The sequence below is a fragment of the Bubalus kerabau genome, chromosome 14 (genome assembly GCF_029407905.1).
Source record: "Bubalus kerabau isolate K-KA32 ecotype Philippines breed swamp buffalo chromosome 14, PCC_UOA_SB_1v2, whole genome shotgun sequence".
Lineage (NCBI taxonomy): Eukaryota > Metazoa > Chordata > Mammalia > Artiodactyla > Bovidae > Bubalus > Bubalus kerabau.
The window spans coordinates 76,201,528-76,273,616 of NC_073637.1; the positions used below are offsets into that span (position 1 = coordinate 76,201,528).

The 72,089-nt window shown below is 40.6% G+C and overlaps 1 long non-coding RNA gene across 2 annotated transcripts; it reads left to right on the forward strand.

The window, feature by feature from the left end:
* Nucleotides 1-31,912: 31,912 nt before the first annotated feature.
* On the forward strand, nucleotides 31,913-43,784 carry LOC129627098 (uncharacterized). Of its 2 annotated transcripts, none has more exons than XR_008702417.1 (4): nucleotides 31,913-32,074; nucleotides 33,097-33,218; nucleotides 36,408-36,489; nucleotides 43,723-43,784. It is a non-coding gene; the product is annotated as an uncharacterized LOC129627098 (long non-coding RNA). The 2 variants fall into 2 exon arrangements; XR_008702416.1 differs by lacking the exon at nucleotides 43,723-43,784 and adding an exon at nucleotides 37,764-38,278 and having other exon boundaries at nucleotides 33,103-33,218.
* Nucleotides 43,785-72,089: the final 28,305 nt, after the last annotated feature.

Here is a 72,089-nt window from a genome sequence, read left to right on the forward strand (position 1 = left end):
AGAAGATGATGGTTGGATGGCATCACCGACTCAGTAGACATGAGTTTGAGTAAAGTCCGGGAGTTGGTGATGGACAGGGATGCCTGGAGTGCTGCAGTCCATGGGGTCGCAAAGAGTAGGACACAACTGAGCAACTGTACTGAACTCCTAACCTAGACAACTTTAGGTAAATTATTGTCTTTGTTTCCAAAAAATGAAAACCGAAGAAATCTTAAAAATACTGATATATACAATGTGAGGAAGGTGTCAACTTTCCGTTTCCAGAGCGGTATGAGCAGAGACATTACTTTGCCAACAAAGCTTTGTCTAGTCAAGGCTATGGCTTTTCCTGTGGTCATGTATGGATGTGAGAGTTGGACTGTGAAGAAGGCTGAGCACAGAAGAATTGATGCTTTTGAACTGTGGTGTTGGAGAAGACTCTTGAGAGTCCCTTGGACTGCAAGGAGATCCAACCAGTCCATTCTGAAGGAGATCAGCCCTGGGATTTCTTTGGAAGGAATGATGCTAAAGCTGAAACTCCAGTACTTTGGCCACCTCATGCAAAGAGTTGACTCATTGGAAAAGACTGTGATGCTGGGAGGGATTGGGGGCAGGAGGAGAAGGGGACGACAGAGGATGAGATGGCTGGATGGCATCACTGACTCGATGGACGTGAGTCTCAGTGAACTCCAGGAGTTGGTGATGGACAGGGAGGCCTGGCGTGCTGCAATTCATGGGGTCGCAAAGAGTTGGACACGACTGAGCGACTGATCTGATCTGATCTGATGGAAATAGAGGAGTTACTTACATTTCTGAAGCTAATTAAATTGCAAGTTTCTTAGATTCTCTGAAATGGGCTTAGTGTCCTCTTAGGGTTCTTTCTAGTCCTTAAAAAAGAGAAAAAAATTGAATGAAAACTTTATTCAATAAAGTGAGTATAAATGAGTCCATAAGCTATCTTTAATAATATTAAAAATATGCATTTTTATATTTTTTAGCACCTTAGAATAAACATTCTACAATTTTAATACTGCATTTCAAATGTTACAAGGCTTACTAAGGTGACAAAATGTCTAAAGTTTTCTAGGCTTACAATGAAAAGTATTAGAATTATTTTTTAAAATGCCTTTATATGTTTATATGCAATATGAATATATGAATGTTTATATATGTAGAGACATCTGGTAATGATAGTTTTATTGCCAGTTACTTAACAGTATTTGATATTATTTCATTTATACATATTTCAAAAGTGTAAAATTATACTTTCATAAGTGTATAAATTATATACCTTTTCTTTTAACCTTCCTAAATACTATAATTTATAAGTTAAACCATTAAAATAAAAATCATATTAAGAGTCTTTAATTAGAGCTTAAACATATGGCTATTTTTCAAATATTTCTTTCTAAAAACAAGGTATTGTCAGTAACAGTAGGTGTCGCTATAGCAAAAGAAACCAGGCATTTAGAATGACTTTTTTTTTTTTTTCCCCTCTAGGAACCATTACAACATTAATAGAGAAATTTTATAAGTTCCATCTTGATATTCAGTGTCTAAAAGGAAAATCATCTGATTATATATTTCTCACCAAAAGGTTTATTACCTAAAAAATTTATCTATAAAATGAAAATAAAACTACCCACCTTGTAAAATTGATGGGGAACATGAAGTAAAGTAATATATGCATTCATTCATTTATTTATTAAATACATGTAGTTGAGTACCTGCTATGCACTAAACATGATAGTTACAAGACAGATAATATCCTTGCCCTGTTGGCGTTTGCTGTCTAGCAGATTTATACAGATGTTGACACATTGTGAAACTTAAATGATTATTCATGAGTAAGAAGTATAAATATTATTGAGTTCTTAGGCTTAACAGATTGTGATGAAGCTATTTTAATCTTCTCCTTAGGAGAAATAATAATAGATATTATCAGCTATTTCCCGCCTTGCATCTATTTACTTTTCTGATGATAGCTCCCTGATGATCCTCCAGGGTATTTCAAGTGAAATACCCTTTCAGATTCAGTTCAGGTGGTTTGAATGACATTGGTTCCTTTCTAGCTTCCAAAGGCAGGAATGAGACTCAGGTCTGGTCAATGAGAGGTTGATATCCTTGTGTCTACAATGTCATCTCATACTGCTTCTGCTGCTGCTGCTAAGTCGCTTCAGTCGTGTCTGATTCTGTGCAACCCCAGAGATGGCAGCCCACCAGGCTCCCCCGTCCCAGAGATTCTCCAGGCAAGAACACTGGAGTGGCTTGCCATTCCTTCTCCAATGCATGAGAGTGAAAAGTGAAAGCGAAGTCTCTCAGTCGTGCCCGACTCTTCGCGATCCCATGGACTGCAGCCCACCAGGCTCCTCCGTCCATAGGATTTTCCAAGCAAGAGTACTGGAGTGGGGTGCCATTGCCTTCTCCGGTCATCTCATACTAGACCCTCCATAATCTAACTCTTGCTTTCCATTTGGATCTAATCTCTTGTCACCACCACCTTCACACTCCACTTGTATTCCAGAAACACTATTTGTTTCTAAATTTTTGCATATATTTAACTATTTTCTTGGATATCCTTTCTTCGCCTCTTCCTTTGTCAATTCTGTTCATGCTTGAACATCTATTTAGACAGGCAGTTCTCTTCTAAAGTCTTTCCTGTGCTCCAGTTGGGTAAAGTGGACCATTTAAGAGCTTTCTCAATCTCTAGGTAGTTCTCTATGTGCAATTATGCATTGTTTTTATAGTATTCTATTTGTCTTTATTCTATACTTAGATATTAGGTTGGCACAAACAGTTTTGGAATGTGAATTTTAGATCATTATAACTAGGCTCAAACACATCTTGATTAATCAAAATCAAAACAATCAACCATTATAATCAACATATTTTCGCCAACGAGAAATAAGTTTGCTTAGTCCTGAAGCATAAAACCCCATGTTTCAGTGCACTCTTGGAGAGCGTTTTCTGCTTCCTGCTGGTTGTGGAGGCATTTTCCTTATAAAAAGTTGTTGAGTTGCTTGAAGAAGTGGTAGTCGGTTGGTGAGAGGTCAGGTGGATATGGCAGAAGAGGCAAAACTTCATCTCCCAGTTCGTTCAACTTTTGAAGCGTTGGTTGTGCAACATGCTGTCAGGCATTGTTGTGGAGGAGAATTGGGCCCTTTCGGTTTACCCGTGCTGGCTCCAGGTGTTCCAGTTTTCGGTGCATCTCACTGATTTGCTGAGTATACTTCTCAGATGTAATGCTTTCGCTGGGATTCAGAGAGCTGTAGTGGACCAGATGGGCAGCAGTCCACCAAACAGTGACCATGACCTTTTTTTGGGGGGGTTCAAATTTGGCTTTGGGAGTTTCGTTGGAGCTTCTTCTTGATCCAACCACTGAACTGGTCATCGCCATTGTCGTGTACAATCTACTTTTTGTCTCATGTCACAATCCGATTGAGAAGTGGTTTGTTGTTGTTGCATAGAGTAAAACACATCAAAAGGATGATTTTTTTTTTTTTTTTGGTGAGCTCATGAGGCACTAACTTATTGAGCTTTTTCACCTTTCCAATTTGCTTCAAATGCTGAACAACCACAGAATGGTCAACATTGAGTTCTTCGGCAACTTCTCCTGTATTGCAGGAGGATCAGCTTTGATGCTGGCTCTCAATTGTCATCAACTTCTGATGGTCAGACACTAAACTCTTCATCTTCAAGGCTCCCATCTCCTTTGCAAAACTTTTTGAACCTTCACTGCATTATCCATCATTAACCATTCCTGGACCAAATGAGTTGTTGATGTTGTGAGTTGTCTTCAGTGCTTTACAACCCATTTTTAACTCAACTAAGACAATCACTTGAATTTGATTTTTGTCTAACTTCATTTCCATAGTCTAAAATAAACAGCAAATAATAAGTCATTCTAGGCTAAGGTTTTTCCAGTGGTCGTGTGTGGATGTGAGAGTTGCACTATAAAGAAAGCTGAGTGTCGAAGAATTGATGCTTTTGAACTGTGGTGTTGGAGAATTGATGCTTTTGAACTGTGGTGTTGGAGAAGACTCTTGAGAGTCCCTTGGGCTGCAAGGAGATCCAACCAGTCCATCCTAAAGGAAATCAGTCCTGAATATTCATTGGAAGGACTGATGTTGAAATGAAACTCCAATACTTTGGCCACCGGATGTGAAGAGCTGACTCATTGGAAAAGGTCCTGATGCTGGGAAAGATTGAGGGCAGAAAGAGAAGGGGATGACAGAGGATGAGATGGTTGGATGGCATCACCAACTCAATGAACTGGGTTTGGGTGGACTCCGGGAGTTGGTGATGGACAGGGAGGCCTGGCGTGCTGCGGTTCATGGGGTTGCAAAGAGTTGGACACAACTGAGCGACTGAGCTGAACTGAATAAGTCATTAGCAAAAAAAGAGCAATAAATGTATATTAAAATGGTGTATAGCATAACCACATTTATTTAGAATCTATTCCAATATCAAATGACAAATTTCAACAATGCAAAAACCGCAATTACTTTGCACCAACGTAACAGTATACTTTGGATGTCTGAATTTGACCCCTCCCTGAATTTCTAGCACCTCACCTGACGGCTGTGACGCTGCTTGATATAGGCTTGTTGACTGAAAGCAGTTAAGGCCACTGTGGCTGAAGCCCGTCTTTCTGTAACAGGCCTGCGTTGAATTGCGCAGAAAAGCAGTTTGAAGGACTGTATGCTGAATCCTTCCATTGCCCCACCTTTGTGTCTCTGACAGGAGAAGTGCATTTATGAGTTACCTCAGGCTTGCCTTAGACAATGATATTCAGACTTCATTCAATGAGTATTTATTGCATGTTCCTTGGGTTATGCAAACATCCTGTGTTCTTTTTCTCCTCTACTCTATAGCATTTATATCCTAAGCTATTCATTTGGCAATTAATCATAGATGATCTTATGGCATCCATTTTTTTCCTTAAATATCTCCGTGCACTGCCAAAGGCCTCCTGGGGGTGTTTATTTATTATTTTGGGCTGTGCTGGGTCTTTGTTGCGGCATGGGCTTTCTCTAACTGCGGCGGGCAGGGGCTCCTCTCTAGCTGCAGGGTGTGGCTTCTCAGGCAGTGGCCTCTTCTGTGGGACCCGGGCTCGAAGGCGTGCTGACCTCAGTGGTGGCGCACGCCTCCGTAGTTGCGGTTCCCTGGCTCTAGAGCACAGGCCCAGTAGTCCTGCTGCCCAGGGCCTTGAGCTTAGCTGCTCCGCGGCAAGTGGGGTCATCTCAGACCAGGGACTGAAGCCACGTGTCCTGCACTGGCAGGCAGACTGTTTACTACTAAGCCACCAGGGAAACCCAGCATTTCTTTTCTATGATGTATTTCTATGTAGAGTTTAGTCTGTTACTTAGTAGTTTACATGTTTACATATATAGGGATGTTCATTCATTAGTAAAATTGTCATTTGTTCATTATGTTTTTGAAAATTTATTATAATTCTTATTCTTTTCTTTCTGCATAGCCTATCTGTTGGAGTTCTGTTATGCTAACAACAGAAACTGGTGAATTTCAAGACAAAAGGGAAAGCTATCAGGGAAGCCATTTTGTAGAGGGGCAGAACAGAAGAGAAGCAACCCCAGAAGTTGTAAATGGCAAGGGACTAGAGAACAGTGTTCTATAGGAACCATTGCTGGTAAGAATGAACTCGTTCTCTCTCACCTTGATCAAGACTCAGTGCCTTGGGGGAAATGGCCAAATTCAGCATGGGCTCCCACCTGAGCTATCCTAGAACCCTGAGTGGGAGGAAGTGAAGAAAAGAGCCTCCAGGGATTCTTTGGGTTCTAAACAGATATCAGTATTTATAAGGCAATTGGAGAACTCTCTGGAAAAGAATGAATCTTGGGTAATTTTAAAAAAAAGGTAAATATTAGCACTTATAATTTGTTGTTCACACAGACTTGTAATCAAATCCCAGCGTAGACAGTGACTAACTCTGTGATCTTATGCAAAATTTTTCATTTCTGTAGGTGTCAGTTTTTCTTCTCTATAAAATGAGGATACTGATACTTAGCTCTGCATGGTGGTTTTAAGGATTAAATTAATGTGTCCTATGAAAATGCCTATTAGAGCCTGTCCCATGGCAGATGCTCAATAAATGGTGGCTATTATTGGCTGGTCTGTGTGCAAAAGTATGAGGCTGCTCTACAAAGATGAGGAAGAGTTTGCAGTTTAATCTGAGAGAAAAACACACACACAATTTAATCCTCATAACCACCATGTGTATCAGGCCGAGGCATTCATCATTCGTATTTTTCATATGAGCCATCAGTGACTCAGAGAAGTTTAGCAAATCGACAGTGGTCTATACATAGTTCTTAAGTGGCAGAGCTGAGGCTGGGGCCGAGTTTTCCTGAATTCAATGACTTATACCTTTGGGAAAATAAGTCTAGCTTAGGAAGGACAGAGTTACTCAATTCACTTCCAATCAGAGAATGTTATTGAATACCTACTTAGCAATCTGATATGCTAGATACTGTGGGGGAATATATAATTAATATATTATTCCTGGTTCTCAAGAAGTTTAAAGTCTAGGGTGAAAATTAGGCATGCAATTTAATGAAATTCAACACAATATATAATGAAATCTTTGTTTTATCATTTACTTCTTTTAATAAACATTTATTGAATGTGTCAGCTCCTGTATTAGGTGTGGAGTTTTCAGACGTAAACAAAAGGATAAGTTACCTGTCCTCAAGGGGCTTGACGGAGACCAGAAACACAAAAATTTAGCTATAGATAGAAACACATGCTAGAAAGAAAATGTAGAGTTTTGTGACACCTAGTTGGTGTAGATACTTTCTTAAAGGCCTTCTGAAAGCCTGTAGAAGTCAGTCATGTTAAGATGTTTGGAAAAAGTATTCCAAGTAGAGTGAATGAAAGTGAAGGGCAATGAGGTGGGGATGGACTTGGAGTTTTAAATAATAAAAAGGAGACTGTGTGGCAGAAGCACAAAGATGGGAAAACCAAGCAGGGACGCATGAGATCTGGAGACACAAACAAGAGCCAAAAGTGCAGACTTGTACATTGCAGTTGTTGTTGCTGTTCAGTTACCCAGTTGTGTCTGACCCTTTGCAACCCCATGGACTGCAACACACCAGGCCTCCTGTCCCTCACCAACTCCGGAAGTTTGCCCAAGTTCATGTCCCGGCATCAGGGACTTTTCCAATGACTCAGCTGTTAGCATCACCAAAATACTAGAGCTTCAGCTTCAGCATCAGTCCTTCCAATGAGTTTTCAGGGTTGATTTTCCTTAAATTGACTGGTTTGATCTCCTTTCTGTCCAAGGGACTCTCATGGGTCTTCTCCAGCACCACAGTTTGAAGGCATTATGGTTCAGATCAGATCAGATCAGTCGCTCAGTCGTGTCCGACTCTGTGATCCCATGAATCACAGCACGCCAGGCCTCCCTGTCTATCACCAACTCCCAGAGTTCACTCAGACTCACGTCCATCGAGTCAGTGATGCCATCCAGCCATCTCATCCTCTGTCTTCCCCTTCTCCTCTTGCCCCCAATCCCTCCCAGCATCAGAGTTTTTTCTAATGAGTCAACTCTTCACATGAGATGGTCAAAGTACTGGAGTTTCAGCTTTAGCATCGTTCCTTCCAAAGAAATCCCAGGGCTGATCTCCTTCAGAATGGACTGGTTGGATCTCCTTGCAGTCCAAGGGACTCTCAAGAGTCTTCTCCAACACCACAGTTCAAAAACATCAATTCTTCCATGCTCAGCCTTCTTCACAGTCCAACTCTCACATCCATACATGACCACAGGAAAAACCATAGCCTTGACTAGATGGGCCTTTGTTGGCAAAGTAATGTCTCTGCTTTTGAATATGCTATCTAGGTTGGTCATAACTTTCCTGCCAAGGAGTAAGCGTCTTTTAATTTCATGGCTGCAGTCACCATCTGCAGTGATTTTGGAGCCCAGAAAAATAAAGTCTGACACTGTTTCCACTGTTTCCCCATCTATTTCCCATGAAGTGATGGGATCGGATGCCATGATCTTCGTTTTCTGAATGTTGAGCTTTAAGCCAACTTTTTCACTCTCCTCTTTCACCTTCATCAAGAGGCTCTTTAGCTCCTCTTCACTTTCTGCCATAAGGGTGGTGTCATCTGCATATCTGAGGTTATTGATATTTCTCCTGGCAATCTTGATTCCAGCTTGTGTTTCTTCCAGTCCAGCATTGCTCATGATATACTCTTCATATAAGTTAAATAAACAGGGTGACAATATACAGCCTTGACATACTCCTTTTCCTATTTGGAACCAGTCTGTTGTTCCATGTCCAGTCCTAACTGTTGCTTCCTGACCTGCATACAAATTTCTCAAGAGGCAGATCAGGTGGTCTGGTATTCCCATCTCTTTCAGAATTTTCCACAGTTTATTGTGATCCACACAGTCAAAGGCTTTGGCATAGTCAATAAAGCAGAAATAGATGCTTTTTTGGAACTCTCTTGCTTTTTCTATGATCCAGCGGATGTTGGCAATTTGATCTCTGGTTCCTTTGCCTTTTCTAAAACCAGCTTGAACATCAGGAAGTTCATGGTTCACATATTGCTGAAGCCTGGCTTGGAGAATTTTGAGCATTACTTTACTAGCGTGTGAGATGAGTGCAATTGTGCAGTAGTCTGAGCATTCTTTGGCATTGCCTTTCTTTGGGATTGGAATGAAAACTGACCTTTTCCAGTCCTGTGGCCACTGCTGAGTTTTCCAAATTAGCTGGCATATTGAGTGCATCACTTTCACAGCATCATCTTTCAGGATTTGGAATAGTTCAACTGGAATTCTATTACCTCCACTGGCTTTGTTCGTAGTGATGCTTTCTAAGGCCCACTTGACTTCACATTCCAGGATGTCTGGCTCTAGGTCAGTGATCACACCATCGTGATTATCTGGGTCGTGAAGATCTTTTTTGTACAGTTCTGTGTATTCTTGCCATCTCTTCGTAATATCTTCTGCTTCTGTTAGGTGCATACCATTTCTGTCCTTTATCGAGCCCATCTTTGCCTGAAATGTTCCTTTGGTATCTCTGATTTTCTTGAAGAGATCGCTAGTCTTTCCCATTCTGTTTTTTTCCTCTATTTCTTTGCATTGATCACTGAAGAAGGCTTTCTTATCTCTTCTTGCTATTCTTTGGAACTCTGCATTCAGATGTTTATATCTTTCCTTTTCTCCTTTGCTTTTCGCTTCTTTTCATAGCTATTTGTAAGGCCTCCCCAGACAGCCATTTTGCTTTTTTGCGTTTCTTTTCCATGGGGATGGTCTTGATCCCTGTCTCCTGTACAATGTCACGAACCTCATTCCATAGTTCACCAGGTACTCTATCTATTAGATCTAGGCCCTTAAATCTATTTCTCACTTCCACTGTATAATCATAGGGGATTTGATTCAGGTCATACCTGAATGGTCTAGTGGTTTTCCCTACTTTCTTCAATTTAAGTCTGAATTTGGCAATAAGGAGTTCATGGTCTGAGCCACAGTCAGCTCCTGGTCTTGTTTTTGCTGACTGTATAGAGCTTCTCCATCTTTGGCTGCAAAGAATACAATCAATCTGACTTCAGTGTTGACCATCTGGTGATGTCCATGTATAGAGTCTTCTCTTGTGTTGTTGGAAGAGGGTGTTTTTAGAGTGTCTAATTAATTACTTTGAGTTTAGTGGAAGCTTCTAAACATTTAAGTGGGGAAGGGATATTATTTGAATAAATAAAAAAATATCACATTGGCTACTGTGAAGAACTATAGTGTTCACTGGGGCACTTAGGAGAGAAAGAGGGATTTGACTTTGACAAGTCAGGGAAAGCATCAAGAAGGAGTGGGTATGCTGGCCATTGAGGTAGGCTGGCTGAGTATTCCAGGAAAAGGGGTTACCTTCAACAGAGGCAGACTGTCTAGAAAATGTGAAGCATGTTGGGGCCACAGAGAGTTTTCCACTGTGGCTGTATCATCTGCCATGTGGGGAGGATGGAATGAGATGGAATCAGAGAGGAGATGAATGCTCGGCTGTGTCTCGACTATATTCTGTAGGGAGCTGGAAATTATTGTGTATTTTAGGAAGATAATGCTGGTGACTGTGTGAAGAGTATTAGAGAGGTGAAGAAGACCACTGATGAGGTTTCTGCACTAGGTCATTTTAAAGATAGCAAGGGTCAAACAATGATTATGGAAGAGAGGAGATAGGTAAGAGCTATCGACTCAAAGACACAGCACTCAGTGATGAACTGAGCTAAAGTAGTAAAGAGGAGGGAGCATCTGAAGACATTGGCAAAGCAAGTTGAGGATGCCCTTTCCTGTCAGAAGAAAGTTGGAGGACAGGGTGGAGAGTGCAGGTTTGAACAAGCTGAATGTAAGGTTTTTGCAGGACTTCCACCTGATAATGCTGGAGAGACCACTGGCAAAGCAGGGCTGGAACTTGGGAAGTTTGGCCTCTGAGAGCACACCTATTCCAACTAATTTTTTATAATCTGTGAAAAATTTTGTGAATTTTCAGATATTTGCTATTTTCAAGAAGAGAGGCATTTCACAAGTGTTTATCAGAACCAACTGGCATATTTTACCAAAGGAGAGGCTTGCTTCTTCAAAAAAACAAAACATTCAGTAAAGAGGAAGCTGGTTGATGATTTCTACTTTCTTTTCTTACTTGGGAAACTTGTTTAGACCTGAGGATTAACATTAGAGAGTATTATAACAGGCTTAGGGTTATACGGAAAAAAAAATCTTGTTGCAATAACTATAATTTGATAATGACGTGATGGACTACCTCTTATGTTTCTAAAGAAAGTAATATGACATGGTAAGAAAAAGCAAGTTGTTTTCTTAGAATTTGTTGATTATTTTGATAGTTGTAGCAAAGAGTTAGACACAAAAGACCATCTGGGAACAATATAAATGGCTAAATGAGAAAAAATGTCAATTAGAGAGAAAGGGAGTCTTTTTATGAGCACTTAAAAGTTTGAGTTTTAAATAAACAGTTCTTTGTCATGCAAATTTGAACAAACAAGAAAACAAAATGGAAGGTTTATGTCCAGTACCAAATATAGCTGGAGTGAGACCCTCTCCCTCTCCTCCTTCTCTTCACTTCTATAATCATATCTTTCTCAAGAATTACATTTTCTTCTCATGTCCCTGGCAGTAACTTCTTTGCTGATACTAATTTGAAGGTAGGGAGCCAGGGGCATGGAGACACCTAATTCACCAACAAAGGTCATTTTTAATTGCTATCTTTAGAGTCTCAGGACTGCGTCACTGCCTAATGACTCAGCCTGATCATTGGCACTGACTCACAGAGCTTCTATTACAGGAGAGCTGGTGTCACAGACTGACGGGCAGACCACGTGAAGCAGGGAAGAGGAAGGAGGCTGCCATCATTGAATCTCCAGTTGACCTTAATAACCCAGGGTAGAAAAGGACAGACTGTTCTAAGGGACAGCAGCTAAATTTGCAGTGTGTTCGTTGCTGCTGTTGTTGTTGTAATGACGATTGCCTTCCTTTTTTATATTTATTTATCCAAACTGATTTAGATGAAGCACTCAGAGATGCAGAGATATGCGTACCCTTTGCAAAAACCACTAGAATGTAGCAGAAGTCCTCCAGGATATGGGGACCTTGTTAGCTGCTGACTTGGGTAGATTGTTTGACCTCTGATTATTGTTTCTTTATCTACCCTTATACAGCCTCTGTATTTTAGAGTCCATGTCAAGCATATTTACTTTTTATAGCAGGCTCAGGAGAAAAGTACCATTACCAATGGTTTTATAGGTGAAACACTGTACATCTTCCAAGGACACATCCTATTAAGAAATGAATTTGAAATTTTTATCATGTATATCCCTCCTCAAGGCCAGTGCTCCTTCACTACTCTTCTAAAGTGCCTCTCATCTGTAAAATATGGATGATAATAGCATGTGTCTTGCAGGGTTGTTTTATAGATTAAGTAACAGAACTGTGAAATGTCTAGTATCTTAGTATGCATTAGCCTATCAATAAATGGTTGATAGTATTACTAAAAATAATGAAGAAAAATCTTCATTAAAGTGTTCATGGCAATGAAATCCTTGTTGGAACATAACCCTTTGATTCTTCAGTGTGAATTAGCCTGTTGTTGCCAGTACTGAAAGCAGGCAAGAAGCACAATCCAAAGGAATGAATCTTTAGTAGTAAAAAGTCAGATACTGTAACATCTGGATGGGAAACATAATTTTGTGCACTTTGAATCATGCTGTCACTGTTTCCATTGTTTCCCATCTATTTGCCATGAAGTGATGGGACAACTGAAGTGACAGACTTTATTTTTGGGGGCTCCAAAATCACTGCAGATGGTGTCTGCAGCCATGAGATTAAAGGACGCTTGCTTCTTGGAAGAAAAGCTACGACAAACCTAGACAGTATATTAAAAAGCAGGGACATTGCTTTACTGACAAAGGTCTGTCTAGTCAAAGCTATGGTTTTTCCAGTAGTCATGCATAGATGTGAGAGTTGGACCATAAAGAAAGCTGAGTGCTGAAGAATTGATGCTTTTGAACGTGGTATTGGAGAAGACTCTTGAGGCTCCTTGGACTCTAAGGAGAGCCAACCAGTCTACCCTGAAGGAGATCAGTCCTGAATATTCATTGGAAGGACTGATGCTGAAGCTGACACTTCAATACTTTGGCCACCTGATGCGAAGAGCTGACTCATTTGAAAAGACTCTGATGCTGGGAAAGATTGAAGGCAGGAGGAGAAGGGGACGACAGAGGATGAGATGGTTGGATGGCATCACCGACTCAATGGACATGAGTTTGAGCAAGCTCTGGGTGTTGGTGACGGACAGGGAGGCCTGGTGTGCTGCAGTCTGTGGGGTCACAAAGAATCAGACATGACTGAGCAACTGAACTGAACTGACTGAATCATGCTGGTAACTCCCAGATCATTCCATGTTGACCATAGCATACTTTTCTTTTAAGTAACATTTGCCCCAGTAAAAATGAAGCTAACATGTTCAACAGTAAATAGTGTCTGTGCAATCTCTGAGATGCTGAAGTTTCATAATAAATTTTCGAAGCCCTAATTGGAGGTAACAAAATATAGTAACTGATAGTTCTGGTACATGTTGTATAAATAAATGTAGGAAATATGAGTAAAAACAGGAAAACGTTTTAGTTTTAGAATCCAGATTTTTACTGGAACAGCAGCTATTGGGCTATTGTTCTAGAAAAGTGTTGGTGAAACAAAACAGTACAAAAGTATGTGGTCTGTCCATATGTATAATTTATGTTTAGACACTTAGGAGGCCAACAAAGCAGATGTGAAGAGTATGTTGCTTCTAATGAGAAAGAGACATACAGATTGAGCTTTGTTTAATGAAGATTTACCATAATAGATTACGACCTCCTTGAGACCAGGGATAAATCTTGTTCATTCTTTTATAACTAGAACCTAGCTCAATCCTTTTTTAGAGGGAGTACCTGTAAAATTTTGTGAAAGGTATGGGTGAATGATAATGGGCTTGTTTATCAGGAGCAGAGAGTGAAAAAGGTCAGTTTATCAAGACAAATGCTCATCTGAATGAATGAATCATTTGTCTTGATGGGCTGAACCCTTAGAATTGCTAATGGGGAACTTGACCCAGCTGGCTGGCAAAGGACAACATATTAGTCTACAGAGTGTTAAGCAGGCTGTGTCCCCTGCGGGCATTCCTTAGTGCAGCTCTTTCCCCAGTGCATTCCCTAGGGCATCCCCTAACACAGAAGCAAGCGAAAACAAGGAGGACAGAGGCCCTTTTTCTTTGTTTTTTGTCTGGTGAACAGTGGCAGCTCTTAAGGCAGGTGGCTATCTTGGATAGATGGAAGCAGTCACAAGATCATTGAATTCAAAATTCTAGGTAAGGTAGATAGACAAGAGAAAGCTAAGAAAAGCAGTCATATTTTTGCAGGTTTACAGCACAGCCAGGAAGAATTTGACTGTGCTGAAGTTCAAGAGATAAAGGACTTTAGGAAAGCTGACTGTTGTATGAAAATATCATTCCTTAGGTCTAGAAACCAGAGATTCCAGTGTATGTCAGAAAGAATAACAAGGCCAAATGGCTTATTTAATTCTCATAATAGCTCTATGATACAAGAAATTTTAGAGTCCTCATGTATAGGTCCTGTGACTTGAGGTTCAGAAATGCGTCCAGGATCATATAATTAAAGTGTCTGGACACCACTGGTATGCTTAATTATTTAACAGTACCAACATCAAAGGTTGTTTTGAGGTTTAACATATAAAAAATGTTGGAGAAAAAGGCAACAAGCGTTAGTTTTCAGCTCTTCACAGAAAATGATATCCCGACGTTCGGTCAGCTTCACTTTGTGTGCTGGTTTGTATCTGGTCTGTGGGCTTCCCTGGTAGCTCAAGCAGTAAAGAATCCTCCTGCCATGTGTGCAGGAGACCTGGGTGTGTCTGGTTTATACATCTTGGATGTTTGAATAGTGTTTTCCCCTGATATTCTCTACATAGCACATAAAGAAGTATTGGATACAGGGATAGAGCTGGACTCCCTGAACAGCACAGCAGGTTCCCACGAGCTCTGTCTTCCACGTGACAATGGACATAAGTCAGTCCCAGTCTCCCAATTCATCCCACCTGGCTCCTCCTTCTTGTGTCCACATGTCCGTTCTTGGGTCTGCTTCTCTATTCCTGCCCTGCAAACAGGTTCATCTGTGCCATTTTTCTAGATTCCACATGTATGTCTTACTATATAATGTTTTTTTCTCTTTCTGACTTGCTTCACTCTGTGTGACAACTCTAGGTTCATTCAAGTCTTTACAGATGACCCAGTTTCACTCCTTGAGGGGTAGGCGATGGGCGGGAGGTCCAAGATGGAAGGAGGTATGCTTGCATATAGATGATTCACTTCACTGTATGGCAGAGGCTAGAACAACACTGTGAAGCAGCTATACTTTAATTAAAAAACAAAACAGTTTGCAGGTAGAGAAGCAGGTGAGGGATATAGATGAAACAAATTGGTTATAAGTTGAAAACTATTGAAGCTGGATGATGGGTGTAAGGAGGTATATATACTATTTTTTCTACTTTTAGATATATTTAGCATTGTCCACAATAAAAGGTGAAATGAAAATAAAAGTCACTCAGTTGTGTCTGACTTTTTGTGACCCCATTCACTGTATAGCCCATGGAACTGTCCAGGTCAGAATACTGGAGTGGATAGCCATTCTTTTCTCCAGGGAATCTTCCCAACCCAGGGATCGAATCCAGGTCTCCCACATTGCAGGTGGATTCTTTAGCAGCTGAGCCACAAGGGAAGCCCAAGAATACTGGAGTGGGCAGCCTGTCTCTTCTCCAGGACATCTTCCTGACCCAGGAGTCAAACCAGGGTCTCCTTCATTGCAGGCAGATGCTTTACCAGTTGAGCCACCAGGGAATCCCTGGTAATAATAAAAGGTAAATATATAAAAAAATATGTGATTTTTGTAAATTTGTAGATAAATAAATAATAAAAAGTAAATATATACAAAAAGTACATGGAGCAACATTTATGAACTGTTAATTCTGTTGTCATAAATTTAGATATAGATTAATCATATTCATGTTGACTCAACATATGTCTGAGAGGTACACAGATTCATAGACTGATAAAAGAACTAATATTTGTTTTTCAATAGAGACATAAAGATAAATGAGATTACATTTGTGAATAAGGAAGGGGATAAATTTTTCTATTGAATACGCATTGAATGAGACATAAAGGATATAAAGTGTATGTAAGAGGGCAGACAGAATGAAAATTGCAATCACAGAAAACTAACCAAATGATCACATGGATCACACCATTTGTAACTTAATGAACTATGGGTCACGCTGTGTAGTGCCAGCCAAGACAGACGAGTCATGGTGCAGAGTTCTGAAAAAACGTGGTAAATGGAACGGAGAAGGGAATGGCAGATCACTTCAGCATTCTCACCTTGAGAATCCCATGAACAGTATAAAAAAGCCAAAAGATATGCCACTTAAAGATGGACCCCTGGGTCAGTAGGTGTGTCTGTATGGCAGAAGACTGGATAAGTAGCTCCAGCAGGAATGGAGAGGCTGAGCTGAATTAGATACAATGCTCAGCTGTGTTTGTGTCTAGTGGCGAAAGTAAAGTCTGATGCTGTAAAGAACAATATTGCATATGAACTGAAATGTTAGGTCCATGAATCAAGGTGAATTGGAAGTGGTCAAAAAGGAGATGGCAAGAGTGAACGTCAACATTTTAGGAATCAGTGAACTAAAATGGAAGAATTTAATTCAGATGACAATTATATCTACTATGTGGGCAAGAATCCATTAGAAGAAATGGAGTAGTCCTCATAGTCAACATAACAGTCTGAAATATAGAATTTGGGTGCAATCTCAAAAATGACAGAATGATTTTGATTTGTTTCCAAGGCAAAGCATTCAATATCATAGTAATCCAAGACTATGCCCCAACCACTAATTCTGAAGACGCTAAAGTTGAACGATTCTATGAAGACCCACAGGACCTTCTAGAACAATGAAAAAAGATGTCCTTTTCATCATAGAGGACTGGAATGCAAAAGTAGGAAGTCAAGAGATACCTGGAGATATAGGAAAATTTAGCCCTGAAGTACAAAATGAAGCACGGCAAAAGCTAACAGAGTTTTGCCAAGAGAACACACTGGTCATAGCAAACACTCTCTTCCAACAACACAGAAGAATACTCTACATAAGGACATCACAAGATGGTTAATACTGAAATCAGGTTGATTATATTCTTTGCAGTTGAAGATGGAGAAGCTCTATACAGTCAGAAAAACAAGGCCTGACTGTGGCTCAGATCATGAACTCTTTATTGCAAAATTCAGACTTAAATTGAAGAAAGTAGGGAAAACCACCAGACAATTCAGATATGACCTAAATCAAATCCTTTATGATTATACAGTGGAAGTAACAAATGGATTTAAGGGATTAGATCTGACAGAGTGCCTGAAGAATTATGGGTGGAGGTTTGTAACATTTTACAGGAGGTGGTGATCAAAACCATCCCAAGGGAAAAGAAATGAAAAAAGGCAAATGGTTATTTGAAGAGGCCTTACAAATAGCTGAAGTAAGAAGAGAAGTGAAAGGCAAACGAGAAAATGAAAGAAATACCCATTTGAATGCAGAGTTCCAAAGAATAGCAAGGAGAGAAAAGAAAGCCTTTTTAAGTAAACAATGCAAAGAGATAGAGGAAAACAGTAGATTGGGAATGGCTAGAGATCTCTTCAAGAAAATTAGAGATACCAAGGGATTATTTCATGCAAAGATGCCACAATGAAGCATAGAAATGATATGGACCTAACAAAAGCAGAGGATGTTTAAAAAAAAGGTGGCAAAAATGCACAGAAGAACTATATAAAAAAGGTCTTGATGATCCAGACAACCATGATTGTGTGTTCACTCACCTAGATTCTGGAGTGTGAAGTCAAGTGGCCCTTGGGAAGCATTACTAAAAACAAAGCTAGTGGAGGTGACAGAATACTAGCTGAGCTATTTCAAATCCTAAAAGATGATGGTGTTAAAGTGCTGCACTCAATATGCCAGCAAATTTGGAAAACTAAGCAATGGAAAACTTAGGACTGGGAAAAGTCAGTTTTCATTCCAATCCCAAAGCAAGGCAATGCTGAGGAAAGTTCAAACTACCCCATAATTGCACTCATTTAACATGCTAGCAAGTTAATACTCAAAAGCCTTCAAGTTAGGCTTCAACAGTACCTGAACTGAGAACTTCCAGATTTACAAACTGGATTTAGAGAAGGCAGAGCTACCGGAGATCAAGCTGTCAACATCTGTTGGATCGTAGAAAAATCAAGGGAATTCCAGAAAAACATCTACTTCTGCTTCATTGACTTTACTGAAGTCTTTGACTGTGTGAATCAGAATAAACTGTGGAAAATTCTTCAACAGATGGGAATACCAGATCACCTTACCTGCCTCCTGAGAAACCTGTATACAGGTCAAGAAGCAACAGTTATAACTGGACATTGAGAAATGAACTGTTTCAAAATTGGGAAAGGAGTACATCAAGGCTGTATATTGTCACCCTGTTTATTTAACTTCTATGAAGTGTACACCATGCAAAATGCTGGGTAGGATGAAGCACAACCTGGAATCAAGACTGCCAGGAGAAATATCAATAACCTCAGATATGCAGATGACACCACTCAAATGGCAAAAAGTGAAGAAGAACTAAAGAGCCTCTTGATGAAGGTGAAGGAGACGAATGAAAAAGCTGACTTAAAACTTAACATTAAAAAAACTAAGCTCATGCCATCCAGTCATATCCCTTCATGGCAAATAGATGGGGAAAAAATGGAAACAGTGACAGACTTTATTTTCTTGGTCTCCAAAATCACTGTGAATGGTGACTGCAGCCATGAAATTAAAAGACACTTTCTCCTCGGGAGAAAAGCTATGACAAACTTAGACAGCATATTAAAAAGCAGAAACATCACTTTGTGAACAAAGGTTCATATAGTCAAAGCTATGGTTTTCCCAATAGTCATGTATGGATGCGAGAGTTGGACCATCAAGAAGTCTGAACCCTGAAGAATTACTTTTTTCAAACTGTGGTGCTGGAGAAGACTCTTGAGAGTCTCTTGGACAGCAAGGAATTCAAACCAGTCAATTGTAAGGTCCTGAATATTCATGGAAGGATTGAGCTGAAGTTGAAGCCCCAAAACTTTGACCACCTGATGTTAAAAGCTAAGTCACTAGAAAAGAACATTATGCTGGGAAAGATTGAGGGCAGGAAGAGAAGGGGATGACTGAGGATGAGATGGTTGGATGGTATCATCGACTTGATGGACATGAGTTTGAGCAAACTCTGGGAGATTGTGAAGGACACGGAGCCCTCACATGCTGCTATCCGTGGAGTTGTGAAGAGTCAGACACGATGGAGCAACTGAGCATTAGCTACAACATATAAGAGTAGGAGACTGACTTTTAAACCACCGATTCTATGCTTGATGCTGGGAAAGTACTTTATGAGATCTAATTTAATATATTTAAACTTGTAAAAATTTAGTGTCAGTTAGTCATGTCCGACTCTTCGAGACCCCATGGAGTATTATAGCCTGCCAGGCTCCTCTGTCCATGGAATTCTCCAGGCAAGAATACTAGAGTGGGTAACCATTCCCTTCTCCAAGGGATCTTCCTGACCCAGTGATCAGACATGGGTCTTCTGCATTGCAGGTGGATTCTTTACTGTCTGAGCCAGCAGTGAAGCAGTTATTATTATCCTTACTTTAGATATAATAAAACTGAGGATGGTAAAATTTAAATGATCTCACAGCTAGTGCATGGTGAAGCCAAGGTCTGAGCCTAAATGTAAAGACAGTCTTTGTCGACGTCACATAGCCTATTTTATAAATCATATACAGCTACAAAAATGTAAGATGCCAGTCACGGTTCAATGCACAAAACAGAAACCACTCTAGGTATTTTTAGCAGGTAAGGGAATTTAGAACTTACAAATCCTTTGGAAATGCCTAAGGAGCAAGTTCTAAGATAAGAGTCTGTTTTGCCAAAAGTTTTCATTTTCATCTCAGGTTCAAAGGATTTGTTAACAAAACAAGCCACTCATTATATACAAATAAATAATACAAATATTTATTACAGAATTATCTGGCTTACTTTCCATATACTAACATTAAAAGAAAGAGAGAGAGAAAGAGCAGAGAATGTATCACCAAATTGGGTTTTGACAAACAGCGCTGGGAATCCCATGTCACAGCATATCTGAAGTCCCAGCTGGGAAAGGGTCCCAGGCAGTGGGTCCTCTGCTCCATGGGTGAGACTTCAAAGATGGCAGTTCGGGGTTCCTGCTTATAATCCCAGGAAGGATGCAAGCTGATATCATCATCAAGCTGTGACCAAATTGCAAGCCTGGTTTCCTGTTTATGCTGTTTGTTTTTTCTTGGACAACTTGGACTGTTGCTAAGCCTGAGGCTTGACTGCCCTGGCCCCCTCCAGGGGCTCAACAATCTCAGGATTCCTTCCCTCCCCCACCACCATCTTATCTATGGGGCTTTGTCTTGCACTCCCAGCAGACAGTCCCTCCCAGTCACTTCCAGTCAGGGCAGTGTCCAGGCAGGTTAGAAGCAAGGTCAGAGGCCCACTCTGCTTTGTCTCTGAAGCCTAAACAAGACTATTTTAAAAATTTCCCCAACAGCCTCTTAGATGAGTTCAGAAGTGATCTACTAGAAGAGCTAGTGCTTTGGACCCAATATTCAGTTCAGTTCAGTTCAGTTCAGTTGCTCAGTCGTGTCTGACTCTTTGCGACCCCATGAATCGCAGCACGCCAGGCCTCCCAAACCATTACCAACTGCCGGAGTTCACTCAAACTCATGTCCATTGAGTTGGTGATGCCATCCAGCCATCTCATTCTCTGTCGTCCCCTTCTCCTCCTGCTCCCAATCCCTCCCAGCATCAGGGTCTTTTCCAATGAGTCAACTCTTCGCATGAGGTGGCAAAAGTACTGGAGTTTCAGCTTTGGCATCATTCCTTCCAAAGAACACCCAGGACTGATCTCCTTTAGAATGGACTGGTTGGATCTCCTTGCAGTCCAAGGGACTCTCAAGAGTCTTCTCCAACACCACAGTTCAAAAGCATCAATTCTTCCACGCTCAGCCTTCTTCACAGTCCAACTCTCACATCCATATGTCACGCGAGTGTATGTTCCTCGGTTTTTTGTTTCATCACAATAAAGATTTGGAGCAACGGACATTAAAGCCCTCGGAGCATCACAGCTCTTGGGTCTTGGACAAACCGTGTTACAGCTCTTAGGCAAATCAGTGTTACAGCTCCATTTTATTTAGAAGATAGCAGGAGAATCCAAGACTCGAAGAGAAGAGAGTGGAGGGGTGCGTGGGGAGGGAGAAAGAGAGAGAGAGAGAGAGAGAGAGAGAGAGAGCACGCGCGCTCATGCACACGGGAGAGAGAGTCCAAGAGAAAGCACTTTGGCTCATCCTTTTATATGTTTTTTCCTCCACCTGGGCCTGCCCTATGCAAATTGGGCTTAGCCAGGAGTGCTGTTTGTTCTGTTTGTTCTGCCTGAAGTCTTAACTCAGGTCCTCGGACCTTCCTTGTCTTTTAGCCACCGCCATTTTGGACTCCTTTTCCCTATTCTACCTACCTAACATTCCCCCCTCAAGAGATGGGAGGCCCAATTCTTTAGGAATAGGGGCGTCGAGGTCTTTCTGGCTACTTCCTGCTCAACTGGGGCGGCGAGGGGTATTGGGCCTCCCTCTCTTGCTAGTCTCAATCCTCAGAGTCCTTATATCGGTGTCCAAGGGTGTGTGATATTTTCCGTGGTCAGCTGTAGTTTTATATCTTTGTTGAACTGGCACTGCATGTTGTAGCTGGTTGACCTGGGCAGAGACAAAACAGGTTAGACAATTAACAGTACATGGAATAATCATAGGCATCATCAATATAGCATAACAAGGACTAGTAGGGACATTGGTCAATTTTAAATTCACATCACCAGGATAGCTCAAGTCCCTCCTTGTTCAGGGATCAGAAGATCTATCTCCTGTCTGTCTTGGAGTACAGTCTCTGTCAAGCTGTGTTGGCTCCTTAGAGTTATCCTGAGAAATCTTATCCCCAGAAACCAGATTTTAGGGGTGTTCATTAGAATGGCACTCACTGGTAGTTCTGAATAGGTATCTGAGATCTCCCAGGGCTCACAGGTGTATTGAATGTCCTTTTCTGTTTTCTTCCATGGCTTGACTCATGAGTAGTGAATCCAGGAGTCATGTCCTGGTACCTTGACTGCTGTTGGGGCAGAAAGTATTACAGGGTAGGGGCCCTTCCATGTGGGCTGGAGTTGAGCCTTTGGGGACCCATCTTTCCAGACTTTAATTAGGACTTGAGTTCCTGGAGCATATAGTGGTGACTCTTTGGAATCTTTTGGGTCCTGGTTCATACCCCACAAGCATATATCCTGTTGGAATTGCCCAATGGCCATGGTATAAGACTGGAGGGTCTGAACCTCTGGATCTAGGAAGAGGTCATTGACATAAACAAAAGGTCTCCCATATAGCATCTCATAAGGACTAAGACCAACCTGTTCCTTAGTGGCAATGCGGATGCAGAGGAGAGCTATTGGTAAAGCCTCCTTCTATCCCAGGGAGGTCTCCTGGGTTATCTTTTTTATTGCTGATTTTAAGAATTGATTTGCTCTTTCTACTTTTCCTGAAGATTGAGGCCTCCAGGCACAATGGAGATAATTAGTAATGCCCAATGCTTTCGAGACCCCTTGGGTGACCTTAGAAGTAAATGATGTCCCATTGTCACTTTGTAATGACCCGGGCAGACCAAATCTTGGAATGATTTCATGGAGCAGTTTTTTTTTTACCACCTCCTCAGCCTTCTCAGTCCGGGTGGGAAAGCCTTCAATCCATCCTGTGAATGTATCTATCATGACTACTAGGTATTTATACCCTTGAGAAACTGGCATCAGGGTGAAGTCCATCTGCCAGTCCTCTCCTGGGTAGGCCCCACGTCGTTGGATGGGCTGGGCCAGCTGGGGTCTTCGAGCTCCTTGAGGGTTGTTTAATTGGCAAATGGGACAAGAGGAGACCACCTGTCTTATAGTTGTTTGGAGGCCTGTTCCTCTGAAGGACCTTTCTAGTAATCTTTGGAGGGCCTTTTCTCCTAAATGAGTAGTGGCATGTAAGGAGTTAACCAACTTCCATTGGAGGTTTCCAGGCAGAAAAAGGAGTCCTTCCTTTTGGAACCACCCCGTATGATCTCCTTGAAAGCCCTTGCTCTTAGCTTTAAGAGTCTCACCTTCAGTATATGAAGGAGTTTCTGGCAAATTAGTCTGTGGAACTAAGGTGGAAATCCCTATTAGGCCATAGTTCTGTAATGCTGCTCTCCTAGCTGCCTGATCAGCTGCTTGGTTCCCTCGTGCCACTTCCGTGTTCCCTTTTTGGTGTCCTTTACAGTGGGAGACTGAAACCTCAGTGGGCAGATGGACTGCCTCCAAGAATTGAAGAATCTGATCACCATATTTGATTGGGGACCCTCGGGTGGTCAAGTGGCCCCTTTCTTTCCAAACAGCCGCATGTGCATGTAGCACCAGAAAGGCAGACTTGGAGTCAGTGTAAATGGCTCCTCTTTTTCCTTTTCCCGGCTCTACAGCTCGAGTCAGGGCTATGAGCTCAGCTAATTGGGCTGAAGTACCTGGTGGCAGAGGCTTAGCCTCTATGGTCTCAAAATTGGAGACTACGGCATACCTGGCTCTTCTTTTTCCATCCAGGACAAAGCTGCTTCCATCAGTGTACCAGATTTCCTCAGGATTGGTCAGAGGATCTTCTGACAACACCTCTCAGGGTTTTGTCTAGTGGTCCAAGGTTTCTAGACAAGAGTGAAATGGGAGAGAGCCCTCGGGGGTAGGCAGGAGGGTGGCTGGGTTAAGAACCTCACAAGGGGATATAGTGAGGCCTGGATTTTCCATCAGCATTACTTGATATCTGAAGATTCTTTGATCAGACATCCATAAATGGCCTGTCCCATTTAGGAGTTGTTTTACTTGGTGGCTGGTAAAAATAGTTAGTTTGTCCCCAAAGGAGAGTTTTAAAGCATCTTCTATCATGATTGCAATAGCTGCAAGATTTCGAAGGCAGGGGGGCCAACCTTGGGCAGTTGGATCGAGCCTCTTGGATAAGTAAGCTACAGGCTGGGGCTCAGATCCCAACCTTTGAATTAACACTCCCAAGGCTATTCCCTCTCTTTAATGGACATAAAGTTGGAATGCTTTTTCTGGGTCTGGCAACCTCAAGGCAGGTGCCTGAGTTAAGGCCTGTTTTAGTGTAGCCTCTGCCTCCTTTTGAGGAGTTCCCCACATCAGTGGGATTGAATCATTTCGTCCCTTTAAGCTTTCATATAAGGGCTGGGCAATTAGACCATAGTTGGGTATCCAGATTCTACAATAACCAGTTAACCCCAGGAAAGCTCGCAATTGTTTTCGAGTCGTGGGGGAGGGCAACTGGAGGATTCCTTGTACCGGATCAGAGGACAGCCTCCTGGACCCGTGTGTAATCTGAACTCCCAGGTAAGTGACCTTTGTCTTGACCATCTGTGCCTTAGCGTGGGAGACTTTATATCCCCTTTCTGCCAAGAAGTTTAGAACCTGAATTGCATGTTGTTGGGCACTTTTATCATCTGGAGAGCAGATTAGTAGGTCATCTACGTATTGTAATATTTTCCCATTAGGTCCCAGGTCCAGATCTAGGAGATCCTGGCTAAGGGCCTGTCCAAACAGGTGGGGGCTATCTCTGAACCCCTAAAGTAATACTGTCCAAGTCATCTGTTGGTGTTTTTCTCCTGGGGCCTCCCACTCAAAGGCAAAAAGATATTGGGATTCTTTAACCAGTGGTATGTAAAAAAAATACATCTTTGAGATCCAAGACTGTAAACCACTTGGCACTGGGTGGGATTTCTCCCAAGATTACATAGGGATTGGGTACTGTGGGATGGAGGGAGACTACAGCTTTATTTATAATCTGGAGATTTTGAACCATTCACCAGGTTCCATCTTTTTTCTTTACTGAGAGGATTGGGGTGTTACATGGCGAACTGGTGGGGACCAATAGCCCACAAGCAAGGAATTTGTTAAAGGCTGTAGTCCCTCCTGAGCCTCTCTTTTGAGAGGATATTGTTTTCAGTTAGGAAATCGAGTGGGAGCTCGGAGGACAATGATGACTGGTTCAGCTTGGTGGGCTCGTCCAGGAATACCCTGGTCCCACACCTGGGGGTTAATTTTGTCTTCCCATAGTTTTTGGTTCCTCTCTACTGAAGGTGTAATGGGTTCTTCAGTAGTAACCAGGAGCTGTAGAGCTCTAGGGGCTGAAAAACTTCCCATCACAAGGGTGGTCCCCAGTTTAGTGAGTATATCTCTTCCCAATAAGGGGGTAGGACACTCAAGGACCACCAGAAACTGGTGGGAAAATATTTATCCATCCCAGCAACAAAGAAGTGCTCAGGTGAATCTTTTAGTAGTTGCTTTTCCTGTAGCACCCAAAATGGTACAGGTTTGGGAGGAGAAGGCTCCGGAGTAGGAGATCAAGACAGAGTAGGTAGCCCCTGTGCCAACCAAGAAATTCCCAGACCTACCTGCCACATCCAGTTGCACCCTTGGCTCCAGCCCCGTGATGGTTATCTGTGACAGGCAGGCTGGCTGGAGCGGCCGCTTCAGTCCTCTTGAACCATCGTGAGGGCAGGCTTGGCGCTTGACCTTGAGGCTCTTGGGTCCCAAGGGCAGAGTGCCGCCCAGTGTCCCAGTTGATGGCATTTGTGGCAAGCTGTTCTAGGAGACCTGTCACGGTTTGGACAGTCTTTGGCCCAATGCCCCACCTGTCTACAGATCAGGCATCTGTCTCGTGCCTTGTCCCTCAAGGACTCGGCGTTTGCCATAGGGCTTCTCTGGAGGGCGGCCAGCATCTGGGCATGCCTTGTCTCTTTCTTTCTCTCCTTCTCCTGGGCCTTGGCCTCCTTCTCCTGTTCTCTGTTATAAAAGGTATTGGTGGCTGTCTGGACCATCTCATCTAAAGAGGCAGCAGGGTCCTGCTGTTGTAGCTGCTGTAACTTAATTCTGATATGGAGTGCCTCTTTTAGCCTCTCCAGAAAGGCAATGGGGTTCTCATTGGGCTCCTGAGTTATTGCTGAGACTGGGCACAGTCCCACAAGTAATAGGCTTCTTTATGTTTCCATGGGTGGACTTCCTTAGGGGTGAGTCCTTCTGAAGCTTATCCTACCCAGAACTGTTACAACCTGAGAGCCAGGCATCTGGAGTTTGGGCGTCCCCAAGATCTCCAGTGTTACCAATGCTGGGTAGAAGTAAGAGGTTTGTTTTGCCCACTGTGGACGGGAATAGATATGATGTAAGTTCATCCTACCCAGAACTGTTGCAACCTGAGAGCCAGGCGTCCCTGGGTCAGGGTGCAGATCCCCAGCAGGCTGAGGCGTGACAGCCTCCTAGAGATCGAATCCCCGGGCAGGTCGAGGCGTGACGACCTCCTGGGACCCCTGGGACTGGAGTTTGGGCGTCCCCAAGATCTCCAGTGTGACCAGTATTGGGTAGGATTAGGGGTTGGATATTATAGAGTATTTCCCTCCCAAGGCCAGCTGTTTTCTGGTTGTCTGTCCAGAAGATTGTAGAGGCAACCTTGTGGGTCTGGATGGGGCTCAGGAAAAGAGCATGAAACAGGAGGGAAGGGGGCAGAGCTCAACCTTTGAAAGAATGACATAGCACAAGGGTATAATGTAAACCAATTAAAATCAATTGGGTCCAAGATGACAAGTCAAATTCAAGTAAACCTTAATCCCCAATCTATAAGCCAACAGACCCACCCAGAGGTGGCAGGACAGCTCCAAGGCACAAAGTAAAAGAGGGAGGAGTGGGTGGTTCCCCAATGGCTGGGATAAGCCTCTCACTCATTAGCATATGAATTCCATCCCCTCACAAAACCTAGCCAGGCCTAATACCATGGTTGCAGCCCTTGCCCTCGGCAATGGTTCACACCCTGAAGGGTGGCTTCTCTCTGGATCCTAACAAATCTACCTCTTATCTTTGTCTCTCAATGAATTTTTGCAATGAGACATCAGAGCCTGAGTTTCATTAGTTTTGGTTGGGCTTGAGTCCCGGGAGAGAGCTGAAGGACAGGAGGAGAAAGCAGTGGGAAAAACATGCCAAGGAATCCCCTTCATAGCCCGCCGGAAAATTTGCTAAATATCTGACCGGTGCTCACAGTTTCATTGGTCTGATCTTTGGCACAGAGAAGACAAAGGACAGAAGAAACCCCACCGGCTTGTGTAACAGCTACTGGGGCTCAGCAGATAGCGCCTTTGGGACATGCTGAGGAGTAGCCTCTCCAGAGTCCCTCAATTGTGCCCCTGCCACCCGCCTGTTTGCAGGAGGTTTGAGGAAACAAGAAATGAGAGATTGTAAAGGTCCCTCCAGCCATAGGAGCGAGGACCTCTTACCTTAACTGGAGGTCTTCTGGAATCTGAGACTGGGCCGCGTGAGCTTTCTGCTGAGTTCGTTTTTCGCTGTCCCGGTTTCCAGCACGATAGGCCTTCCCCTGAGCTGTGTTTCTTCGCCTTCCGCTTCTAGCGTGGGAGCTTCGCTGAGTTGGGCTCCTGCTGTGCTTGGCCTCTTCCACGCAGAGGTTGTTTCAGCCAGGTTATATCTGAGTCACGGCACCATAGATGTCACGCGAGTGTATGTTCCTCGGTTCGTTGTCTCGTCACAACAAAGATTTGGAGCGACGGACATTAGCTCTTGGGTCTTGGACAAACCGTGTTATAGCTTTTAGGCAAATCAGTGTTATAGCTCTATTTTATTTAGAAGATAGCAAGAGGGAGAGAGAGAGGAGAGAGTGAGAGAGAGATAAAGAAAAGACCGCACGCACGCGGGAGAGAGAGTCCGAGAGAAAGCGCTTTGGCTCCTCCTTTTATATGTTTTTTCCTCCACCTGGGCCTGCCCTATGCAAATTGGGCTTAGCCAGGAGTGCTGTTTGTTCTGTTTGTTCTGCCTGAAGTCTTCACTCTGGTCCTCGGACCTTCTTGTCTTTTAGCCACCTCAATTTTGGACTCCTTTTCCCTATTCTACCTACCTAACACCATGATCTTCGTTTTCTGAATGTTGAGCTTTAAGCCAACTTTTTCACTCTCCACTTTCACTTTCATCAAGAGGCTTTTTAGTTCCTCTTCACTTTCTGCCATAAGGGTGGTGTCATCTGCATATCTGAGGTTATTGATATTTCTCCCAGCAATCTTGATTCCAGCTTGTGCTTCTTCCAGCCCAGCATTTCTCATGATGTACTCTGCATAGAAGTTAAATATGCAGGGTGACAATATACAGCCTTGACATACTCCTTTTCCTATTTGGAACCAGTCTGTTGTTCCATGTCCAGTTCTAACTGTTGCTTCCTGACCTGCATATAGGTTTCTCAAGAGGCAGGTCAGGTGGTCTGGTATTCCCATCTCTCTCAGAATTGTCCACAGTTTATTGTGATCCACACAGTCAAAGGCTTTGGCATAGTCAATAAAGCAGAAATAGATGTTTTTCTGGAACTGCTTTTTCCATGATCCAGCACATGTTGGCAATTTGATCTCTGGTTCCTCTGCCTTTTCTGAAACCAGCTTGAACATCTGGAAGTTCATGGTTCACGTAGTGCTGAAGCCTGGCTTGGAGAATTTTGAGCATTACTTTACTAGCGTGTGAGATGAGTGCAACTGTGTGGTAGTTTGAGCATTCTTTGGCATTGCCTTTCTTTGGGATTGGAATGAAAACTGACCTTTTCCAGTCCTGTGGCCACTGCTGAGTTTTCCAAATTTGCTGGCATATTGACTGCAGCACTTTCACAGCATCATCTTTCAGGATTTGAAATAGCTCAACTGTAATTCCATCACCTCCATTAGCTTTGTTTGTAGTGATGCTTTCTAAGGCCCACTTGATGTCACGTTCCAGGATATCTGGCTCTAGGTCAGTGATCACTCCATTGTGATTATCTGGGTCATGAAGCTCTTTTTTTGTACAGTTCTTTTGTGTATTCTTGCCACCTCTTCCTAATATTTTCTGCTTCTGTTAGGTCCATACCATTTCTGTCCTGTATCGAGCCCCTTTTTGCAGGAAATGTTCCCTTGGTATCTCTAATTTTCTTGAAGAGATCTCTAGTCTTTCCCACTCTGTTGTTTTCCTCTATTTCTTTGCATTGATCCCTGAGGAAGGCTTTCTTATGTCTCCTTGCTATTCTTTGGAATTCTGCATTCAGATGCTTATATCTTTCCTTTTCTCCTTTGCTTTTCACTTCTCTTCACAGCTATTTGTAAGACCTCCCCAGACAGTCATTTTGCTTTTTTGCATTTCTTTTCCATGGGGATGGTCTTGATCAGAATGAAGAGACGGAGCCAAAGCAAAAACAACACTGACTTGTGGATGTGACTGGTGATAGAAGCAAGGTCTGATGCTGTAAAGAGCAATATTGCATAGGAACATGGAATGTTAGGTCCATGAATCAAGGCAAATTGGAAGTGGTCAAACAGGAGATGGCAAGAGTGAACATCAACATTTTAGGAATCAGCGAACTAAAATGGACTGGAATGGGTGAATTCAACTCAGATGACCATTATATCTACTACTGTAGGCAGGAATCCCTTAGAAGAAATGGAGTAGCCATCATGGTCAACAAAAGAGTCCGAAATGCAATCTCAAAAACAACAGAATGATCTCTGTTCATTTCCAAGGCAAACCATTCAATATCACGGTAATCCAAGCCTATGCCCCAACCAGTAATGCTGAAGAAGCTGAAGTTGAACAGTTCTATGAAGACCTACAAGACCTTTTAGAACTAACAGCCAAAAAAGATGTCCTTTTCATTATAGGGAACTGGAATGCAAAAGTAGGAAGTCAAGAAACACCTGGGGTAAAGGCAAATTTGGCCTTGGAATATGGAATGAAGCAGGGCAAAGGCTAATAGAGTTTTGCCAAGAGAACGCACTGGTCATAGCAAACACCCTCTTCCAACAACACAAGAGAAGACTTTACACATGGACATCACTAGATGGTCAACACTGAAATCAGATTGATTGTATTCTTTGCAGCCAAAGATGGAGAAGCTCTATACAGTCAGCAAAAACAAGACCAGGAGCTGACTGTGGCTCAGATCATGAACTCCTTATTGCCAAATTCAGACTGAAATAGAAGAAAGTAGGGAAAACCACTAAACCATTCAGGTATGACCTAAATCAAATCCCTTATAATTATACAGTAGAAGTGAGAAATAGATTTAAGGAACTAGATCTGATAGATAGACTGCCTGATGAACTATGGATGGAGGTTCGTGATATTGTACAGGAGACAGGGATCAAGACCATCCCCATGGAAAAGAAGCTAATATTAGAGATATATTCAAGCCAGAACTGCTCTCTCTTCTTATCTCTTAACTTTCTGAGGTATCTGGAAAATGGACAACCAAGATTGTTGTGCACGGAATCTATTACTTCTGGATAGTTAGGAAGCTGAAGAATGCATAATATAAAGTTTCTTCAGGGAAGCATCATGTTTCCACGACCATAATAGCTAGTAAGAATAGCCAAGAGCCCTGGAAAGATAGTCTCTGACTCAATTCTATTTTCCATATATTAATGAGCAAATTTACATGTTGGAACTTGACTTGCCTTTAGAACCTGTAGTTGCAAGGGAGTCTGGGAAATATATATATTAGTTTCCCAGCTTCTCAGTTAGAAAGAAGAGAGAATGGAGGACAAGGAAGTCATTCCGGAAACTGCAATATTATTATTAATTAAAAGTGTAACAATTATTACAATCTAGATTTTCTAACTTGGTTAATCACAAAATAGAAAGCTAACTTACTTTGCAATGATACCCTGACATTTTGGTCTTTTCACCATTCTTGATGTCTGCAGAACACTGTTGACTAAGTAGGACCTTTGCTTTAGACACAATTCTTGCTTTTTATCAATGTGCAAAGCAATTTGTGTCTCACGGCATTTTTATTGTCCATTGACTATACTGAAATGTAGTACTTTACCAGCCATGAACTTTGACATGTTTATAACAAGGACTTAACCTGAAAATGTCCAAGAGAGAGTCTTATGAATATAATCTGTAAACAGATGAGGTCTCATGGAGGTGTTGAATAGCATATGAAATTAATATTTGTGGCATGGATTTTGAAGTTAATTTGTCCTTCTTCAAGAGACGTAGTGACAGTAATAAGTAAACTGAAAGTTGAAATCCCAATTAGTTTGAAAGGACATCAAGCCTTATGAATTTTCATTAGTGCTAAAAACAGCAAAGTAGTATAATTAATATAGTTAATATATGTGAAATTCTATTTCTCAATACAAAGCAAAACCTTGATTGAATGCTATTAAAAACCTTTGGATAAATACTCTATGTCAGAGCTAACAATGTCAATAATCTTAGTTATTATACCTACAGCATTTATTTCTGCAAGTTAGTGAACTTTTCCTAAATTTTGGCACATAGTTTATTACGTATTGACCTTTTCCCCTTAACTCTTTCAACAATATATTATTTAATGTCACAAGTGTTTAGTTCTTCACCAAGGTGATCCTCTGTTCCTAAAATTGGATAGCAATTTCAAGTGCTTAAACTTAGCCTGAAGTGTTTATATACGTTAATTAGTGTAGAAATATTTTCTAGCTTTCAAAGAACTTTTATGCAGATCATAATCCAATGAAAAGGGGATACACTACTATTCAAATGACCACTCCATTCTAAAAGTATCACAGAGCATCAATTTTCAGAACAGTACGAGAAGAGGACTAAACAGTAACTTGGAAATTTCTTGGTAGTAAAAGCGGATTCAATATTTTGCACTCAGCAATTTGAAATATGCTTAAGCTTTTATTTTAATTTTTCTTGTGGGTCTTTTGTTAATAAGAATGTCAAAATAATATTCTATGGGAACTTAACTGTTCATTGTTGAAAAGAGACAAATGTTTGAGGAAAAAAATTGGTTACATTATGCAGTTATATCGCAGATAAGTACAGATGACACAGAGTGGACTTCACACATGGCTGAAAGACTCTGATAGTAGCAGTGGCATATTTGTAGTAGGTCTGTGTGAATGTGTGCTGGGCTAGCCTGGGCCTAAATACACACATGTGTTTGTGCTTTCTCCAGAGGAGTTCTAATCTTCAGTTAGTGCAGTTGTGAGGAGTTGCACTTATGAATCTATGTTGGTCTATCCTGTGTCACATGTGAATGAATTTGTGTAAAATGATGAATCTGAATGAATATGACTTTGTGTTTACATTATCTGTAGGGCCTCCTTGGTGGCTCAGATGGTAAAAGCATCTGCCTGCAATGCGGGAGATCCAGGTTCGATCCCTGGGTCAGGAAGATGCCCTGGAGAAGGAAATGGCAACCCACTCCGTACTCTTGCCTGGAAAATTCCAGGGACAGAGGAACCTGGTAGGCTACAGTGCACGGGGTGCAAAGAGTCGGACACGACTGAGCAACTTCACTTTCTTTTGTGTTATCTGTATCAAAGACCATACAAGTGAGTATTTTATATTTGGATGAGGCTGTATTTTTACTTATTTGTTTTCCGATATTGTTTCTGAAACATTTTATTACTATTAATAATATTGATTACTAGTGTCCCTCTTAGTTTTCTGCCATCTTGGTTACTCACTTTCACCAAGATGAAACTTAAATGTTATCATTCATGTCTTTACTGGTTCAGAAATCCCAGAATGAAAGTCATGATGCTCATTAGGAATCAGCTCGGAAGTACTTATGAAATGAGAATGACGCCCCTTTTCCCTAGGCAACATAATTCTCCTAAAAGAAAAGGGGGGAATGAGAGAGTCATTTCCTAGGCAGGTTGATAAGGAGTCTAGGGGTCCCCAAGGAGAGAGGGGTCTGGAATTCTCAAGGAGGAAGAAAGGACAAACTTTTTTCTTTCTCCACATTCCTTAGGATTATATAACAATAATGTATCCTGCCTAAGGACAGTCTTTGGATTCAACCTTCTGTTATCTTAAAATGTAAATTATGGGAGTATACCTGGTCTTTACAAGGATGTATCTTGCCTAAGGACAGTGTTATCTTAAAATGTAAATTATGGGAGTAGGTCTGATGAGGTCTTTACAACCTCCAGATATTCTTTGGATTATATGACTTCATTGTTAACACTAGCAAGCGGGTACTCTTTCTACCCCCTTCTGATGCCTATGTCAGAAGCTTTCTCTATCTCCTTTATACTTTAATAAAACTTTATTACACACACACACACACACACACACAAAAGAATACAATACTGATAGCAACTGCATCCTCAAGAACAAAGGATGAATCTAAAGGTGTATCTAATGGCTCAGCAGAAAACTTTCACTTAAGAGGTAATTTATGAATATTTATATTTTTATGCAGCACCTTACAAATTGATTTTAGCTTGCAGCAAGCAAAATATTCCCCTTCTGCACAATTCTCCCTTATTTGTTCTTTTGGTACATTTGAAATTGATAAGAAAAAAAACAAATACCTTGCAATTTCTAGTGTTTTCTCTTTATCTTGGAGGAAAAGGAGAAGAAAACCAGAGTGAATTCAACATAGTCTTAACTCAGAGTTAAGGAGCCACTGATCTTGGATTGGAAGATGGAATAAACGTAGTTAGAGGTCAGAAGAGGGATCAGGAAAAGGTAATAAGCAGACAAACCCTGGTGATGTTTACATGAGGATGTGAAATGAAAATCTAAGCCACTGGTTTGTGATACTGGCAAATTTAGCAGTTCAACAATGAACAGCAACAGAAAATAGCTTCATGGATACCGTAACAGGGGAATATGACTTAGTGTTTATGTTATCTACGTCAAACGCTGATTTCTGTAGTACTTTTAGCCAAAATGGTATCAAAGTTAAAAAAACAACGTCAAGAAATATTTAGCAGCTTTAAAGAGGCTTGGTCTTCCCTGGTGGCTCAGACTGTAAAGAATCCGTCTGCAATCAGGAGACTTGGGTTTGATCCCTAGGTTGGGAAGATCTGCTGGAGAAGGAAATGGCAACCCACTCCAGTATTCTTGCCTGGAGAATCCCATGGACAGAGGAGGCTGGTGGGCTACAGTCCAAGGGGCTGAAAAGAGTCAGACACGACTGAGCGAGGTGATTATCTTTACCTAGAGAGTCAACCCACTCCAGTATTCTTATCTGGAGAATCCCATGGATGGAGGAGCCTGGTGGGGTACAGTCCATGGGGTTGCAAAGAGTCGGACACGACTGAGTGACTGAGCGAGCGAGTGAGCGAGAGAGTCTTAGAAGCAGCCTCCCCCTGTGAGTCTCATGGACATTACAACCTATTTGGGCAGCAACACAGTTCCCAAAAAATTTATATGAGCAAAAACAAGGGAGTTACATCCTGCAAATATCCAGATTTTTTCATTCTTATCTAGGTTTCACTTTCTGACAATCAGTTCTAGAGACTCTTCAGTCTATTTCACCAGTCGGCTTGGGAGCTGCTGTTGCTTGCTTCTTTGGGCACCCACAGTTGGCTTTTCTCCCAGATATTAGGATATTATATGCCCAGCTGTTATCATGCAGGGCGTGATAGTGAGGCAAATTGGGAGCCATGTGTTTTCTTGAAGATATATGAGAAAGACCTGGAAAATTTGAGTGTAAGCCAATAAAAATTGCTAACCAGCAGCAAATTATTCAATAAATTTGCTACAAATGCACTATAATTGAAAAAAAAAAAGCATCTTCCAGTTGCTCAATTCCATGTTCATTTCCTTTCTGCTTCATCTCTGGCTCTAGGTTTGATCTTACCTGTGGAATATTGTCTGCCCTCTTTGTTCAGATTTCTGTTCAAAACTACTCCCTGGACATACTGTGACAGATTTTGTACTAAAGTTCTCTCACATTACCTCATTTTGCTAACTCATACTCTCAGGAATAAAGGAACAAGGCTACAACCATAAGATGATTATTTACTGAATGCCAAATGAAGTGAAAGTGTTAGACGCTCAGTCGTGTCCGACTCTTTGTGACCCCATTATAGTCCACCATGCTCCTCTGTCCATGGAATTCTCTAGGCAAGAATACTGAGTGGGTAGCCATTCCTTTCTCTAGGGGATCTTCCTGACCTAGGGATCAAATGCAGGTCTCCTGCACAGCAGGCAGATTTTTTACCATCTGAGCCACCAGGGAAGCCCATTGAGGGCCAATCTGTGGACTAAATCTGAGTTTTTATTTTTCCTGTTATTAACTTAGTATCTCAGTCAGAGTTCAGTCTAGAAAATAGAAATTCCCCTTTGTATTCCAAGGATAGAGGAGTCTGCAGCTAATTTGAGGTTTATACAATCATTGGAAGAGCTAGGGAAACGTGGCAGGAGAGCCACCACTGAAGTGGATGGTTTTGGGCTACCTGGAAGCCACTGCAAATCTCAGGATTCTCTGGAGAGCTTCTATCAACTGTCCCCATGTGCAGCATTAAACTGAGTGGTTTACAAAGCGTTGCTCCAGAAGCTGTTATGAATCCCAAGTTTGCTCATATATATGGCCACATCTTTCTCTGGGGAATTATGGCCTTTCTCTGGCACAATTTTTGCATTTATCTTGTAAAAATGCGATGGATCCTCCACTCGAAATTTGCTTTAGCTGTCAAGGCTGATGGTAATCCTTGCATGTATTAAGAAAGTATGAAAAGATTTATTACTTACAAAATGAGGCTTTCTGGGAAGGTCCAAAACTGGCTTGAGAGAGTAGAGACTTATTATTACATCACCATCTTGGAACCATGGGATGGTGGAGGAGTTTGGGGTTACTTAGAGAGGGTGGTGATGACGCTGAGTTAACAGCAGAGAATCTTATCCACTGGGCGAGGTCTCAGACTCCTTTTATTCTAAGGTACCCAGACCAACAGGGGGTCACTTTTTGCAATATTTTCTACTTATGAAACTGTTTTAAAATTAAAGTAATATCCATTTTAAAAATCAAAGGACCATAAAATCCTTATAAGTATGTAAAGAAAAGACAAAAAACAAAAAACAAACAAACAAAAAAACAACAACCAACAACCCAGTAACTGAAACAAGTAATAAATCACCAAATAAACACGAATAGAAGTTTTACCTTCCCTTCAGAAAAGAGGATTGTTACTCAAGACCTGTATGGATATCTTTCTTAGGAAATTCACATTTATTAAATATAGGGTCACATTTTCTCAAAATTTCTCAAAGACAAATGGTATAATACAAAGAATTTATATATTTACCCCTAGCATACACATTAACTAGAAATTTTAGTCTCATTCAGGCCAGCTTTTTAAAATTATTGGAATTATGTACATGGTAATTGTTTACTAAGAGCGAGAGTTGATTCAAAGTCGGATATCCAGTTATTGAAATATGTTAGTTCAAATAGGATAAGGCAGAACATTCCAGAAGTTTTGACTGTTTAGAAGTAGGTCACCTCAATAATGACTATCAAAGACTTAATAAAATCTCTGCTTATGAGATGCCTGCTGATGTGACAAGCACTGAGTAAGGTGATGGGGATACAAAGTTGAATACAATGTTTTTTGCCTTTAAGGACCTCATAGTTTGTTCAAGTGATACTCAGGATTACAAAACACTCAGGATTCAAGAGTTAAAGTCTGCGTGTAAAACTATGACAGTCTATTAAGCAGTCACTTCTGCAAAACGTAGCTGACCCTAATAAAACCCAGCGTTTAAAAAAAAAAAATCTGTGACAAACAAGTCCCAAACTTCAGCCTTATTTCCTTCAAAATTTTTCTAAAATAAAAGGGAAAATAGCTAGGCAACAGCAAATTCTAATTTAGTTTTGAATGTTTTCCGTGAGAGACTGATGACAGCTGACATTTCCATTTGAAACAGAGAAAGCAGTGACTTGCCGCTTGCTGAAGTCAGGCACCTCTGGGAGATGCTTCACGGTGTATTCTAAGGCACTTCTTTCCAGGTAATGGGGCGTGAGAGTGACTTACACAGTGCACAGAATTTGGAGGGGAACAAAATAATAAAATAAGCAGGTTCACTCTTAATCATGATTGCATGTAGTGAATAAGCAACATTCTTTTTCAAAAAATGTTGAGAGAAGTCAAAATGGTGGATCAGGAGGATGCGGAATTGGTCTCTCCTCAAAAGTGCATCAAAAATACATTACAAATAGAACAGTTCTCACAGAGCCCCTGCTGAACATTTGTGGAAGACATTGGACACCTAAAAGGATAAGACAAATCCCCTTGAAACCGGGTAGGAGGAAAGAAAGATAAAAAGACGAGAGGAGTCACAAAAGGGACCAGCAACTTTGGCAGGAAGCTGAATGTGGAGGGAGGTCCCTGCATTCAGGGGGAAAAAAAAAAAGACCCTTATGGCAGGGAAGTCAGCTGGGACAGAAGGAGATCTTTAGGGGATCAAAGGAGGTTGCTACAGACGGTCTGTGGGAAGCAGGACGAAGCCTGCCTGTCTGTGCGGCAGCCCTGTGCACCCCAGGCTGAGTTGCTTGCCTCCTGTTGTGGGGGGCGGCTGCGTGCTGGAAAGAGGGCTTTGGAGCATGGGCCTTGGGAAGGACCAGCTGTTGGCTGTGAAAAGGGAGCCTGAAGGGACAGGAGCAAGGAGCTCCGCAAGTGTGGAAGTTTGCAGAAAAAGCCCGGGGTACCGTGGAAGCCAGGCACCATTGCTGAATGGAACGCGATGGGCGGGCACCTTCCGCATCCTCTGGCTTCTTCAGCCTCCCTAGGCTCTAGGATGGCATCCGACCGCGGAGACTTGTCTGATCCTCCAGCCAGGACCTCTTCTGCGCTCGTGGGCCCTGGAGTTCTTGCTGCTGCAAATTTCAAAGCCTCTCTGGGAATCAGCCCTGGGCTCCCTTGTCTGAGATGGGAGTCATCAGTGCGGTCCGGGGCTGTGCGCTCAAGCTTGGAGCTGCGAGGGCAGATTCTCGGAGAGGACCGCTGTTGGCTGTGGGGATGGGGCAGAGAGGACGGGATTCGGGGGCTGTATGGCCGGGAATGCTCCTGAGGAAACACTGTCTGCCTAGGACAGGAGGCGCCACTGTGGAGGTGGGGCTGCCCACACCCCAGCGCCAGGAGTGGTTCCTACCAGAGCGACCCTGCCCCAGGCTGCTGCAACCGCCTGCTTCTCTGCACCCCGGGTGTGGCGGCCCTATCCTTCTCCGGCCTGGTTAGGTGTGCCCCAGCCAGTCACTGCTTTCCCTCCCTCTCACTCTGGCAGGGAACAGATACGTGAGGGTGGCATCAAAGCCAAACCTGAGCTCCAGGGCTGACTCAGCGAAGGAAGAGGAATGGAAATCTCTCCATGTAGCTGCAAAAGCTGTGGATTAAATCCCTGTGATCAGCTTGGTCAATCCTGTGTCTGCGGAATATCTGAGCAGATGGGCATTCCCACTCCTGAGATGGGTCAAGCTTCAGCAACTGTGGACTTTGGGGACAATTACACAGTGACTTGGATCAAATCGGAGTCTGAGCTGACCCCACAGTGGCCACAGATGGTCCAGGGGCCAACCTAGATTTGGTGTTGTTGCTATTACTATTATTTTTTTAATTTTTAAAATATTTTGTTCTAGTTTTACTATAACTTTTTTGGGTTTGTACTCTTTTCTTATTTTATTTTTAGAATATTTTTAAGTGTTTGTTATATCCTCTTTCCTTTTGTTTTCTTTTTTAGTTTGCTATTTGTGTTTTCTTTTTCTTTAAAAATTTTTCATTTTAATGAATTGGAGGATAATTGCTTCAAAATACTGTGTTGGTTTCTGCCATATATCAACATCAATCAGCCATAGGCATACAGATGTCCCCTCCCTCTTGAACTACCCTCCCTTCCTCTACTCTATCTCACCCCACTAGGTTGCCACAGAGTGCCGGGTGTGAGATCCTTGTATCAGAGAACAAATTCCCGCCAGCTATCTATTTTACATTTGGTAATCAGGAAAGGAGTACGTCAAGGCTGTATATTGTCACCCTGCTTATTTAATAAATGCAGAGTACATCATATGAAATGCTGGGCTGGATGAATCACAAGCTGGAATCAAGATTGCCAGGAGAAATATCAATAACCTCAGATATGCAGATGACACCACCCTTATGGCAGAAAGCAAAGAGGAACCAAAGAGCCTCTTGATGAAAGTGAAAGAGGAGAATGAAAAAGTTGGCTTAAAACTCAACATTCAGAAAACTAAGATCATGGCATCTCATCCCATCACTTCGTGGCAAATAGATGGGGAAACAATGGAAACAGAGACAGACTATTTTTTTTTGGGCTCCAAAATCACTGCAGATCACCGTGAAATTAAAAGACACTTGCTTCTTGGAAGAAAAGCTATGACCAACCTCGATAGCATATTAAAAAGAAGAGACATAACTTTGCCAACAAAGGTCCATCTAGTCAAAGCTATGGTTTTTCCAGTAGTCATGTATAGATGTGAGAGTTGGAGCATAAAGAAAGCTGAGTGCCAAAGAATTGATGCTTTTGAACTGTGGTGTTGGAGAAGACTCTTGAGAGTCCCTTGGACCTCAAGGAGATCCATCCAGTCCATTCTAAAGGAAATCAGTCCTGAATATTCATTGGAAGGACTGATGCTGAAGCTGAAACTCCAATACTTTGGCCACCTGATGCAAAGAACTGATTCATTGGAAAAGACACTGATGCTGGGAAGGATTGGGGGCAGGGGGAGAAGGGGACGACAGAGGATGAGATGGTTGGATGGCATCAGCGACTCAATGGACATGAATTTGAGCAAGCTTTGGGAGTTGGTGATGGACAGGGAAGCCTGGCATGCTGCAGTCCAGCTCGCAAAGAGTCAGGCATGACTGAGTGACTGAACTGAAGGAAATGTGCATGTTTCAATGCTACTCTCTTGATTTATCCCACCATCTCCATTCCCCACTGTGTCCACAAATCTGTTCTCTATGTCTGTGTCTCCATTGTAGCCCTGCAAAAAGGTTCTTCAGTACCAGCTTTCTAGATTCCATATATATGCGTTAATATAAAATGTTTGTTTTGCTCTTTCTGACTACTTCATTCTGTATAATAGATTCTAGGTTCATCTGCTTGCTTAGAACTGATTCAAATCCATTATTTTTATTGCAGAGTAATATTCCATTGTATGTAAGTACCACAATTTCTTTATCCATTCATCTGTTGGATGTTTAAGTTACTTCCATGACCTAGCTATTGAAAACAGTGCTGCAATTAACAGTGGGGTATATGTGTCATTTTCAGTTATGGTTTCCTTAGGGTATATGCCCAGGAATAGGATTGCTGGGTCATATGGTAGTTTTATTCCTAATTTTTTAAGCAGTCTTCATACTGATCTCCCTAGTGGCTGTATCAATTTACATTCCCATGAACAGTGCAAGAGGGTTCCCTTTTCTTCACACCCTCTCCAACTTTCATTGCTTGTAGATTTTTTGATGATGGCCATTCTGACCTGTGTGAGGTGATGCCTCTTTGTAGGTTTGATTTGCACTTCTCTGATAATGACTGATGTTGAGCATCTTTTCATGCGCTTATTAACCATCTGTATGTCTTCTTTGGAGCAATGTCTGTTTAGGTCTTTGATTGGGTTGTTTTTCTGGTATTGAACTGCATGAGCTGCTTGTATATTTTGGAAATTAATTCTTTGTCAGCTATTTCATTTGCTAATATTTTCTCACAATCTAAGGGTTGTCTTTTCACTTTGTTTCTAGTTTCCTTTCCCTGGAGGAGGAAATGGCAACCCACTCCAGTATTTTTGGCTAGAGAATCCCATGGATAGAGGAGCCTGGCCGGCCAGAGTCCGTGGGGTTGCAAAAAGTCGGACACGACTTAGCGACTAATACGTTGCTGTGCAAAGGCTTTTAGGTTTAATTAGGTCTCATTTGTTTGTTTATTTATTTTTTTGTTTTTGTTCCTTTAGGAGGGAGGTTATAGAGGATCTTGCTGTGATTTATGTGAGAGAGTTCACTGCCTATGGTCTCCTCTAAGAGCTTTATAGTTTCTGGCCTTACATTTAAGTCTTTATAATCCATTTTGGGTTTATTTCTCTGTGTGGTGCTATTGCACTGTTTTTCTAGTCAGCAGCTTGGTACAGAACTTCCTCCAGGGTCTTTTTTCAGTCAAAAGCTTATCATGCCTCTGATGCCTAATCGAAACTACTGTTAATTTCCCCAACAGACCTGAATACAAAGCCATACGGTGTAAAACTCTTAGAAGAAAACATAGACAGAATACTCTTTGGCATAAATCTCTGAAAGATTGCTTTTGACCCATCTCCTAGAGTAATAAAAATAGAAAAGTAAACAAACAAATGGGACCAATTAAATTTGAAAACTTTTGCACAGCAAGGGAAACCATAAACAAGACCAAAAGACAACCATCAGAATGGAAGAAAATAATTGCAAATGAAGCAATTGGCAAGTGATTAATCTTCAAAATATATAAACAGCTCATGCAGCTCAAAAAAAAAAATCAAAATATGGACAGAAGACCTAAATAGATATATCTCCAAAGAAGACATGCAGTTGGCTAACAAACACATGGAACGATGCCTGGGTATTAATCTCTCAGATCAGATCAGATCAGTCGCTCAGTCGTGTCCAGCTCTTTGCGACCCCATGAATCGCAGCACGCCAGGCCTCCCTGTCCATCACCAGCTCCCGGAGTTCACTGAGACTCACGTCCATCGAGTCAGTGATGCCATCCAGCCATCTCATCCTCTGTTGTCCCCTTTTCCTCTTGCCCCCAATCCCTCCCAGCATCAGAGTCTTTTCCAATGAGTCAACTCTTCTCTCATTTGCGTCCAACTCTTTGTGACCCCATAGACTATAACCTGCAAGTCTCCTCTGTCCATGACATTCACCAGGCAAGAATACTGGAGTGGGTTGCTGTTCCCTTCTATAGGGGATCTTTCTGACCCAGGGATCAAACCCAGATTTCTGGCATTGCAGGCAGATTATTTACTGTCTGAGCTTGAAAGTGAAATTTGCTCAGTTGTGTCTGACTCTTTGCAACCCCATGGACTATACAGTCCATGGAATTCTCCAGGCCAGAATATTGGAGTGCGTACCTTTTCCCTTCTCCAGGGGATATTCCCAACTCAGGGATTGAACCCCGGTCTCCCATATTGAAGGCGGATTCTTTACCAGCTGAGCCACAGGGAAAGCCCAAGAATACTGGAGAGGGTAGCCTATCCCTTCTCCAGGGGATCTTCCCAACCCAGGAATTGAACTGGGGTCTCCTGTATTGCATACAGATTCTTTAACAACTGAGTTATCAGGGAAGCTTGAGTTACAAGGGAAATCCAAGGAAAGTGGAGTGGGTAGCCTATCCCTTCTCCAGCAGATCTTACCAAGCCAGGAATCGAACTGGGGTCTCCTGTTTTGCAGTCAGATTCTTTACCAACTGAGCTATGAGGGAAGCCCATATAAGCTTAACACCAGTAATTATTGTGTGTGCTAATTTTCTTCAGTTATGTCCAGTGTTTGCAACCCTGTGGACTGTAGCTCACCAGGCTCCTCTGTGCATGGGGTTCTCCAGGCAAGAATACTGGAGTGGGTTGCCATGCCCTCCTTCAGGGAAACTTCCTGACCCATGATCAAACCTGTGTCCCTACATCTCCTCATTGGCAGGCAGGTTCTTTACTACTAGTGTCGCTGAATGCAAATCAAAACTAAAATGAAGCATCACCTCACATTGGTCTGAATCAGTTCAGTCCAGTTCAGTTCATGAAGTGTCCAGTTCAGTTCATGAAGTATCAGTTAATGAAGCATCACCTCACATTGGTCTGAATCAGTTCAGTCCAGTTCAGTTCAGTCGCTCAGTCGTGTCCGACTCTTCTCGACCCCGTGAATCGCAGCACGCCAGGCCTCCCTGTCCATCACCAACTCCTGGAGTTCACTCAGACTCACACCCATTGAGTTGGTGATGCCATCCAGCCATCTCATCCTCTGTCGTCCCCTTCTCCTCCTGCCCCCAATCCCTCCCAGCATCAGAGTCTTTTCCAATGAGTCAACTCCTCGCATGAGGTGGCCAAACGACTGGAGTTTCAGCTTCAGCATCATTCCCTCCAAAGAAATCCCAGGGCTGATCGCCTTCAGAATGGACTGGTTGGATCTCCGTGCAGTCCAAGGGACTCTCAAGAGTCTTCTCCAACACCACAGTTCAAAAGCATCAATTCTTCGGTGCTCAGCCTTCTTCACAGTCCAACTCTCACATCCATACATGACCACATAGCTATCATCAAAACATCTACAAACAATAAAACCTGGAGAGAGTGTATAGAAAAGTGAGCTTTCTTACGTTGTTAGTGGGAATGTGAATTAAGATAGCCACTATAGAGAACCGTAGGGAGGTTTCTAAAAAAACTAAAAATAGAATTACCATATGACCCAGCAATTCACTCTTGGGGATAAACCCAGAGAATGGCCATCATTCATAAAGATACATGCACTCCAATGTTCCTTGCAGCACTGTTTACAATAGCCAGGACGTGGAAGCAACCTAAATGTCCATCAACAGAGGAATAGATAAAGAAGATGTGGTACATATACACAATGGAATATTACTCAGCCTGTAAAAGGAACTAAACTGTGCCGTTTGCAGAGATGTGGATGGAGCTAGAGTCTATCATATGGAGTGAAATCAGAAAGAGAAAAACAAATATTGTACACTAACGCATGTATGTGGAATCCAGAAAAGTGGTAAAGATAATCTCATTTGCAAAGCAAAAACAGAGCATAGATGTACAGAACAAATGGCTGGGTCCCAGGGGGAAAGGGTTTGTATAATAAACTGGGAGATGGGGAGTGATGTATTTATGCCATTGGCATTATAAAATAGATAACAAATGAGAATCTACTGCATAGCACAGGGCAATCTACTCAGTGCCCTGTGGTGACCTCAACTGGAAGGGAATCCTAAAAACTGGGGATATATGTAAATGTATAGCTGATTCACTTTGAGTACATCAGAAACTTAATATTGTAAAGCAACACACCCTATATAAATTAATAAAAAATAACTTAAAATGGTGAGTACAGAAAGTTGAAAAATCTTTTTAAAAAATCCAACATTTTAAAATTGCAAATGAATTCTCTACTCATTCTGCTTTAATTAGTGAAGATTTTTAAACATGCATTACAAAGTAGGAATGTATAAGTTTTATAATTTCATGTGCAACTCCTGATTTTTATAGATAAGCTTGAACAAAAATATGCCAAATATATTTTCCTCTTCAAGTGGTGATGGATCCAGGACTGAAGCCCAGGTTTCAGGTAATGTTTTTAGGAGAAGGATGATTGTGTGGGTGGGAGAAAGTCATCATTTTTTCTTTGTTTATATTGGGTAATATTGTATTTTGAAAATCATTTGACATATTATTTCAGTTGGTTCACAAAACAACTAATGTAATAGAGATCCAGAAAAATATCTATAGATCCATTTTACAGATGAGAAAACTGAGATTTAAGAAGGTTAATTTTCTAAGGTCTCATGTCTGTCTACTCTCAAAGTCAAAAGAGAAGCCAAATCTACTTACTCCCAGTCTAAATCTCTATCTATTACACAGTGCTGTCTTCTTAGAAGCTCTGATTTTGGTATTTTTTATTAAATGCTTTTGACACTTTTGATGTTGAATATAATTACATGTTGAGTTTAGTTTCTTTTTCTCTTTGAGGACAAGTTCCGATCTGAACCCAAAGAATTCAAACTGGAGAATGAAGTACCAGATTATTTTTGCTTAAATTATACATATAACTTCTTTAGCTTAAATGTTTGTGAAATTATAAAAAAACAATAAAAAATGTTTATTTTGGGGATTTATTCTCTATGTGTATGCCAGATCCTTTAATTTAGCAGTTGTGTGAAGCTTTTAGAGTATAGAGTCCTAAACTCCTTTGAATCTCACATTGTTTTTTTTTTTTGAAGAATTAAATCTTTTATTGGTAATGCTGTATGTGTTACTTAATTTTTTAAATCATTTTACTTTTCGAGCAGTTTTAAGTTCACAACAAGAACACTATTTTTTTTTTTTAACCTGAGGTCTGTATATTTATTCTTGGGCTACTGAACTACAAATTAAGATGAATTGTTTAAAATGCATTGAATGAAAAAAATTACATTTAAATATCAAATATGAACCTTCTTGAAAACAATGATTTGTTCTCTATTATAATGATCTTATGTTGATTAAAATGAAAGATAGTTACATTTTTCCTGGAACACATTAACAAAATCAATAGTGATTTAAAATAAATTACAAATAAGTATTTTATTATGATAGTCTTAATGAGACCTGAGTGCTTTATTAGTCATTGTTGTATTACTTTATTACTCAATCACAGTCTGTCATCTACCAAGTTAAAAGAGAGGGCGTGATATCATGGAAACCGTAGAAGACTGAGTTCACTTCTCTACCGCATTATTTAATGATTATGTGAATTTGTTTTTTTTCCTTCCTGGAATCCTCTTTCCCGTATCCTCGTACCCATGGTTCCCTTTCATCCCTCAGACCTCAGCTCAGCTGCTCCCTCTTCGGTGAGACTTTCCGCGCCCCTCACTCTTGTCCTCTGTGAATTTCAGTTGCACCGACCTGCGGCTGCTTTCTCACATGGCCGTTTGTCTTTATTCTGTTTCTCTTGTGTGAAATTATTTAGGAGGTAAGCTCCCAGAGAGCAAGGACATAGCCTGTTCATCACCTGTGCCAAGCAGTACTGAATAAAAGAATAACCGAATCGTTTTAAGTAAGTCACTTTCTCACCTGTAATACATGTTTTCCCTGTCTTATGGACTAGTGAGGATGAAATAAGAGACCTTTGAAGACTATAAAGTATTGCAAACTATTATCATAATATTTACAAAGATGTATGAGTTCATGTCTGCTTAAAAAACAATGGTCTTGAACTCTTCGGGTTTTTACTAGGTGAATACTACTGAAATCTTTGCATTATTCTCCCTGTTAAGATAATTAGCATACTAAAATAATCACTTCTGCACTCAGCAATTTGTCAATGTCAGTTTGTTCTTGGTTTATTCTTTTCTTTCTTGGTTTCCGTAGCATATATACTATATAACTGGCCCTTTGGATCAGCAGGTTCTACATTGATGATATCAACCAATGATCAATTGCAGATATTAAAAAAAAATTCTGGAAAGTTCCAAAAGCAGAACTTGAATTTTCCACATGCAACTACTTACACCTCATTTACATTGTATTAAATATTTAAAGTAATCTAGAGATGATGTCTGTGTGTTTTATTACTATTTTTGCAGGTAGTGTCAGACTTTATTTTTTTGGGCTCCAAAATCACTGCAGATGGTGATTGCAGCCACGAAATTAAAAGACGCTTACTCCTTGGAAGGAAAGTTATGACCAACCTAGATAGAATATTCAAAAGCAGAGACGTTACTTTGCCAACAAATGTCTGTCTAGTCAAGGCTATGGTTTTTCCTGTGGTCATGTATGGATGTGAGAGTTGGACTGTGAAGAAGGCTGAGCACCGAAGAATTGATGCTTTTGAACTGTGGTGTTGGAGAAGACTCTTGAGAGTCCCTTGGACTGCAAGGAGATCCAACCAGTCCATTGTGAAGGAGATCAGCCCTGGGATTTCTTTGGAGGGAATGATGCTAAAGCTGAAACTCCAGTACTTTGGCCACCTCATGCAAAGAGTTGACTCATTGGAAAAGACTCTGATGCTGGGAGGGATTGGGGGCAGGAGGAGAAGGGGACGACAGAGGATGAGATGGCTGGATGCCATCACCGACTCGATGGACATAAGTTTGAGTGAACTCCGGGAGTTGGTGATGGACAGGAAGGTCTGGCGTGCTGCGATTCATGGGGTTGCAAAGAGTCGGACACGACTGAGCGACTGAACTGAACTGAACTGAGGGCATAAATGTGTCATCTTACTCTAAGAGAATATAGACTGGTGCTGCATAGTACAATGGGGGATAAAATGTTTCTTTTAGTATAGCAAACTGAAATGCAGTAACTGTTTCTTGGAGATTTGGTTTCAAATTTCTTAGTCAGAAGTATTCAACACAGCCATCCCTGGAGTGGAAAGGAACTACGAATAGCTTTTCAGAGAGGAAGCTAGGTATATTATTTCTTCCTCACGCAATTCAGAAACTGGGTAAAATCACATGACGTTTATTTGTCCTCTTAGTTCTAACGTTGACACATGTAGAGTTAACTTACTTCAAGGTTTTTTTTTTTTTTTTTGAGTGACATGCTTGCAGATGTTTTCCACATTTGTTTCTTGGCTCCTTTGCAAGCTCAGCAGCTGTGCACTTGCAATCGAAGTCTTGTTTGACTGAGTATGCGGAGGGGTGCAGGGGCAGAATCAGCTCCAGCAAGTCTGATCTCTAGTAAGAACATTTTGGGGAACTTGATACCTGGTGTTGCCATGGTGGCATTAGCTCACCTCCACATCATCCCTATGACTCCCATTTTCCTATCACATTCCCTGGACACATTAGGCCACATTTCTATCAGCCCTTTCCCATTATTCCCTTCTTATGACTCCTTTGAGGTCTGGGCATGGTCTCAAGTGGAAGTTTGGCAACACCAGACGTGAATCTTGTAAGATGGATTAGTGGTCCCCAGAGTAATCAGTTTACAGTGTCAAGCTCTTCTGAATTGAAAGCCAAAGTATATCTTATGAAGTAGAGAAGAAAAATTACTTCATATTTTCCAGCTCAGTTCTAGTTCATTTCATGAGTATCAGCAAAGGCAATCTACTTCACAAAGATAAAGGTTTGCATTTCCCCAAAGATTGTCTTTTTCAAGGAGAATAGAAAAAAATGTGAGATATGCTTCATAGTAGATATGACCAAAGAAGTGAAAAGAGTGAAGTTCGTATTGTTGGTAAATAAAAACACTGTTAAATGTTTAGATTACAAGTAGATAATGCTGTTTGTAATAAACATCAGTACTAAATACTTGATTTACTGCCTGTTGAACTTCAGCTTTCAATGATGGGCTCAAATGTTACTTATAACATGAAGACTGCCATCATCCCTCAGTCAAATTAATAGCTACCTCATCTACAATTTTCCATCACTGAATGTATCGTTGTTGTATCTTCATTTTGCAGGTATGTTTATGTATGTATGTACTTAATAGAGTGCATTGGTTAAGAATGTGGACTCTGGAGCTGGACTGCCTGGATTGCAGTTCTGGTCTTGCCACTTTTCAACTGTGTGACTTCATGCAGCTGCTTAATGTATATTGTGCCTGAGCTTCCTCACTTGTGAAATGGACAGGATAATATCACCTACCTTCTGGAGCATGATGAGAAGTATAGGGGTGAATATACAGAAGGATTAAGTGCCTGATGCTAAATAGGTATTATTTAACAAATCCATAGAAATATTTGGATATGCTAACATCTATACCAGGGCTTGAGTATATATAGAGGAACCGCTACTCTTAAAGGGTGTTTATGCTGGTGATCTAGACACTGAACAATTCAAAAGCAGTGAATTCATTTATTCTATGCATATTGAGTGAGCCATTTTATATGCCTGGCACTGTTCTGTTAATAGATGGTGGGAACACAGTAGTGAACTAGACAAAAAACCTCACTGAGATTGCATTCTAGTATATGTGAGGGCTACGATGGAGGTCTGCAAATATGTGAGAAGATAGAGATGAGACCTCTGACTTTGCCTGAAGTGGGGCCAAGAATGAGCATGGTTTCCTGGAGGAGACAGTTAAGCCAGGCAGAGAAGAGACTGGGGGACTTGGGTTAGGCGTAGAAGCAGTAAGGAGGTCACTGATATTTACCTCCTTAAAGCAAAAGCTCCTGTTCTTTGGAGCTGCATATTTTCCTCTGGACTGATTTCACTTCCTTTCAACTTAGGGAATATGCATGTGATGGTGTCAAAATTTCTTGAAGTGGGGCTCTTCATATTCTGATATGAATATCTTGGGTATAGATTCCCTTGCTGTAGATTATCTGCTTTTCAAGGAACTTGTGCTCTTTGTTATATTTTGCATGGTATAACCTTATTGTAACAATGGAGATGTAGCTGAAATGACACAAGAATGAGGTCCAGGTGATCTGGATTCAAACTTCATCCCTATCTGGCCAGCTTTGTACTTCTTTGAGGCTCAGTTTATCTATTTGTTGGGGCATTGATACTGAGGTATGCCTAACTGAGGTGTGGTAAGAATTATATTAAAATTTTTTAAAAGTGCTTTATAAATGGCAAATGCTATATGGTGTATTATTAATTATATTCCTGAAGAATGCATTGTTTTCAGTAACTGGCAAAAGGTTCAGTGAGAAAATTACATAAGGGTATTGTTATCGACAACTGATAATTCACAGTTCAAATGAACATGCATTTACAACAACCAGCTGATTACATACCAGGTACTGAGTGCTTTCTATATAATCCTGCCTGTGAGCACACAGTGAGGAAGTGGGAGAAACAGGTGTCAGACTTGTTTATTTGACCCCATATCATGCATTTCTTTTCATAATGTAACCCTGCCTCTTCAGGAGTCTTGCAGGATCTGCTGTACCCTGGTGAATCTTGGTGAGTCCTGAATATGTAAACCCTCTGAGCTTTATTTATGTCATATAATCCTTAAAAAGTGAGCTTCACAGCCCTTCACACTCTGAGTTCTTTACTGGATTCCCCAAACTGTGAAGGGGCCAGAGTGGGGAAGATTAAGAATAAGACAGATTCTTCCCTCTGTAACTTCCTTATGCAACAAACTCCCAAGCCTCTTCTCATCCCACATTCTCTGAGAAATTCTCCCCATCTCTAACTCTATAAACCCAGTTTCCTTCTGTCTCTCATGATCCTATTTAGCTTTACATTCAAAGCCAGAAAGAGTTGATTTCAGGAGAAAAGGGGTGGGGAGCAAAAGAGATAGAATGAGCTGTTCTCAGAAATCTTTTTAGCTAGGTGAGTAAGGGGAAAGCTTAAACACTAATAAGACTTCCCTGTTGGCTCAGATGGTAGAGCGTCTGATACACAGGTTCACAGGATACACAGGTTCAATCCCCGGGTCGGGAAGGTCTCCTGGAGAAGGAAATGGCAACCCACTCCAGTGTTCTTGCCTGGAAAATCCCATGGACAGAGGAGGCTGGTAGGCTACAGTTGATGGGATCGCAAGAGTTGGATATGACTGAGCGACTTTACTTTCACTTTAAACACTAATACATTAAAAAAATTAATTTATTTAATTGAAGGATAATTGCTTTACAATATTGTGACGGTTTTGCCACATGTCAATAAGAATCAGTCCTAGGCACACATATGCCCCTCCATCCTAGGTTCCCCCCCCACCTTCCTCCCTGCCCCATCTGTCCAGGTAGTCAGAGCACTGGCTTTGATTGCCCTACGTCATACATCAAATTCCCAATGGCTATCTATTTTAATATGATGATGTATATGTTTCAGGGCTTTTCTCTCAAATCATTCCACTTTCTCCTTCTCCCACTGAGTCCAAAAGTCTGTTCTTTACATCTGGGTCTCCTTGGCTGACCTGGACATAGTGTTGCTGGTGCCATCTTTCTAGATTCCATAAAATGCATTCAGTTCAGTTCAGTTGCTCAGTCGTGTCCGACTCTGCGAGTTCATGAATTGCAGCATGCCAGGCCTCCTTGTCCATCACCAACTCCCGGAGTTTACTCAAACTCACGTCTATTGAGTCGGTGATGCCATCCAGTCATCTTATCCTCTGTCGTCCCCTTCTCCTCCTGCCCCCAATCCCTCCCAGCATCAGTCTTTTCCAATGAGTCAACTCTTCGCATGAGGTGGCCAAAGTACTGGAGTTTCAGCTTTAGCATCAGTCCTTCCAAAAAACACCCAGGACTGATCTCCTTTAGAATGGACTTGTTGGATCTCCTTGCAGTGCAAGGGAATCTCAAGAATATTCTCCAATACCACAGTTCAAAACCATCAATTCTTTGGTGCTCAGCTTTCTTCACAGTCCAACTCTCACATCCATATATGACTACTGGAAAAACCATAGCCTTGACTAGATGGACCTTTGTTGGCAAAGTAATGTCTCTGCTTTTCAATATGCTATCTAGGTTGGACATTACTTTCCTTCCAAGGAATAAGCATCTTTTAATTTCATGGCTGCAGTCACCATCTGCAGTGATTTTGGAGCCCCAAAAAAGAAAGTCTGACACTGTTTCCACTGTTTCCCCATCTATTTCCCATGAAGTGATGGGACCGGATGCCATGATCTTCGTTTTCTGAATGTTGAGCTTTAAGCCAACTTTTCCACTCTCCTCTTTCACTTTCATCAAGAGGCTTTTTAGTTCCTCTTCACTCTCTGCCATAAGGGTGGTGTCATCTGCATATCTGAGGTTTATTGATATTTCTCCCCGAAATCTTGATTCCATCTTGTGTTTCTTCCAGCCCAGCATTTCTCATGATGTACTCTGCATAGAAGTTAAATAAGCAGGGTGACAATATACAGCCTTGATGTACTCCTTTTTCTATTTGGAACCAGTCTATTGTTCCATGTCCACTTCTAACTGTTGCTTCCTAACCTGCATACAGGTTTCTCAAGAGGTGGGTCAGGTGGTCTCTTTCAGAATTTTCCACAGTTTATTGTGATCCATACAGTCAAAGGCTTTGGCATAGTCAATAAAGCAGAAATAGATGTTTTTCTGGAACTCTCTTGCTTTTTCCATGATCCAGCGGATATTGGCAATTTAATCTCTGGTTCCTCTGTCTTTTCTAAAACCACCTTGAACATCTGGAAGTTCACAGTTCACTTATTGCTGAAGCCTGCTTTGGAGACTATTGAGCATTACTTTACTAGCGTGTGAGGTGAGTGTAATTTTGCAGTAGTTTGAGCATTCTTTGGCATTGCCTTTCTTTGGGATTGGAATGAAAACTGACCTTTTCCAGTCCTGTGGCCACTGCTGAGTTTTCCAAATTAGCTGGCATATTGAGTGCAGCACTTTCACAGCATCATCTTTCAGGATTTGAAATAGCTCCACTGGAATTCCATCACCTCCACTAGCTTTATTTGTAGTGATGCTTTCTAAGGCCCACTTGACTTCACATTCCAGGATGTCTGGCTCTAGGTCAGTGATCACACCATCATTGTTATCTTGGTCATGAAGATCTTTTTTGTACAGTTCTTCTGTGTATTCTTGCCACCTCTTCTTAATATCTTCTCTTCTGTTAGGTCCATACCATTTCTGTCCTTTGTCGAGCCCATCTAGTATACAGTATTTGTCTTTCTCTTTCTGACTTGCTTCACTCTGTATAATAGTCTCTAGGTTCATTCACTTTATTAGAACTGACTCAAATGCATTCCTTTTTATGGCTGAGTAATATTCCATTGTGTGTACGTACCACAACTTCCGTATCCATTCATCTGCCGATAGACATCTAGGTGCTTCCCTCTCATAGCTATTGTAAATAGTGCTGCAATGAATATCGGGGTACATGTGTCCTTTTCAATTCTGGTTTCCTCAGGGTATATGCCCAGTAGTGGGATTGCTGGATTATATGGTATTTTTATTCCTAGTTTTTTTTAAGGAAAAAAAAAAACTGTCTCCACACTGTTCTCCATAGTGGTTATATAAGTTTGCATTCCCACCAACAGTGTAAGAGGGTTCCCTTTTCTCCACAGCTTCTCCAGCATTTACTGTTTGTAGACTTTTTGCTGATGGTCATTCTGACCAGTGGGAGATGATACTTCATTGTGGTTTTGATTTGCATTTCTCTAATAATGAGAAATGTTGAGCATTTTTTCATGTGTTTATTAGCCATCTGTATGTCTTCTTTGAAGAAATGTCTCTTCAGCTCTTCTGCTTACTTTTTGATTGGGTAGTTTGTTTTCCTGGTACTGAGCTGCATGAGCTGCGTGCATGTTTTAGAGATTAATTCTTTGTCAGTTGTTTTGTTTGCCATTATTTTCTCCCATTCTGAGGGTTGTCTTTGCACCTTGCTCATAGTTTCCTTTACTGTGAAAAAGCTTTTAAGTTTAATTAGGTCCCATTTGTTTATTTTTTTTTCTCCAAACTGTTATGGCATTGCATAGACTTCATTTTAATGGAATGAACTGAATAACAATAACAGATAAAATTTCAGCCACATCCTGAATTTGTCAGCAGAGTACTTGTATCCATTTTTTTGCAGTTTGGGAAGGATGGGTAAGTCTGAGTTCATCTGAAACCTATGTTTTCTAAATTCTACTGACCCTTTGGGAAGAACCCGTTGACTTTATGTCATGGCCAGCATTTATATTTGAAGTTAGCCTTTCAAATTGCAATGTGTAGTGGCATTATCTCCCTGTAGGCCTTTTCTACAATTGCAGAGGTCTAATTTATTTTACCAAAATAAACAATTATTAAGCTGATTTGCTCCATGTGTATGTTACTTTCTCTATGATTATTAAGTTGACCCATAACTATATCTGTTTAAAAATCCTTGAAGGGCAGTGTGGAAGCAAGTTGTGCAACTTTGGAAAGTAATCAATGTTGTCCTTTTCATGTTGATAATCATATTTGTGAAATTTAATTGTCTGAACAATATAAAAGAGTGGTAGCATTAATAGTGTTTTCAATTATCATTCAACTTACCAAACTTTGTGATTTTTGGTGAAGGTGAATCATTAAGAAACTTCCATGCATATGTTTTGGGGACACCTATAATCCTGATCATACTTTCATACAGACTTATTTTATCATGCCTTCTGGTGAAATAATTTTATTCCACTTCACTCTGTTCCATTCTATTCTCATATCTTTATCTCAGACATTCTGTTAGTTGATGTGAATATAGGAATAAAAAAAACATTGTCCCTGCCCTGGATAAGTTCAAATTTTATTGCAACAGACAGACAGTAAGTACAGTGGGCTGGAGTCCAGTGTAGGACTAGGTGCGCCTAGACATAAAGTACATGGGAACAGGTTGCAAAAAGAAAAATGTGGGGTCAGGATTAGTGGGTGTGGGTGGATTAAGGACTTGAGAAGAATATTTGAAAAATCTTATAAATCCAGGCAGAAATCACCATTTTAATTTTCTTATTGTGCATGAACTTAAAATGTTTGGTTTTGGTTGGATTTTTTTTTTTTTTTTGCAGCATCTGGAAATTTTCTAACATTTCTGGAAGTTAGCGCATTTATTATAAGGGAATGTTATTGTGTTGTTCTATGCACTGTGTCAATGAAAGCAATTTGCTTTTTCTTATAAAGCACCAGAAGACCCTCAACAGAAACATAATAAATACATTTCCATTACACAGCACTCAGATTTCAAGAGTACTGACTACCCTAACCATTATAACAAAACTGTTAAAAAAATTGAATAATCGTCCAAAGGTTTGTCCACTCCTTAATTACTTAGCATTTTGCTTTCTGAAATATAAGGTCGTGAAATATAACAGTATACTTTGCTATTTTTTTTAAAATTCAAGGGTCATGCCAACATATGAACTTAATGGGAAGCCAACAACATTACAAAGCACAGGACATTTGATATTTTGGAAATTAATTTAGATGCAAAGCATGAGATAAAAATATCATTTCACTCAAAGAGAATCAATTTCATATAAATTATGTTTGTAAAAAATTAGCTTCTTTGAGGAAATATTTTAGAATTTCTAATGAGAAGGAAAACTCTTTTAAAGACATAGAACAGATTCAAAGCGTGTAAGAAAAATAAAACACGTTGTGACTAACCAATTATTCAAACATTAATAAATAGCCACATTTTATTAAAACTATAACATTGATATGAAATCTGAAACTTCAAACAATGTTCTAACATACTGAGTTTGGCAATATTTGTGTGCATTCACAAACCTATAAAATACTCTGGTAGAAACCGAAGGGAAAAAAAAACAGCTTTGTAATACTTGTAAGTAACATAAATAAGTTTGCCAGATATTCTTGTAAATTTTTTTCTGCCATCAAGTCACTTTAAAATCTGTACTCATATTGTAGAACTTTGTACCTTTTTATTCTTAGCACAAAGTAGGAAACTCCAATTCAGTTTTTCAGTACAAAGTTTTTGGAGGTTAACTTCACAATTTTAGGCTGAATTGAGTGAATTTTGACAGTAATCTGAGCAACTTAGAGAGAATACCATCTGTCTGTATATGACAGTAAATAAAACCTTTGGAAGGATGTAGCGGATTTTTTTGAGAAAGACAATATCAGGATTTGAGAAAAAGTTCATAATTTTCAACTTTGTTTGAAAGAACTGAAAGGAAAATTATTGGATGACTGTCAGTGAGTCTGGCTTTCATGACACTTTGCTTTCAATGTTTCATCTATAACTACAAGACAAACCATGCAGGAAAAGAAGATAATTAAATACCAAAATACCCAAAGGCATTTTTTTTTGCAAACATTTTGTAGAAATGCTGCTGCTATAATAACAAAAAGCATAGAAGAAATTCTTCAGTGAATAAAATATTTAGAAAGTATGTCTTAACCTTTTAATAAGAAGAATGAAAATGGTTCAAACAATGAAATTGTGTTTTCACTATGGGCCATTACAGTCTAGCTAAGGGTAATAATCTTACTGATAGATAAGATTTTATGATCCTGGCTCAGATTTTGTTAAATTTATAGTCTCAAAGGGAAAAGATGAAATCAAGCATCACTAAATATGGAAAATAAAAGAAATGCATAACACGATATAGAAATCTTTCATGGTCTGTACCTTCAGTATTTGGGTTGAAGACTTGAGATAAATACAATTATGATGAGAATGCTGCTGCTCTTTTTATAATGGTAGGAGGGAAGAGGAGTATGTTAGACACCCTGGAAAGGAATACTGACTTGTCAAACTAAAAGTTCAAGTGTGTTTGAAAGCTCAACATTATCTGATTATTTTAGATTCTTATTTCTGACTGTTTGAACTCACTATCTTTATTGTGAATTTCAGCACACCTAGACACACAACTGGGTTTTTGTGTATTTTTGTTGTTGTTGTTAGGCAGTCAAATTTGTAATGGGGCCTGAATGCCATAGACTCAAAGATGCAATATAAATGCACAGTATTGCTTTTATTATTGCTGCCATCCTCTTGGACCCTATTTGGTCATTACAATGGGCCACTGTGTTCATTTTGGAAAACTTTTCACATATTCCTAAATGTGTGAGGAATGGCTTTCTCCAGGGTTGTAGCTACTTATTCTGCAACACAAATCCCCCAAAATTCAAAAGTGTAAAGTAACTGTTTTATTTTGCTAAACAAACTGTAGGTGGACAGATCTATCTGAGAACAGTTGGTCTTTGCTCCACAATGTCTGGCTTCTGCTGAAAAGACTCAAATGCCAGGAGGGACTCAGTTGCTGGGGGCCAAAGTGTTGCTTACTCCTGTGTTTGGCTCAGGGTCTAGAAGAATTTGAAGACAAGAACTTTCTGCAGGGACTTTCTCCACAGGGCAGGCTTGCAGAACGGTGGCCTGAGAGTAGTTGGATTTCTTACAGCTTGGCTCAGGGTGACAAGTGCAAATGTTCAGGCAAACCAGGTTGAGGTTGCGTTGCCCTTGCTGACCTAGCTTTGGAAATCACACAGTCTCTTTTGCTGAATTCTTTTGGTCATAAGCAAGTCACAAGGCTGCTCCAGATTTAAAGGGAAAGGGACATAGAGCCTATTCTGAGGGAAAATTGGAAAGAATTAACCATCATTAAAACAAACAAGTAAAGAACACATGGAGTTCCCCGGCAATCCTGTGGTTAGGGCTGTGTGCTTCCTTCTACTGCAAGGGGCTGGAGTGAGATCCCCGGTCAGGAACTAAGATCCTGTAAACGGGGGAGTGTGACCAAAAAAAATATAAAAGCAAAAAAAACCCCAAAACCCCACACCACAACAAGATATTGCATATAATATTAAAAAGCTGTTTGACCAAGGACAAAAAAAAGAAAGAAAAACTAACAACCAATAAAATCAACAAAGCAAAACAGAATCTCCAAAAAGTTTGCATATATTTTAAAATTTTCCCTGAATATTTATTTCTTCCTTTCTTTTAAAATTTATTTATCAATCTATGATTTAAAAAAATAAAGAATTTATGATAAGTGTTTATACACATGCTATTGTAGGGAGAGAGGTTACTTATTTTCTGTTTGTATTGATTAGGATTACATTTTATTCCACATAAAAGAAACATTTACAGTGATTTAAACAATTAGAATGTGAAATGAAAACATCTTCTGCCATATTAATAAGCAAGAAATGTGACAGCCATCAGCGATTTCTGGCCTCCAAATGTGGATGCGGGCTCCCCAAACTGAGATCCAGCTGCCACCCCCAACAGTGCTTGCTGAGGAGATGGAGGAATGCAAGAAACAAGGTGAATAAGGAAACAGGATTGGCCCCAGATAGCTGCGGTGCAAATGAAAGGAATAAATTCAGTGAGACCAGAGGCTTGCGTCTTCCTGTGCACAGAATGCTAAATTCCTTAACTTGATACCTCATCTTCGATGTTCAGACTGACCGTTCCCTTTGTTGCAAACTTGTATATAGTCTGACTTCTCCTTCTGCCTCCCTGGAACAGTTTTCCCAGAGCTCCTGAGAACCTGTCTCCTGGGCCCAGGAGTCCTAAACATTCCCACCAAATAAAATAACTCTACTCTCAGGTTGTGACTTTATTTTTCAGTCGACAAGAAGTCTTATGTTTCTGTTGTGGCAAAAAGTCCAGAGGTAGGCAGTCCAGAACCATGGTAGCCATTTAAGAAAGTCAGCAGCTTTCCAGGCTCCATTTGCTCCTTGCTCTGCTATCCTTGGCATGTCACTTTCTTTTTGTGTTCAGTAGATGGCCATTCTACCTCTAGGACTCTATCCGTGTCCCAGTAAGAAGATAAGGGGGAGGATGAAAGGCAAAAAGGTGCTTCCAGCTCTTTGATCAAAACAACAGTTTTTGTAACACCCACTCAGTTGACTTCAGCATATGTCTCATCCGCCAGAACTGAGTCAGACATTCACCTCTGGCCACATAGGAGACTGGGAGGTGGGCATTTTTAACTTAGCACACGTACATCCTGTATAAAATCAATCTTCGAGAAGTAAGGGGGAATAGGTTATATGTACTCCCTAGCAGTGTCTTCTAGGCGAAGGCAGTGCAATACAGAGTTAAGACATGAATAGAATAAATGAGGAGAAAATGTTATGGAAGATTTAAAAAGATAATAAGTTAAAAAGCATGGAGAAGTATTGGCTGATGTAGAAACAAAGATGAGACCTGTATGACTGAGCTACAACCTAAAGAAATGTTAACCATACAATAATTTGTGCTTTAATTATTTATTCTGTAACTTATCCTTTGAGAATGGGTGTATAGTAATTTTAATAAAATAATATAGAAATACAAAAATTCTTGTCATACTGACTTAAATTATAATTGACCTCAAATACTTTGGAAAAAGGTTCTAAATTTTTTTAACATAAATTTTTCCCCACTAAGGCAGTCACATTTTCACCTATAGTATATATTTTATATACTATACTACGTGGGTATATAAACCATGTGATTTGATTTTTTATTTTGACTCATCATAGTAGTTTTCATTGCCTGTTCAGTTCAGTTCAGTTGTCCAGTCCAACTCTTTGTGACCCCAAGGAATGCAGCACGCCAGGCTTCCCTGTCCATCACCAACTTCTAGAGCTTGCTCAAACTTATGTCCATCGAGTCAGTGATGCCATTCAACCGTCTCATCCTCTGTTGCCCCCTTTTCCTTCTGCCTTCAATCATTCCCAGCATCAGGGTATTTTCCAATGAGTCAGTTCTTTGCATCACGTGGCCAAAGTATTGGAGCTTCAGCTTCAGCATCAGTCCTTCCAATGAATATTCAAGACTGACTTCCTTTAGGATTGACTGGCTTGATCTCCTTGCAGTTCAAGGGACTCTTAAGAGTCTTCTCCAATACCATAGTTCAGTTCAGTTCAGTTCAGTCGCTCAGCCGTGTCTGACTCTTTGCGACCCTGTGGACTGCAGTATGCCAGGCTTCCCTGTCCATCACCAATTCCCGGAGCAAAGCATCAGTTCTTCAGTGCACAGCTTTCTTTATAGTCCAACTCTCACATCCATACATAACTCCTAGAAAAACCATAGCTTTGACTAGATGGACCTCTGTTGGCAAAGTAATGTCTCTGCTTTTTAATATGCTGTCTAGGTTGGTCATAGCTTTTCTTCCAAGGAGCAAGCGTCTTTTAATTTCATGGCTGCAGTCACCATCTGCAGTGATTTTGGAGCTCCAAAAAGTTATCCTCTGATTAAAATTATCCTCCAATTAAAAATAAATTATCCTCCAATTAAAAGGTAAAGCAATTATCTTCCAATTACAAATAAAATTTTAAAAAGCTGTGACTATAAATACAGCCTTATATCCTATTGATTTAAATTGTTTACATATATTCAAATTCATAATTTCTAAAAATAATTTAAGAAAGTTAATATTCTATAAGAGATATAAATGGAATTTACCTCATTAAAATTATCCATGGCTCTTTATTTAACCTTCTGGTATTAAAAATGAAATCCAGAAGTTTTATCTTAAATACCTCCCCACACTGGAATTATCTGTCAAAACCCAAGTTATACCTAATAACTTCTACCTTCCTCTTTAACTTCATTATGCACTTATTTTCTATGTACAAATATATTTAATTGAGCATATGCATTCATATCCATTATTTGTTTTGAGTAACTTAACCCTTAAATTGAACCGTTATGTAAGGTGAATATATGGTACTGCCTGGTTCGTTCTACTTTACTGTAATGTGTTTGAAGCCTGGATCCTATGTGACATGTATTTTATGCCACCCGGGACTTTAATGTAACTCACCCGACCCTTGACAAATACTTCCGGACATAGTGATTACCAGGCTTTCAGATTCCAAAGGCCTAGATAGTTAGATGAGAGGGAATGGTTTTCTTTGGCTGAAACTCTTCCCACTGGCTCTGAGCTCTGTCACAATGTCAACTGGTGTAGATCCTTTCAGATACTTGGCTACTGAGTAGAATTTTTCAAGTATATTTTCTTAAAATTCTTCTTTTAGAATATCGAATATGCCCCTATTCAGGATTTAGGATGATGAGTACAACTACAGAGGATGCTCTCTGTCTTTGGAGGGAATATGGACAAGTAAACAAATATTTTAAGTGCTGTGATGGAGAGACATTGTGTTGGGACATTGTGTGAAAGATGCGAACCCCACCCCTGCCTCGCCACCTCCCTCTGATACACCACTCTTTGTTTTTCATCCCAGTACTTATTCCTCCTATCTTTTCTTTTTGATCTGAGAAGTATGGGTCCCAAAAATGTGTAGCAGGAAAGAAAAGGTCAGGAAAATAAAAAATACCAGATTGGACAGAAGATGAAGACGACTGAGTGATAACTCCAAGAGGTGTTGGGGTGGTTTCTGGTCACACTGACAGGGAATTAGGGTCCTAGGCAGAGAGGGAAAGGCCCTTCCTCCTTTCACTTTATCTCAAGCCCAGAAAACGGAAAAGCTCCCTGGAAACATGGAAACCAGAGGATTTGATTTGTAATTATTTTCACAGAAGAGTCAGGTGCCTGCCTGCTTCCTATCTCTTTTATATGTTTCTTTTCGCTTTTTATCTTTTCAGTGACTGGTATAATTGATCCTTCTCCACCCTTGCCATCACTTCCAAAATTGGACAGGGTATAGATTCTCTGAATAGGGGGTTTATTGGCCACATAGATTTTCTGTCTCTTACTTCTCAAGTGTTTGTAACTGTGTTTTATTTCCCATTTTTTTCTTCCTTCGCCACTTGCTTATTTTATTCTATGTTATTTTCTTAAAAAGAAAAACATTTTTTCTTTTTCTAGCTTACTTTGCCCTCCTCACATTTTTGAGCAGTTTTTCCCCCCCAGAATTATAATTCTGATATGTTTATCCTCTGTGATAAAATACTTAAACTGTCTGCATGGAAAAATACATACATGTGAAGTAAACAATGGATTTGTTTTTAAGTCATGAAAATAATCAACCTGTTTTAGAATTCTGATGGAATATCCCTCATTTACCAAGGTTGGTAAGTAAAAATTTTACCTATTTTAGATTTCTGTTTTTATTAATCAGTGTGACACTTGGTTTTATGTTGAAAAGTATTAATAAGTGAAGGTTGTGAAGTTGTCATGTTACAGAAGCTTAATATTATCATAAAGAGACCCATCATTGAAAGAGAATTGGAGTGAATTCAGATGAGAAGGGCTTTTATTGGCCCTGTCCTAGATTTCCATTCTCTGCAAGGTATCTGTTATTATCTTCTTAAGGCACCATAGCTTTAGATGGCTAGAATTTCTATGACTGTTCTTCTTTGCTTTCTTTGGCTTTTATAGCTTCCAAACAAATTGCTTTATAACAATGATTTCCAAACATGGAATCCTGTTTCACCTGATCAGTCAAAGCTGACTTGTTTAAGGATAGTTGACTCACAGCAGTAGATGGTACCCCAGGCCAGTGTCTCCAGCTCCCCATAAACTCCTGACTATTAGGAATCATCTTTATCTTGTTCACAGCTGTGTCCCTAGTACTTACCTTACTGCATTGCATACAACAGGATTCTGTTTATAAAATAAATAACTGTACAGTTAACAAATATACTGGAAACTTTAACGCAGTGGCTAGAGGACCAATGGGTAACTAGGTTTAGGTGGCAGAAGCACAAGATCCAGAAATAGAAAATTTGAGAGTTCATCCTGGGTTTGCTTCTTAGTCTAATAATAACAAGGTCAGTGATGCAATTAATAACGATGATGGCAATAACGATGATGATGCCAGCATCTCACAGTTATCTCAAACTAGGCTCAGATGGTAAAGCATCTGTCTACAATGCGGGAGACCTGGGTTCGAGCCCTGGATTGGGAAGATCCCCTGGAGAAGGAAATGGCAATCCACTCCAGTACTATTGCTTGGAAAATCCCATGGGCAGAGAAGCCTGGTAGGCTAGAGTCTATGGGGTCGCAAAGAGTCGGATACGACTGAGCGACTTCACTTTCACTTTTCAATCCTGGACTAAGTGCCACACATTGTCTTTATTTAATTCTCACAAAATTCTATGAGTTAGGTACTATCGATGCTGCATTTTGCAGATGAGGAAAGGGATGCTTATAGAAGTTAAAGTGACTTGTTTCATGTCATTTACTGCAGAGCGTCAGAACTCTGGACCTCTCCTAGAAAATGTTATATCAATGTAATGGAAAGTTGAGCTTAGGATTCAGCTTCACTTTATCTTCAATTTCTCATAGTTTCCCAACTTTGTGATTAGTTTTCTCCTTAGGCCAGGTCCCATTATGGTAACAAAATGGTTTTCAGTAGCTACATAAGGCTGCAAGTCTCCTTGGTCACTTCCAACTAGAAGAGAGAACCCTTTTTGGGGAATTCTTTACAATAGTAAAGATGTTTCTTTTCCAGATATCCTCAGTAAATGTCTCTCTGTCCTCAATTCAGTCTTGTATTCAGGCCTGAATCGATTACTATGAGCATGGGAATAAACTAAGTCAGGGACTAGCTAGGACTACAGTTCTCTTCTCTCAAGGTTGCTTTATAACAATAATTTCCAAACATAAACATGTAGACTGAAGACCTCCCTTAAGTAGAACAATGTAATTGTATAAAAATTCTGTTATTTACTTATAACACAAATATGTTTACTTTTTCCCTAGATTTACTGAGATAAAATTGACATATGATATTATGCAAGTTTAAGGTATACAATGTGCTGATGTCGTGCACTTGTACATTGTAAAATAATTTCCACAGTAACATTAGTTAACACCTCCATCACTTCACATAATCACCATTTTCTTTTCTGTGGTGAGAACGTTTAAGATCAACTTTCTTAGCAAGTTTCAAGTGTATAATAGAGTATCATCACCCATATAAATAACACTTTCATTTATTTAAAGAAATATATCGGAGGCTTCCGTGGTGACTCAGTGGTAAAGAATCCACTTGCCAATGCAGGGGATATGGGTTTGATCCCTGGTCCAGGAAGAAGCCACAGGCTGCAGAGCAACTAAGCCTGTGGGCCACAGCTCCTGAGCCTGCGCGTTGGAACCAGGGCATCTCGGCTACTGAGCCCTTGGGCCCCAATCATGAAGCCCATGCGCACTGGAGCCTGTGCTCTGCAACAAGGGAAACCACTGCAGGGAGAAACTGGTGAACTGCAGCAAAGAGTGGCTCCTGTTCATGGAAACTAGAGAAAGCCCACGCAGCAAGGAAGGACATTGTATGGAATCGAGCAGTGTCTCCCCCAAATTCCAGAATTCCTGTTCTCCCAGAACATCAGAGTATGAACTTATTTGGAAATACAGTCTTGGCAATTGTAATTTGGGAAATTAAAATGAGGTCATACTAAGTTACATTCTTGCTGTTTAGTCACCAAGTCGTGTCCGACTCTTTTGTGACCCCATGGACTGTAGCCTGCCAGGCTCCTCTGTCTATGGGATTTCCCAGGCAAGAATACTGGAGTGGGTTGCCATTTCTTTCTCCAAGAGATCTTTTTGACCCAGGGGTGGAACCTGCATCTCCTACATTGGCAGGCAGATCTTTACCACTGAGCCACCAGGGAAGCCCACATTGAGTTACGAAAGTGAAAATGTTAGTAGTTCAGTTGTGCCCACTCTTTCTGACTCCATTGACTGTAGCCTGCCAGGCCCCTCTGTCAACAGGATTCTCTAGGCCAGAATACTGGAGTGGGTTGCCATTCCCTTCTCCGGGGGATCTTCCTGACCGAAGGCTGAACCAGTGTCTCCTGTATTGCAGGCAGATTCTTTACCATCTGAACCACAGGGAAGCCTTGCATATTGAGTTATCAGTTCAGTTCAGTTCAGTCACTCAGTCATGTCCAACTCTTTGAGACCCCATGAATCACAGCACGCCAGGCCTCCCTGTCCATCACCAACTCCCAGAGTTCACTCAGACTCACATCCATCGAGTCAGTGATGCCATCCAGCCATCTCATCCTCTGTCGTCCCCTTCTCCTCCTGTCCCCAATCCCTTCCAGCATCAGAGTCTTTTCCAATGAGTCAACTCTTCGCATGAGGTGGCCAAAGTACTGGAGTTTCAGCTTTAGCATCATTCCTTCCAAAGAAATCCCAGGGCTGATCTCCTTCAGAATGGACTGGTTGGATCTCCTTGCAGTCCAAGGGACTCTCAAGAGTCTTCTCCAACACCACAGTTCAAAACCATCAATTCTTCAGTGCTCAGCTTTCTTCACAGTCCAACTCTCACATCCATACATGACCACAGGAAAAACCATAGCCTTGACTAGACGGACCTTTGTTGGTAAAGTAATGTCTCTGCTTTTGAATATGCTATCTAGGTTGGTCATAACTTTCCTTGCAAGGAGTAAGCGTCTTTTAATTTCATGGCTGCAGTCACCATCTGCAGTGATTTTGGAGCCCCCCAAAATAAAGTCTGACACTGTTTCCACTGTTTCCCCATCTATTTGCCATGAAGTGATGGGACCAGATGCCATGATCTTCGTCTTCTGAATGTTGAGCTTTAAGCCAACTTTTTCACTCTCCACTTTCACTTTCATCAAGAGGCTTTTCAGTTCCTCTTCACTTTCTGCCATAAGGGTGGTGTCATTTGCATATCTGAGGTGATTGATATTTCTCCTTGCAATCTTGATTCCAGCTTGTGCTTCTTCCAACCCAGCGTTTCTCATGATGTACTCTGCATACAAGTTAAATAAGCAGGGTGACAATATACAGCCTTGACGTACTCCTTTTCCTACTTGGAATCAGTCTGTTGTTCCATGTCCACTTCTAACTGCTGCTTCCTGACCTGCATATAGGTTATGATGGACCCTAAATCCAATAACATATTTTATTTTCTTGGGCTCCAAAATCACTGTGGATGATGACTGCAGTCACAACATTAAAAAGACTCTTTCTCCTTGGAAGAAAAACTATGACAAATCTAGACAACATGTTAAAAAGCAAAGATGTCACTTTGCCAACAAAGGTCCGTATGGTCAAAACTATGGCTTTAACAGTAGTCATGTACGTCTGTGAGAGTTGGGCCATAAAGACGGCTGTTGCATTGAAGAATTGATGCTTTTGAACTGTGGTGCTAGAGGACTCTTGACAGTCCTTTGGATAATAAGGAGATCAAACCAGTCAATCCTGAATGAATCCTGAATATTCACTGAAAGGACTGATACTGAAGCTGAAGCTCCAAAAATTGGCCACCTGATGTGAAGAGTCAACTCATTGGAAAAGACCCTGATCCTGGGAATGACTGAGGGCAGAAGGAGAAGGTGGAGATGGAGGATGAGATGGATGGATGGCATCATCAACACCATGGACAGGAGTCTGAGAAAACTGTTAGCAGGTAGTGAAGGACAGGGAAGGCTGGTGTGCTTCAGTCCCTGTGGTCACAAGGAGTTGGACACAACTTAGCGACTGAACAACAAATGCAATAACTGTTGCCATGTGATGTGGTCTTAATCTTTGTGTTCCTGAAAAGTTCACATGTTGAAATCCTAAAGACCAGTGTGATAATATTAGAAAGTGGGGCCTTTAGAAGGTACTTAGGCCATGAGGGTGGAACTCTCATGAATGGAATTAATTTCATGATAAAAGAGGCTCCAATGAGCTAGCTGGCCCCTTATACCATGCGAGGAAACAATAGGAAGTTTGAAACCTGGAAGAGAGCTCTCCCCTACCTGACCATGCTGGCATCCTGATCTTAGACCTCCAACTTTCAGAACTGTGTGAAATAAATGCCTGTTTTTTTGTGTCACCTAGTTTGTGGAATTTTGTTATTGCAGCGTGAATGGAGTAAGACCATGTGAACACAAATGCACAGGGACAAACAGGAAAGACGGCCGTGTGACAGTCAAGGCAGAGATTAGTTATGTTGCTACAAGCCAGGGAACATCAGGAGCTCCCAGAAGCTATAAGAGGCAAGGAAGGATCTTTTCTTAGAGCCTTCAGAGGGAGCCAACGCTTTGATTTAAGACTTCAAAGCTTAAAAACTGTGAGATAATAAATTTCTGTTGTTTCAAGTCACCTAGTTTGTATGCTTTGTTGTGGAATTTCTGGAAACTAATATGGGTTCCATGGACAGATATATCAGACAGATGGTGTAATGGAAGACTACATGAAAGTGAAAGTGTTAGTTGCACAGTCCTGTCTGACTCTTTGCGACCCCATGGACTGTAGGCCAGGGTCCTCTGCCCATGGAATTCTCCAGGCAAGAATACTGGAGTGGGTAGTCATTCCCTTTTCCAGGGGATCTTCCCAACCCAGGGATCAAACCCAGGTATTCCACACTGCAGGCAGATTCTTTACCATCTGAGCCCCCAGGAAAGCCCTGCACTGTCGAATGACAAAGCACTAACAACAAGAATGTCCAAGACCTTCATCAAATCAAATTTTTTCTTCATCAAAGGAAAAAAAAACAACAGTAAAACGTTATACAAGATATGAACAAGCAATTTACAGAAAAGGAAACTAAGAAGTCTAATATCTGAAGAGGTCTCATAAATTATTAATAATCAGGAGTGCAAATTGAGGTAAGGTATCACTTTTCACTAATTGCCTGATAGTGAATAATAACCAAGATAGATATGCCAGCTCTTGATCAGTATGGGAGAATACAAGAACCCTTTAGCTGTGCTGGAGGGAGTGTGAAACAGGGCAGCCATTCAGAGAGCACTGTGGAAATAGTTACCCAAATTAAGTATATGCATGCATTTTAACCAACACAATCTTCTCCTGAATATATAACCCAAAGAAATTCTTTCATCATAAAGAGACATATATAAATGGAATGCTATTGCAATACCATTGTTTTAGGAATTGGAAGCAACATGGGTGTCTCTCATGGGTAATATTGATAGGTGAAATGTGGCATACATTTGGATTATCATGAAGCAATGAACTAGAAGAACACATAAAAATGAATGTATCTTAAAATATGCCTGTAAAAAGAAAGAGTAAAAATTAAATATATCACACAATTCATCTAATAAAAAATATTGCTCACCAGTCAGAGCACACTTTACAAGAATGCATACCAAAAGAGGATACACATTAAACATAATAGAGAGGTTAACTATTAGAATGGTGGGTATGGGGGCTAACAGAGGGTAAAATAAACAAAATAACACAGAGCCTTATATGAATCAATTGTAATGTATAATAAAATAAGTGAAGTTAACTCAACTCTGTTCACTTGAGGTCTAAAAATGCAAAGTTAAAATGTTAAAGAAATGATCACACCAGATTACTAGGCATTTTTCCTGCTATGGCACATTTTTTTCAAAAGCTACTAATAAGAACTGACTTAGTAATAAAAGCCAACATACATTATTTCCTTATTCCAGTGTTTCCTGGCTTTTTCCTTTTCCCTTTGTTCTCTGGCTACCTTTCATCCTCAGTCATCCTACCCCCTTAAATGTTGGTATTCCTCCGGGTTACATTCTTAGTCCTTATTTCTTGCTCTACAAACACTACCTTAGAATTTGATTCATGTATTCATGCCTATGGGGCTTCCCAGGCTGTGCAGTCATAAAAAAATCCGTGTGCCAATGCAGGAGAAACAGGAGACAAGGTTTCAATCCCTGGGTCGGGAAGAATCCCTGAAGTAGGAAATAGCAACCCACTTCAGTATTCTTGTCTGGAAAAGCCCATGGACAGAGGAGGCTGGTGGGCTGCAGTCTATCAGGTTGCAAAGAGCTGGGCAGGACTGAGCACCCAGGCATATGCATATTCACGTCTATGGCTTCAACAACTGAATCTGTGTCTGTTACCTTTACTATGGTTATTAATCACCACTTGAATTTTCCATAGACTCTGTAAGTCAGCAGGTCTGATATTAAATCCATGTTCTCTTTTCATTAACCCTATAAAGTCAATCTTTTAAGGTTATATGATTAATCCAGTACATACATGCTCAGTTGCTTCAGTCGTGTCAGACTCTTTGTAACCCAGTGGACTGTAGCCCACCAGGCTCCTCTGTCCATGGAATATTCCAGGCAAGAATACTGGAGTGGGTTGCCATTTCCTTCTCCAGAAGATCTTCTCGACCTAGGGGTTAAACCCATATCCTTTGGGTTTCCTGAATTGGCAGGCAGATTCTTTACCGCCGAGCCACTTGGGAAGCCTATTAAATCCAGTATCTCAAGCTAATTTAGGAAACTTCTTAAACTCTCTTGTCGTCATTCCATATGTCATATACTATTTATTGTACTCAAGATGTGCCTCTAAACCTAGGTCCTCTTTGCATCTCCAGAGCAACAGAAGACACTGAGGGGTTTTAGGACCAAAGAAATATAGATAAGAATTGTTTTAAAAGTTATTGCTCTGAATGTAGTGATAGGAATTTATTGAACAATTGGAAGTATGAAGACAATTTGAGAGTTACTGATGGAGTTTAAGAAAGACATTATGGATGCTTAGACTAAGGTGGTAGAAGTGGAGATGCAGGGAATTAAATTAATTTCATGTTGGTGCTAGGATAGATAGAACTTGGTGGTGTGCCTGGTCCTAGTGGTCAGGAGAATAGGAAGAACTGCGAAAAGTAGCCCTCAGGTGTCTATTATCTACAACTAGGTGGATGTCATGCAATTTTCTGAGAGAGAATTAGGGAAGGAGAAATGTTTTCCTTGGGGGAAGGATTGTGACGGCAGTTATATCTTATGTTGGAGGAATTTTAGCAAGTAGAGGTTTCTACTAGACTTTGTCTTTCTGCATTGCATGGTAATTATCTACTTGCAGATCAAACTTTGCCAATAGATTTTGATTCCCTTGAAAAGAGGGCCCAGGTGGTATTTATTTTACTATGCTAATTGCTTAGTGCTGAGGCAGGCCCACTGTCTATAGTCCATAAATACTAATGAATAAAATGAGGCTTGACTCCTAACCAAATCCAATTAGTGTTCAGCTAATCACTTATGCAACAAGCTTCTAATTTGAATGAAAACAAGTGGGGCACATTGGTTATTATCACATTAGCTTAACTGATGTCACAGTTGTTAGTTTAGAATAAAGTTTGCTTTTCATAATGCACTAATTTCCTCAAAATGTGCAAAGACTATTAAATAATGCCAGTGGTGTCTCTCCTTTCACCCTCTGGAAAGAAGTAACTTTAAAAAAATATAATAATAGGAACTGTAGGTTGCAGGTAAAAGAAAAGGAAAAAATAGACAAGGAAGAATTAAAGAATAGGAAAAGGAAAATATTTATCTCTGCCTCTAAAAAGGGATTCTTCAAAAATGGCCATTGGCAAAATTTGAAAAAGATAATTATTAGCTCTATAATAGAACTAATCAGTGAAATCAGCAAAGTTGGTTATTTATACAAAATAAATACACAGAAATCACTTGCATTTCTACATACTAACAATGAAAAATCAGAAAGAGAAATTAAGGAATCAATCCCATTCATCACTGTAACAAAAATAATTAAATATCTAGGAATAAACTTATCTAAGGAGATGAAAGAACTGTACAGAGAAAAATTATAAGACACTAATGAAAGAAATCAAAGATGACATAAACAGATGGAGCGATATTCCATGTTCCTGGGTTTGAAGAATCGATATTGTTAAAATGACTATACTACCAAATGCAATCTACAGATTCAATGTGATCCCTATCAAATTACCAATGGCATTTTTCACAGAACTAGAACAAAATATTTCACAATTCATATGGAAACACAAAAGACCCTGAATAGCCAAAGCATCTTGAGAAAGAAGAATGGAGCTGGAGGAATCAAACTTCCTGACTTCAGATTATACTACAAAGCTACAGTCATCAAGACTGTATGGTACTGGCACAGAAACAGAAATATAGACCAATGGAACAAGATAGAAAGCCAAGAAATAAACCCATGTTCCTATGAGTACCTTATTTTTGACAAAGGAGGCAAGAATATACAATGGGGCAAAGACAGCCTCTTCAATAAATGGTGCTGGGAAAACTGGACAGCTACATGTAAAAGAATGAAATTAGAACACTTCCTAACACCATGCACAAAATAAACTCAAAATAGATTAAAGACCTAAATGTAAAACTAGAAACTATAAAACTCTTAGAGTAAAACATGGGCAGAACACTTGACACAAATCAAAGCAAGATCCTTCTATGATCCACCTCCTGGAGTAATGGAAATAAAAACAAAAGTAAAAAAGTGGGACCTGATTAAACTTAAAAGCTTTTGAACAGCAAAGGAAACTACAAGCAAGGTGAAAAGACAACCCTTAGAATGGGAAAAAATAATAGCAAATTAAACAACTGACAAAGGATTAATTTCCAAGATATACAAGCAGTTCATACAACTCAATACCAGGAAAACAAACAACCCAATCAAAAAGTGGGAAAAAGACCTCAACAGACATTTCTCCAAAGAAGACATAGAGATGTCTAACAAACAAATGTAATGATTTGACTTATATATATCATGAAATGTTTATCTGAAGTTTAGTGAACATTCATCATCTCATATAGATAAAGAATGAAAGAAAAAAATTTCCAAAGCAATCCCAACGAAAAAGACCAAAGGTGGAGGCATAATCCTTCCAGACTTCAGACTATATTACAAAGCTTCAGTAACCAAAACAGTGTGTTAATGGCACAGAAACAGACATACAGATCAATGGAACAGAATAGAGAACAGAAGGAAACCCGCATATCTACAGTCGATTTATCTGCAACAAAGAAGTCAAAAGAGGCAAGAACATATTATGCAGAAAAAACAGTCTCTTCACTGAATGGCGTTGGGGAAGTTGGACAGTTACATATAATTCAATCAAATTATAACACTTGCTCACACAGTATACAATAAACTCAAAATGGTTTAGCGACCTAAATATAAGGCCTGACAACATAAAACTAGAAGAGAACATGCTGCTGCTAAGTCGCTTCAGTCGTCTCCGACTCTGTGTGACCCCATAGATGGCAGCCCACCAGGCTCCCCTGTCCCTGGGATTCTCCAGGCAAGAACACTGGAGTGGGTTGCCATTTCCTTCTCCAATGCATGAAAGTGAAAAGTGAAAGTGAAGTCACTCAGTCGTGTCCGACTCCTAGCGACCCCATGACTGCAGCCTACCAGGATCCTCCGTCCATGGGATTTTCCAGGCAAGAGTACTGGAGTGGGGTGCCATTGCCTTCTCCAAGAAGAGAACATACACGAACTATTCTCTGACATAAATCATAGCAATATTTTATTTTATCACTCTTTCAAGGTAAAAAATAAAATAAAAAATAAACAGATGAGACATTCAAACATAAAAGCTTATGCACAGTGAAGGAAATTCAAAAGATAACCTACAGAATGGGGGAAAATATTTTCAAATGATGTGACTGAAGAGAGGTTAATATCCAAAACATACCAACAGCTCACACAACTCCATATAGGAAAAAAAAAAACCCCAAAACCAAAAAGTAGGCTGAAGATTTAACTAGACATTTCTCCAAAGGATACAGACAAATGGCCAACAGGCATATGAAAAGATGCTCAATATCACTAATTATTAGAGAAATGCCAATAAGAATCAAATGAGGTATCACGTCACATAGGTCAGAATATCTATCATCAAAAATGTCTGAAAATTGGACTTCCCTGGTGGTCCGGTGGTTACAAATCTGCCTGCCAGTGCAGGGGACCCTGGTTCAATCCCTGGCCTGGGAAGATCCCGCATGTTGGGAGGCAACTAAGCCCATGCTCCACAGCTACTGAGCCTACTACACTCTGGAGCCTGCAGGCCGCAACTGAGCCCATACGCCACAACTACTGAAGCCTGCGTGCATTGAGGCCATCCATGCTCTGCAACAGAGCAGCCTCTGTAATGAGAAGCCTGTGCATTGCAACTAGAGAATAGCTCGCCACAACTGGAGAAACCCTGCGTGCGGCAACAAAGACACAGCACAGCCAAAAATAGATAAAATTTTAAAAAAATGCCTTGAAAAGTGAAAGTGAAAGTCTCTCAGTCATGCCAGACTCTTTGTAAGCCCATGGACTGTACAGTCCATGGAATTCTCCAGGCCAGAATACTGGAGTGAGTAGCCTTTCCCTACTCCAGGGGATCATCCCAACCCAGAGGTCGAACCCAGGTCTCCTGCATTGCAGGCAGATTCTTTACCAACTGAGCTACTAGGGAAGCCCGTTACAAATAATAAATGTTGGAGAGGGTGTGGAGAAAAGGAAATACTCCTACATTGTTGCTGGGAATGTAAATTCTTGCAGCCACTACAGAAGACAGTATGGATATTCTTTGAAAAACTAAAAATAGAGCTACCATATGATTCAGCAATTCCACACCTGGGTATGTATATACCAGGAGATGACAAAAACTATAATTGAAAGAGATGCATGCATCCCAATGTCTGTAGCAGCATTGCTTACAATAGTCAAGATCTGGAAACAACCCAAGTGTCCATGAAAAACAACTGGATTAAGATGAGTGATATATATTCACAATGAAATACTGCTTAGCCATAAAAAGAATGAAATATTGGCATTTGTAGCCATATAGATGGACCTAGAGAATGTTATATTTAGTGAATGAATATATATGCAAAAGAGAAACAGGGTCCCCTGGAGGAGAAGTTACTTCCCAGGTGGTGCTAGAGGTA